The following is a 69,886-nucleotide window of genomic DNA, read 5'->3' as shown; positions in this document are numbered from 1 at the left end:
TGAGGAACGAGATAAGAGGGAGGACGGGTGAAGCAGTGGAGACCACCAAGAATCAGACAGGCAGCAGGGAGGGAGCAGGAGGGCAAGACAAAGGGAGGGGGATAGGGTGCTGAGGAGGGCCCCGGGGGTCTCGGTGGGCGAAGCCAGTGGGCTTAATGTCCTCCTCCACTTCAAGGCCTGGCCAGCCAAGGTGCCCCTGAGACCACACAGTGACATCTTTTTCAGGGGACATCAGCACCTCATTATCAGCCCAGTTCAACACAATCGCATGCATGACCCACCCATCCGACTGTCCTCCCTCCCTCCCTCCTTCCCATCTTCCCCATCCCCCCTCCCTCCCTCCCTCTATCCCTCCACCCACCCACACCTCCCTTCCCTCCCTCCATCCATCCTTCCATCCACCCCTTCATCCCGCCCTCCATCCGTCCTGCCATCTGTTGACCCATCCACCCGTCTTGGTCATCAGCTCTGAAGACATAGGTTCTGGGTAGGGATGTCTGGGTCTCAGTTCAGGCCCCAGCTGTGTGTCCGTGCACAAGCGTTTCATTCTCTGTGCTTCTGACTTCTCACGAAGCAGTTGGGGGAATTAACTTAGACAAGAGATGCCACCCACTTACAGCAGTGCCTGACCCGCAGGGAAGCAGGCAGTCGTGCTGGGTGCTACCTGGACCTGAGGCGGTTCTGGGGGGCTCAGGGGAGGCTGTGTTGGATGGAGCACACTCCTAGTGGAAGGGTTCTGGTCGGAGAGGCAGCCTGAACAAAGGAAGGGCTGGGCACCAACCAGAGAACAGCGAAGGCAGGGCCTGGGGGGGCATGGAGATGAGAGGTGTTTTGGGTGAGGCAGGGGGCGGAGGACCACTCTGGTCCTGCCTTGGAGAGGCCCTGCTGCTTCTGCCCCAGTGGTCTTACGGGCCAGGTCTCCACTTGCCTACACTGTCACATTTTGGAGTCACGTGGGCCTGGGATCCAATCAGAGGTCCTAGTTCTGAGCAAGTGACCAGGTCTTTCGGGCTTTGGGGTTCTCGCCTTCACGGTTGGTGCGCCAACAGTCCCTACTCCGAGGCGCTTGTGAAGATGTCGTGAGGTAGTTCGCTCACCCGGTGGGGGTTTGTCAAGCTTCTGAAGGTGTCAGGCTCTGGTCTAAGTGGTGAGGAGACAGCCGTGGGCCAAACACGGCGCCTGAGGTCGGGGGGCTTCTACCCCCCGGCCAGCGGCAGATACTGGAGGCGCAGCGTGCAACCTCCACGGACGACAAAACCGCGGAGAGACTGGCCGGTGATGGCGGGTTGGCTGGAGGCGTCTCTGCCAAGGTGACATTTGCAAAGGCCCTAGAATGCAGTGAGGGGTTGAGCCGTGGAACATCTGCGGACAGGCAGAGGGTCGGTGAACACAGGGGTGGCGCTGCCACCGCCTGGCTTGTTCGTGCTAACTGACCTCAGCCTGTGCTGCGAGCTGAAAAGGGAACAGAAAGCAGAAGAAGACGAGTGGCAGCCAGCAGGCCACGCGGCCCCTTCCCTTCCTAAATCATCTTCCCTCCTGAAGCACGCGGCTTTGAACTTCCTCAGTGGTGCAGCGCTCGCAAGCTCTCGGCTCTGTTCACCCGAAAACACCCCCGTCCCTCCGTCCCGAGCGGAAGCGCTGCCGTGGGACGGCCACCCTGTTTCACCGCACTTTCCTCCAGCTCTTTGGGGACCTCGCTCCGCTGTCTTCTGGGCTCCAGGGCTGCTGCTGCTGGGGGGTCTGCCTGGAGTCCCTCCCCCGGCCCGGGAGCCATCCTTCTCCGCGGCCGTTTTCCGATCGCGTTGCCCTGGCGCTTCGTGTTTTCAGCGGGACGCGCTGAGGTGCGGACCCCCCGAGCTCGTCCTGCCCGGGACCACGCGCGCCTTGGATGAGGCACTGATGCCCTGCGTTTCCACTCTCGTGCTGTTCCTTTCACCTTGTCTACTTAAACCCTTGCTCCCCGGCATTCTTTCCTAGTTTCCTCTGTGACTCCTGCAGACACATCGGCCTTCTTAATCCATCCTTCAGGTTTCTTCCTCCCTCCTGCATCTTCAGTCTCTGTGGCTTTCTGCTTCTGTGGGAAACTGCTGAGTGACACTGCTTTGCACCTAGAGGTGTGGAATTGGCAGTCAGTTTTAAATTTCCATAATCGCGTTCCACAGTCCTAGAAGTTCCGTTCCATTCTCGTATGAAGACAGCTTTTCAGTTCCGACCTCCCTTGTCCCCCTTCACGCCTCCCACCCCTCTCCTCTGAGCTCATTAACCCCACGCATTTAACCCTGAACTGGGTGCTTCTAGTACCCTCAGGCTCCGCTGGCCCGATTCTGCGTTTCTCTGCTTCCCTTGCAGGCGCCTGCGCCTGCTAGTTGCTCGGCGCGCCGCCCGCCCAGCCCCCTGGAAACCAAGTGTTTGGCTCTTCTTCCTTCTTCTTATTTGGGGTGGGAGGTGGGCAGCACAAGACAGCGAACTCCAAATACAAAGCAGCTTCAGTGCGCGTCCGGGTTGAGGTGAGGGCGTGCGGGGTGAGCGGGGGGGGGGATCTTTAAAAAAACTATTTTTATTTTTGAGACAATTTTAAGAGAAGTTTTAGGTTACAGCAAAATCGAGGGGAAGACACAGAATTTCCCCATATCCCCCCCCCCCCCGCCCCACGCACGAGGTGCTCCCCCACCGTTAACCAGGCAGGACGCTTGCTGCTCTCAGTGAGTCCCCAGCGCGGCCTCACCTCCTGCAGCCGGGTTCCCGCCGGCTGTTCTGAGTCCCGTGGTGGAGTCTTACTTGTTTTATTTTCATCTGTTTCGCTCAGAGCATGGCTGACAAAAGCCCCTCTTTCCTGTGGACACTGGGCTTTCTCTAGCCCACGTGTTTTTGTTTATTTGTTTCCGTTCGGGACGTCCTGGGCTCAGGGAAGTCTCCATGCTCAACGCCTGCACTTTTAGGGCCCAGGCCCCAGCCTCTCCCCCCTCACAGAGCCCAGCGCGGCCACTGGGCGCCGGGGCCTGACTCGCCTTCCAGCCCCGCTGCCGTCCCTGCCCCAGGGCTGGCCGACCCTGACGGTCCCTCCTGTCCCTGCTCCTGGACCCTGCCGGTCAGCAGGCCTTTATCACCAGTGCAGCCATAACTGCACGTGCTGGGGGAACGTCTGACCCAGCGCTTCAGCTGCTCTGAACCAGAAGGCGTCTCACTTCCATCTGAGCTGAGCGGCGCAAACACGGCCTTTTATTCCTCGTGTGTGTGTGTACGTGCACACGTGTGTGGATGAGGTGCCCGTTGCTGGGGGCGCTGTCAGTTCAGTGCTTCCAAGATTAATACTCTACTGAGTCCCGTTCCTGCTGGACCCCTGAGACTCCGGGCTTCCAGAGAGAAACACCGCACCCCTTGTGGCTCTCCTCCGCGGCCCCCGCTCTGGCCGGTGGCTCGTGGCTGGCGCTTCACCACCGCTACTCTCAGCAGGCGGCGGCCGTGTGCCCCCGCCCCCAGCACTGGAGCTCCGGGGGCTCCCGCGCAGAGACGCTCTTTTCAGACGCAGGGGCCTCAGAGTGAGGGTTGGGCGCTCACTGCGGTCCCGCGGGTGACAGGCCCTTTCTTCTCGGTCTATTTTTAGATGTAATATATTGCCACACTCCAGTTGTTTGCCAAATGAACTCATTTTTAATCAAAAATTGCCATCATTAATTATCAGCTGTGCAATCAATACTCATTTTAATTCGGCGGCTGAAACTCCCCCTTGTGTTGTCCCACCTGACTCACCCCCGACCAAAAAAAGAAACGTGTTTCCATCAGGCATCTGTGTCATTGTTACAGCCTGTTATTAATGCTCAGAATCCATTTAATTTCACTTTTAACTGACTGTAGCGATGAGATAATTGATTTCGCTGGGGAGAGCACGCTGAGGGGACAAGGGGCTGGGAAGCTCAGGTGGCACCTTGTCCTCAGGCCCGGGAGAGCTGAGCCTGGAGCTCCTCCCGGCAGCAGTGCTGGGATGTCACCCCAGCCCCCCCAGCAGCACCGTCCAGGCCGTGGGTCCCCTGGCAGATCACAGTCTGCAACGGCTGGAGGTGCAGGAAGGAAAAGAAGAGCCTACGCGGCTGCTCAGCCCCTCGAGGCGGCTACACAGCAGGGGAAGGAGGGACATGCCCGCGACCTGCCCGCTGGGCTCTTCCAGGCGAGAGTTCCTGCATCGAGAGCCTGACCCGGTACTGAAAGCATCCCTGCCCCATCTGCTGGGGGAAGATTATCCAGAAGCATCGTTCCAACTGCCTGCGTCTCTAGGGTGGGCCAGATGGTGCAGAAAAACAAGAAGAGGACAGCAGTCCCCCTCCTGGGTGTACATCCGCAGGGAACTGCAATTCAAAAAGACATCTGCACCCCAGTGTTCACAGCAGCACTGTTTACAGCAGTCACGACAGGGAAACAACCTGAATGTCCATGACAGGGGACTGGGTAAAGAAGCTGTGGTCATTTACACAATGGAATACTACTCTGCCATAAAAAAGAATAAAGTAATGCCGCTTGCAGCAGCGTGGGTGGACCTGGAGATCGTCATTTTAAGTGAAGTAGGCCAGAAAGAGAAAGGAAAATACCACACGATATCCCTTATATGTGGAATCTCAAAAAAAGGATACAAATTCTATTTACAAACCAAAACCAGACTCATGGACATAGAGAACAAACTTGGTAAGTTACCAAAGGGGAAAGAGTGGGGAGAGATAAGTTAGGGGTTTGGGACTAACATATACACATTCCTATACATAAACAAAATAGATAAACAGCAAAGAGGTACTGTAGAGCACAGGGCGCTGTATTCAGTTTCTTGTAACAACCTATAATGGGAAAGAATCTGAAAAGAGAAATCTGTATGTAGGTACATGCATAATTGAATCACTTTGCTCTACCCTTGAAACTAACACCGTAAATAAACTATATTTCAATAAAAATTAAAAAAAAAAAAAAAACAAGAAGAGGAGGCCACGCACCAGGTCCCTGGTGGCCCGAGGAGCAGAGGCTCCAACGCTGACAGGGGACTGCGGCTCAGGAGCCCCTCGCACGTCATTTGGAAGTGCAGGGTGTATCCCCCACGTGCCGACGAAGCGCTTAGGCCGCTCAACGCTGGCTGGCTCCTAATGCAGTTGTCATGTTATTTTCTGCGTCTAATAGTTGCAAATGGTATTTATGGAATTCTCATAACAAAAGAAGATGAGAAAAGCTTTTCTTGCATGACGTTTAAAATTCAGATACAATATCAGGTTTGGACAGGCATTCCAGAACACTGCGAGCCAGGGGTGAGTATCTGAAACTTGAACAAGTAAGTATTTATGCCTTCTGTTTGCCAACATAAAGTCAAAATGCCAGCAAGGAGGGAAACACTTGGGTGCACAGGACGGAGAGCAGGTGTTCTCTGCAGAGACAGTGCCCCTGCAAGTCAGTACGAAAGCGACGGAAATACTTAAAAATAGGCCAGGAGCACAGCATGGCAACCTAGAAAGGACCATCCAAACAGGCAAGGGTCGGACCAGAGACCTCCCAGCCCACAGACAACAGGAGGATCGCGCTCCTGCGACCACCGGAGGTGCCATGGTGTCCCCGGTGGAACAGGTGCCGTCTCCGGTGGTGACAGCCAGCCCGCGCTCAGCGGGTGGAGGCGCCTTGGCCCAGGCTGGCAGGGGGACTTCCCGGCAGCTTCCTGGAGGCGCCCGGATCGATGACATCAGAGACCTCCAACAGGCAAGAGTCGTGCACCAGCACGCTGCTCACGACGGGAAGACGAGGGCTCCCCGAGGCCCTGTGACGGAGACTCAGCCCTTGAATACGCCCCGTCTGAGACACAGAGACCCTGCCGTGGAGGAGCTGTGGTCCTCGCACCAGCGGCCACCAGGAAACAAGCGGGCAGGCGGGAACCGTTCCCACGAGACCCTGCGCCGGAGACAAATACCCCGTTCACGTCAGCTAACGAGGCACATCTCTGTGTCTCTCAGTGATGTGAATCTGGGGAGAGGGAAGGGTGGGCCAGGGAAGGCCGGCGTCTTCTCTGCTGGGGCCCTAGTGCAGGCCTGCCTCCGCCGGGTGAGCAGCCGTCAGCCGGATAACGAGGCGGACGCTCCCGGCACCTCCCAGATGCGGCCCGGCCAGGGTGGCCGGCGCCCGTGACCTCACAGCAGCTTTGCCTGCCCTTGAACTGTGCGTACACGGGGGAGCCGTTTGCACCTTCAGTCTGGCTGCTTCCACTTGGTCGTGAGCGCTGTGGGCTCGGGGATGCTGGTGTGCACAGCGGCAGTTGGTGGCTGCCGTGCGTGCAGTTATGGGTGCACTGTGTTTGCCTCTCCTGCCCCAGTGGGCATCTCAGAGGAGATGTCTCAGGTTTAGCTATGCCGAGTGGGGCAGGGACGGGGGTGCAAACCCAATGGGGGGCCTGCTGGTCAAGGAGAAGCTGTGTTTCCACCTTTGGGCGTCACTGGGAAGCAGGTTTCCAAGGGCTGTAGCAGCTAAAATCCACGAGGCGGGGGAGCGTTCCAGGTGCTGCCCTGCCCCCCAGCGCTGGGCGGCGTCTGTGGTTTCACGCTGACCCCTCGGCCGGAGGGCATCGGGGTGGCACCGGGAGGAGCTCACGTTACCGTGAAGACTCACGGGCCGAGGGCCTTTGCACACCGTCGGGGCGCAGCATCCTCCTGGTGGAGCGCCTGTCTCTGACCTTCGCACTTCTCCGCGGACTCAGCTTTTCTCATCTTACTGGTTTGTACTGGTTCTTCGTGTGTTTTGGCTGCAAGTCCGCGGCAGGCAGGACTGCAGACGTCTCCCTGTCTCTCCGGCCTGCCTGCCCCCGCTCTTCGAGCCGTGTTTAAAGGACACGGGTGCTCAATTTGAACATCTGCCCGCGTGTACTTCCTGCTTGTGGTGGACGTTCTTTTGGGGACACTTTGAAAACCCCTGTCCTGTGACAGGTCGTAAGAACGGTCTCCCGTGTGCTCCTCTACAAGCCTTTTTTTGGCTTTGTCCTTCACAAAATTCAGACCTACGCTCCCCCAGGAATGAATTTTTCAAGGTGATGCAGGTGGGGTAAGGAGTCACAATTTGGCGAAAGCCTCACGCCCTCCCCCGCTGCCGGCAGGGCCGCTCCCGCCCTGCGGGGCTGGCTGGGCGAGTGGGCAGCCGACGGGGTCCCCGTCTCCTTTACCGAGCCTTCTCCTGTATGTTCGCACGCCGCCGCCGCCTTCCTCACGCGCGCTCTGCTGCCGCTGAGTCAGCTGAGAAGTCTGAGCAGGAGCCGGCGCTGCGTTCTGTCGGGCACACTCGCACCTGCTGCAGGGACCGCTGGGACTCTCCCCTCGGCTGCCGAGGGGGCGGAGCGCGCTAATCACCTCTGACGAGCGACCGCCGTTGCATCACACGCCGGGAGCTAAACGCCCTTGATTGGACGTAGCCTACACTCTGCAAATTGCTCCATTCAATCTACTAATCTTTCGTCGAGGGTTTCATTGGGCATCCTCACGAGACAGATCGTCCTGCGGTATTCCCGCTTTGTAAATCAACTGCCAGCTTTTGGGGTCCCAGCCGCGCGGGCCTCCTGACTCTTTGGGACGTGCCGCCGGTCACCCTGCTTCGGGAAGAGGTTGCCGGGCTGCCATCACTCACGCTTAAGCGACTGGAGGAATTTGCTGGTGGAATTGTCTGGGTCGGTTTGTTTTGTTTTTTGTGGTGAGGTTTTTCATTGCAGATTAAATTTATTTTCTGGGCATCAGAGCTTCCCTTCTGTTTCTTCTTCTGTCAGCTTTGCTGAATCGTGCTTTTTTTCTTTTGCTTTTTTGTGTTTTGGTTGTTCTGGTACATTTCGTCCAAGCTGTCGCAGTGACCGGCACAGAGCTGTTCACAACCTTCTTCGATCATCTATTTTGTTTCTCAGGATCTGCGGAGATGCCCGTTTTTCATTACTGCTTTTGGTAACTTGCACATTTTACCTTTGTATTTTTATCAAGCTTGTTGGGAGTTACTCACTGTGGTAAGAGTTTTAGAAGAGCTACCGTTCGGCTTGATCGATTTTCCTGTTGGACGACCGTCTCCGCTGCGCTGACTTCCCAGTCCCCCCTCTGCGTTCTCTGAGCCTCTTCTGTGCGTCTTCCAGCTCTTGGAGAGATGGAGCTGGATTACTGACTTTCAGCTTCTGATCTTTGGTGGTGTGAGTGCTGAAGAATACACATTTCCTCCTCGCTACTATTTAAGCTGTACATAAGTTGCGTTTCTTAAAAACAAGACAGCAAGCTCACAAGGGAGTTGCTTATGCTAAGCCCCACATCACCAAACCGAGACTCAGCTGAATTACAGCCTCGGTTCTCCCAGAAATGGCGTCTTAGACCAGCCAGGCAGGAGCCTCCTGGGCGGCCCTGGGAGGTCGTCTGCCTGATGGAGCCATGCTGGCCCTACAGGAAGGTGACTGCGCTGTAACCAAGCCGCTTCTTTGCCTGAATAACTTCCTTGCTCTGCTCCTGTCACTGAGTCCAAACTCACTGTGCTCAGCACATGACCAGTGAATCAGGAGACGAGGTGTTGGGGCAAGGAAGAATGACTTTATTTGGAAAGCCAGCAGTCCAAGAAGATGGGGGACTCATGTCCTGGAGAACCATGCTCCCCATCAGAGCTCAGGCTCCTTCTATACTAACAGGGAAGTGGGTGTGGCTGGTTGCTGCAAACTTTGTGGTGTCGGAATCCTTTGTTCTTGTGGCTGTCCATGTAGGTCAGCTCATGGTGTCCCTGCAAACCTTCAGCAAGACAAATGCCATTTTCTATTTTGCAACTTTTCATCTTTATATGAATGGAAAGTGTTATCCCCTTAAAGGTCAGATCCTTGAGAACAGGCTCTCCCGTGGGTTCCAGGCTCCAGGCAACATTCTTTTACAGAAGGAGCAGAACCAGCCCGACTGAGCCCGGGACACGGAGCCCAGGGCAGAGCCAAAGGAGCAGGTCCAGTGTGGGGTCACATGTGCTCTTCTCTGTTACACTCCCTTCTGCCTGTAAGTCCTCCTCCGAACAGCTGCTCAGAGCTCCCTTCTGTCCACTGCGCGGGCTGCTGCCCAGTCTGTGAATTGCTGAATAAAACCAATAATGGCTTTAAAATTTACTCTGTTGAATTTTAACACATTTTACGATCATGCATTTAAAATATTTTCTAATTTCTTTATGCCTCCTCCTTTGAGCTATGGGTTATTTAGTAGTGCACTAACATAACTTCCAAACATTCACACATTTTCTAGACAGCTTTAACTTACTGATTTTTAGCCTAATGCTGTTGTGGGCAGAAAACAAAAGTGGAATAATTTAAGTGTTTGAAATTTATGGAGAATTCTTTATGACCCACCATGTGGGAAACCTGAGGAAACACTTGAAGTCTGAACGTTTTGAGAAGAGCGAGGTCTGTTCTGGGCACAGTGTCGTGTCCACGTCTGCAGAGGCCACTGGTACTTGTGCTGTCAGGTCTTCTCCCCAGGGCTGGAAACCTTCTCCGTAAAGAGTCGGAAAGTAAACGTCTCAGGCTTTGCCGGTGACGCGGCTGCTTAGCTTTGCTGTCACGGTGCAAAGAACAGAGTGGAGACGGGACTACGCACACAGATGGGTGCTGCCGTTTCAATAAAACTTTATTTACAAAAGCGCGTGGAGAGCGGGATTTGACCCACAGCCCTCGTCTGGGCCCCTGGTCGGCCTCATCCATGACTTTTGTTTCAATAACAAGAGGGAGGCTCGAGGGAGGCTTGTTACAGCGTCTCACCAGGATGACGCGTCTCCTCGTTCTTGTCTTCACTTTGTCATTTTTTACTTACGGATTCTGATGATCTTTTATCAGAGGCATGCAGTTGAGTTTTATTGTGAATTTCTGGTGGATTGACATTTTCATCACTACAGAATGTCCTTTTTGTTTGTTTTTTTTAAATTTTAATTAAAAAATATTTTTCGGGGTAATTAGGTTTACTTATTTATTTTAACGGAGGTACAGGGGTTGAACCCAGGGCCTCCTACGTGCTGGACACGCACTCTCCACTGAGCTGTGCCCTCCCCCTTTTGCATTTCTCATTACCGTTTCTTGTCTTAAAAGTCTACCGTATTAGGTATTAATGGAGCGATACTGGCTTCCTGTTGGTTAGCGGTATTTTTTCCCATCCTTATGCTTTAATTTCTCTATGTTCTTAGATTTAAATTGTGTAAATTTTGTGCAGCACCCAGTTTATTTATTTCTGCCTAACAAACTTTATTTTAAAACTTAAACATTACTTCTGAGACATTTGAGTCATAATGGTCAACATACTATTTATCTTCTGTTGCACCACATGACTTACGTTCCTTTTCCTCTCCTTTTCTTGCAGTCTTTTGGATCAACATGTAATTTTATTGTTCCCTTCGTCTCCGCCCTCCTATTCACCTAAGTTAATGGAGTAAAGAGGGATGTTCAGCAGAAGCGGTGGGCGGTGGGGCGGGTGTGAGAGGGAGGGAGCCCAGACGAGGAGACTGACTTGGGGAGACTCTGCGGATTGCTGGCGAGGACGCGGGAAGCAGGTCCCAGGCAGAGCTTGTGGGAGCAGCAACTGTGCAACCACACGGTCATCTGGCTACGGTGAAGGGCCTCAGCCGGCGAGCCGCTGTACCAGTCCCAGAGACGCCTGTGTTTACTCCCCAGAGCACGTGCCTGAGAGTGTCCACGCCAGCCCCACTCACAAAGATGAAGGAAGGAGACGACCCTAGTGTCCACCTGCTGTCGGCAGGATGGGTGACTTGGAGAAGGATGAGCCTTCACGGAGGAAAATTACACAGCAATGAACACAGACAGCCGCTAACCACCCTCAGTGGCCCAGGTGACTAGGTTGCTGTGCACAAGACTCTAAAGCAGAAAATATGAAACGCTGTAGGATTCCGTCTGGGTTCAGAAAGGAATCTGTGCTGATAAAGTTAAGATATCAGTTGTCTCTGGGGACGTGCAGAGAAAAGGAGGGGCTTTGGGCTGCTGGTGACATTCTCTGTGCTAGTCTGGACGCACATGTGTCCGGGCAGTGGACGTTCCCTGAGCTGTGCTTGTCTGTGCTGTTTGGTGGCTGAGTAAATATGTCACTAATAACCAACTGGGGAAAATGACAAGAGGCCCACAAAGACCACCAGGCAGGTGCGAACCACAGGAGAGAAGGGACCGAGATATTACATTGGACAATGTGGAGCTGAGGCTGAGATACTCACACAGACCCGAGACGGCGAGTATGAACTAACGACAGGGCGAACGGGCGAGTGTGGCAAACAGCCCAGCAGCTAGCGCAGGGCGGGACGGTCACAATGCAGAGAAGAATGTCGCGAAAAGGTCCCGTGTGTTATCTCCCATGTCTGTCTTAGAAGTTTAAGATCCAGAGAGAAATAAACGGATGCGCGTAGGAGTTAAAGAACAGAGTCGGCAAGTGTGTTGTAACACGCAGGGAGGCTCGCGCAGCCCAAGAAAAGGAGCGCAGTTGTACATGGGCATAAACCTCCACACAGACTGGCCAGGCACGTGGACACACACACACACACGGAGCTTTTAACAAAATCCACAAAGCAGGCACTAACCACCCCACTCTCTGATTGCGTCAACTGCACTTAAAATAAACGCTCCAAATGACAACACTAATGTTCCTGGTTCTCCCTGTGTTTAAGGGATGCCCGGCTGGGCCACGTGACTTGCACGGGCCAGTGGTGTGTGAGGGGAGCCCCCAGCTGTGCGGACTCAGAGGCACCTGCTGGGGTGAAGACGCGAGGGCTGCGCGGCTCGGGAGCCCGGTCCGTGGGGGGTGGTGCCCCGGGGAGGAGCAGGTGCCGCTTGGGAGGGAGGCCCTGAGATGCTGGTGCTGTTTGTTACCACGGCATCGCCTGCCCTATTACAACTGCTACAGTGACTGACTGTCTTACAGACGTGGGAGTCGCAGAAGCAAGTGAAAATGAGGGGAGGGGTACAGCAGAACATTTCCCACCAGCGCCGCGGAGTCACGGGAAGGGCATACCTGGAGGAAAACATTGTAAGTGCCTTCACTTGCCATGAAGACACACAAGGAACACGAACAGGTGGAAAAAGAAGATGTGGTGTGTACACACACACACACCCACACCCCCCACACACACCCCACACACACACCCCCACACACACACCCCCCCACACCCCCCCACACACAACCCCCCACACACACCCCCCACACCCCCACCACAACCCCCAACACCCCCCACACACCCCCACACACCACCCCCCACACACACACCCACCCCCCCACACACACCCACACCCCCCCACACACACCCACACCCCCCCACACCCCCCCCCCCCCCACCACCCACACCCCCCCCCACACACCCCCCCACACACCCACCCCCCCCCCACACACACACCCACCACCCCACACACACCCACACACACCCCCCCCCCCCACACCCCCCACACACCCCCCCACACACACCCCACACACCCCCCCCCCCCCCCACCCACCCCAACCCCCCCACACACCCACACACACACCCACACCCCCCCACACACACACCCACACACACCCCCCCACCACACATACATAACCACACCCCACACACCCCACACCCCCCCCCCACACACACCCACAACCCCCCCCACCCCCCCCCACCACCCACACACACCCCCCCCACACCCCCCCCACACACACACCCACACCCACCCACCCCCCCCCCCCCCCCCACCCCCCCACCCCCCACACCCCCCCCACCCCCCCACCCCCCCCACACACCCACACACACCCCCCCACCCCCACCCCCCACACCCCCGCGCCCCCCAAACACACACACCCCAACACACACCACACCCTACACACAGCCAATAAATAATTACTCAGCGGCATAAACAATGTGAAGAGCGCCATTTGCAGCAGCGTGGACAGACCTGGAGGTGACCCCGCTAAGTGAAGTCAGTCAGAGAAGGACAAGTATCACATGATAGCACTTGTATGTGGAATCTAAAAAAAAATGATACAAATCTTATCTACAAACCAAAAACAGGCTCACAGACGTAGAAAACGAACTGCGGTTACCAAAGGGGAAAGGGCAGGGGGGGGATAAATTAGGAGTTTGGGGCTAGCAGACACACACTAGTGTGCATAAAGTAGGTAAGCAACAAGGCCCTGCCGTGCCGCACAGGGAGCTGCACTCACTTCCCTGTAACAAGCTATGATGGGCAAGAATCTGAGAGAAAGTATGCATGCGAATAACGGGATGGCTTTGCTGTACGCCTGATACCAACGTCGTAAATCAACTACACGTCAATGGAAAACAAAATTTAAAATAAAATAAAATAAAATAGCCCTCCTTCCCCCCCCAAACCCCCCAAACCAGTGAATAGGTCCTTATTTTAAGAGAGGAACAAATTAGCACAAAGACTTTATTAAGATAGGAAACAAGTTTAATGAAGTAGAAAACAGAATAGCAGGAAGGCAGAGTGACTCCGGGGACTGACACGGTAGGTTACGCGCTCACAGGCGTGAAGGAGGAGGAGAGAGATCTGAACAAGACAGGTCCGGAGTGGGCGGGAGGCATGAAAACCCGTGACCAAGAACTGCAAGCCGGGGGAGGGGCCGGAACTCCTCCCGGGGGAAGGACAAGCTGCTGGGGGTGAGCTGGGGAGGGCGGGGACTGGGGGCTGATGACTGGGGGCAGCGTGCGGGGGCTCGGGGCCCCGTGGGAAGGCAGCCGGCGGCCCCTCCGTGCACCGCCCCCCAGCTTTAAGGAAAGTTCTGGGCGATGCCTGGGGAAACAATTTTAGTCTCCAGAAAAAGACAAAGCTCCCTAGTTTGTCATACGAACCCAGCTCGGTTTTCCGGGCAAAATCTGATGGAATGCAAAATACTCAAAACAAACAACAAAATAACCTCCAGCCCAGCCTCACTCGTGAGGCTGTTGCAAAACCTCTCAATGGACCATCAGCAGAGGGGTTCCGCAGGGAAGCAGAAGACGCAGCGTCAGTAGAATGCAAGGCCTCTTCACGGTTGGAAAGTCCAGGACACATGCGTAAAACCCGTGTGAGGAGGGAACAGACCTTGTGAACCAGCCCGAAAGTCACCCCTCACGACATTAGCGACTTCCTAACAAAGGCTTTAGACGAAACAAGGCGGAAACAGCTTCGCACATTTACTGAAACTGCAAGACGTTAGAAGCGTTTCAACTGAAGTCAGGGGCAGGTTGGGGGCCTCCTGCTCTCGGAGGGATCAGCGAACGCAATGGCGCAAAGCATCAGCAAGCAGCTGACGTACACAAGGGCAGTGCGCCTTCCGTTCGCCGACGTGGCGCTCGCATGCCTGGGGCGCAGAAAGGGTCTGGCGCAGAACAGCTCAGGTGCAGAGGCACCGCCGCGGCGCGGCCGGGCGAGGCGGGGACAGAGCAACGAGCAGCCTCCCTCTGTCGGCAGTCAGTGCCCAGGCGTCACAGGAGGGAAATGCTGTTTCTTACACGCACACCCGGATGCACACGTGCACGCAGACACGCGAGCCTGAACGGCACAGGAAGGCGCACGCGTGAGGAAGCGGGCAGCACATCGTGAAAGGACACAGAGCACCTACGACAGGAACAGAAGTGAATAAACACCCCGCTTTGGGCGCAGAAACGCCCGCCTCTTAAGTGCACGCGACTGGGCCGCAGTTCCCGGGAGGCCCCCGCCCTGCCTTGCAGCAGCCCGGCTGCGACTTACTTACGGGAGCCCCGAAACAGCAGGGCCCGAGGCGAGAAAGCAGGCTTGTCAAATGCGTTTATCTTTTCGAATATGCACAAATGCTGTTAGGACAGAAGTGAAAACTGAATCACAGGTGAGAGCTTGTTGGGTGTGGGCCGTCCAGGGAGGGACGGAGTGAGGGGGCGGTGCTGGGACCCCTGTCCCCTGGGACCCCGACCCTCGTCCCTTCGGTTCAGGAAGACAGATGCGTCAGAAGACAGCTGGCCTGTTCTGTGACCTTGACCCTGCAGGGGTGGGTGGGGTCACAGGTGAGGTGGACCTTGCAAGGGACCTGGCTCACTCGGCCCCTCTACCCGCGCCCCAGGTCCACGAGCTCTGGCGGCAGCATGACTGGTTGGCATCCTGCCCACGTGAACCAGCCCTCCTGGATGGAGAGCTCTGGGGTCTGGCAGGAGCCGCAGCGGGTGAGGGGCCTCGTCCGGGTCTGGGATGGGAGGGAGGAGAGACAGGGCAGGTGGGGACGGACAGTGGCCGGGCCAGGACCAGACGTGGCCCCAGAGGGACCGCAGGGCAGCCCTGCCTCAGCCTGAGCCTCCAGATGGAGGCGCATCCGGGCGGACTGTGCCCGTGAGATGTGGCCTTACAGCTCAGAGCAGGAGTCACCGTGGGCTCTGGTTGGGGTGCAGCGGCCGCTTCCAAGGCCCCCGGCAGCCCGCTCATGGCCATGGCCGTCCGCTGCAGGGGTGGTGGACTTGGACCTCGGAGTGCGTCTCCTTGTGATTCTTGTATCAGAGAAGGGAGTTTTACGGCTGCAGCCCACGACTTGGCGGAACACAGGAGCAGCGAGCAGGAATACAGTGAATCCTTGTTCAAAACAGCACGATGTCGAAGCATCACTCGGAGAAACTGGTGGAGGTGCCCAGGGCCATGTGGACACCAGCAGGGAGCCGACTGCCCAGCCGCCTCCCGGGACAGGCAGACCCAGGGTCCGGGTGCGGCTGGGCCCACGTGGCCCTCTGTGGACCCCTGGGGTGGCGCTGGCGGAGGGGAGCCAGCTCCCCTGGAAAACCCTCGTCTGTACGTACGTGCACTTGCCCTGGACGCGCGCTGACTCAGGAGGGGTCTGGAAGCCCCCGGTGGTGATGACGCTGAGGGCTTGGCGGCCGACCCTGCGCCCCGAGACGAGGAGGCCGGGCGTCCCCTGCAGCAGCCGACCTTTGTTTCAAGTACGACTGTCGCTCCTTTCGGTTCTTGCCTCCCTGGAGACTGTTTTCCCTTGTTTTTTTCCAGAGTAAGAAGGATTGCACCTAATTAGGCGCTGTCACTGCCAGGGATTTAACTGCAATCTCTGAGTGTTTCGCCTTCCTTGTGCTGTGCGGCGGGCCTTTAATGACCGTCCACGGACGGTGTGGTCTTTGTCAACAGTACGTCAGCCACACCCCACCCCCGGTCCTGCTGCGGAGCCGCCTGCCTCCCCCCGAGATCGATGGCCGGGAGTCACCGACCAGCCTTCCCGTGGAGGTCGATCCCTTAATTCACTGAATAATTAGATTTCCACAGAAGTCAAAGAGGGCCGCCCGCGGCAAGTAGCAGACTCTGCTTTTACGATCCCATACACCTTGGCCACTTTTTATGGCTGTCTCTTTATGTTTTAATGAAAGAAGGCCACTTAGCTATAAACCGATCACTAGGAACATAATCAGGTCGTTTCTTTGCAACAAATCAATCAACGCAATGCTAATTACGGATGGTCTTTTAGACTTGGATTAATCTGTTAGTAATTAAACTGGAGTGCAAATCCAGGCTCGATCTTAATTGTTGCCAAAAGGCACAAACGTCTTTCCGTTGACCCATAGCACGCGGCTATTTGGCCTGGTGGAGAAGAAAACCCACCTGGGGTCTAGAAGGCTAGTGGCCCTCGCAGCAGCTTCGGGGCGGTCTTTGGAGGCGTTCACGGGGAGTGTCGGGGGTGGCGCTTTGGGAAGTTGGGCGCTTTTTTCTGATTCATTTATAATTTAATTTGCATTTTTATTGTGCGTGTAAAATAAGTTCTTTTCCTCTAAAGCAGAGACATAAATTCCCAGGCCTGATTCTCATCTCACACAGCCCATCCCTTCTCCCGGCAGAGACTGGCGGGTGGCTGGGCTGAGGTCGACACGACGCGCTGACCTTGAAAGGACCCCTCTCCCGGGGGCTGAGGCTGGGGCGACCTCCCCTGGACGCTCCCGTGAGAGCGGGTGGGGTCACGGCCACTGCCGGGAACCTCACTCCTGTCCAGAGCCACCTCCTGTGTTCTTTGCAAAGCCTTTATGCTGTTCTGATTTATAGCTTCAACACTAACATATGTCGAGAGCTTTTTTTATTTTACACTTGAGGAAACTCAGAGAGGGGACTTTCTCACTGGGGGTGACGTGAGTGGCTGGAGGACCAAGGTCACGAGGCCCCTGGACGTGGGCACAGGGCCAAGCCTGGGGTCAGAACCAGCGTGAACCGGCCTGTGGTAAATGGGGCTTGTTTGGCGAGAACCATCCGGGAGGAGGAAGGGGGTCGCTCCCCGGCCCCACCCTGGACCCGTGCGGGCTCACTGCCCGGTGGTCCTGACCTTGGCCCTCAGGGGACACCGCCCTCTTGGAGTCTCCCCGAGGGGCTGGCTTCCGCCCCACTGGAGTGTGCGTTGTTTTTACCCTCAGGGTTAGTGGTGCTGGGGCATTTGCTGGTTGCCGTGCTTGGTTAACGACTGGCTCACGTCTTCAGAGATGAGGGTGGACCCGGAGACCGTGAAGAAAGGTGCCCCCCACCCCCTGCCCTGGCATCCTCGCCAGCCCCCCCCCCCACGCCGCCCCGGCATCCTCGCCAGCTCCCCCCAGACGCGGGCGTCACCTTGGGGTCTGTGACGACTCAGGATTTCAGGGGGGAGCTCGGCAGGTCGGAGGTGCCCACAGCAGGGGCCAGCTCGGCCGGTCTGAGGACTGGACTGGCCCCTGGGTCTGGGCTGATGCCCAGGATGGACCAGCAGGAGGCGGAGACACCTGGCGGGTTTGTTCCTTGAGGACCCTGCAGCAGCAGTGCCGGCCCCTCAGGGCCAGAACTGGGTTTTGTTTCCGGTCACTCCCTCGGAGTGGGGCCAGCAGAGACCAGCGCTGCCCCGAGGCCGGGCGCGGAGTGAGTTCTGGCTTCAGAGCAGAACTTCCGCTCTCCTGCATCCTTAGCCTGCGTGATGGACACAGGCGCGGCTCTCCCTGGGAACCCCCCAAGGCTGGCAGCTCCAGGCACAGGCCAGCCAACAGAGTGTCCCCTGCCAGGGTCCGAGTGCCCAGGCTCCAGGACGACCGGAGGGTTGCTCACCCAAGTCGAGTCCACGTGTTTGCCTTTTGCCTCTCGTGGGATTTCGCCTGACAAGGTGGCCATGCTGGGTGGAGGGGAGGGAGTGGACAGCCGCTGCTCCCCCGGGGACAGTCTGCAGTGAGGGGGCAGGGAAGTTGGATGCCGGCCTGAGGAGCTGGAATGCTGATTTCCAGCACTGATTCCTGCACCCTCCCCTCAGGAGCGAAGCGAGGGTGACTGGGGCTATGATTTAGGGTGCATGTCGGAGGAAGCGTATGCGGCTGGCAGGCTGGGACAGAGGTGACGAGAGGACGTCAGACGTCCCGTTTCCAGGGGGGCTTCCAGAGGGAGAGTCTGCCGGCCGCAGGCCCAGGATGGTCTGGAGTGGAGACAAACCCAAGGCAGGTTCAGGGGCTGTGCAGGCAGGAAGCTCGGTGCCTCCACCCTCCCCAGAATTTTGCCGGGTTTGGGGCAAGAAAACAGAGCCAGCAATGACCCACCAGCCCTTTGGCCGCCTCCCCGAGACCTGTGTATACTAAATTATCACATTTACGCACCTGCTTCTATGGCACACGTGTGTTACACAGAACGTGCACGGGGCCCGTGGAGCACGGGAGGCAGCGGCCTCGCCACGTGGCCTGGCCCGGGCTGTGAAGGACCGAGGGCTGGGCTGACCTGGCGCTCTCGGGACACGGGGCTCCCGGCCGCCGCCGCTCACAGGTGCCCACCTCCTGCTCACAGGCGCCGGGCCTGCTCCCAGGACGGCAGGGGTGGCGGGGCCGTGGGGACCGGGCACCACGCGGTGCAGAGGGAGCAGATTGGAAGGAGAACCTGAATTTAAGAAGAAAACGAATTTCTCCCTAAATGTGATAGAAACCGCGCTTCAGACACAGGTCCGGAGAGACGCAGCTGGCGCACCTGGAGCCTCCCCTGCGGCCTGTGAATCAGTAACGGGGTGCCCGGAGAGGAGAGGCCAGGGGCCCGCTTCCTCGATGGAGGGACGGGAAACCGAGGCACCGGAGACGGGGGAGGGGCTTTCCGAGGCCAGGCCCCGGCCCCTGCCCTGCGCTCCCCGCCTGCCGGCCTGGCACGTCCTGGGCGGGGGCGGCTCCACACCGCTCTGCGCGGGCCCTTTCCCGGGGGCCCTGAGTCTGTCTGCGGACCACGGATGTGGAGCCTTCTGGGTGCCCTCCTCGCCCTCGCGGGGTGACTTTGGTCTGGGCTGTAGGGTGAGCTGCTGTCATTAGCTCAGAACAAACCTCTTGAAGTTTGAGGATTAAAAAGATAAAAACTGGCTGAAGAAGTGGAGAGTGTAACCAGAGAATTACCATTTCAAAGGGAAGTGAGCCTGGCGGGGCTCTGGGGGCCTGAGTGATGGGAGACAGGAGGCTGGGGCCCTGATGGCCGGACCCCTCACACCGCCTGTGAAAGGACGCGCAGGGCAGGGATGGGGCCCCTTTAATCGCGACCGCTGGGGGGGGGTTTGGCTGATTTTATGTATCAGAGTTTTACAAAACCTCCCCAGGGGGGTGGGGAGCACCACCAGGCTGTGGGGAGGCGGGGCTGGGTGCAGGCGGCAGCCCGGCCTGCTGGGCATTCCTGCTGCCGCTCTGCACCCCGTGCCGGCCCCGCGCCAACGTCCCCACGGAAATCAGGTCCAGGGAGCTGGGCTGTTCCCGACACAGCGGCTGAGTGGCTCCTTGGGCCTGTCATCCAAGGAGCGTGGATGACATCCAAGGGACGGCCCGTGCGTTTGGCGGCAGCGGCCCGACAGAGGGGCCACGCGTCCTCGCCCCGTCGAGGGTCTATCCCCACCTCGAAGGTCCGTCTAGTCTCCGCCTTGCAGGTTGTCAACTCCTTTCTCTTAAGCCAGTTAAAAACAAAAGGCACATCGTGTTGGGAGATTCGGGCTGTGAAACAGGCCGAGCGGTGGGCTGCCGGCCTGTCAGTTCCTGTGCAAAACCACGCACTCGCACCCCGGTGTCATCCGTGGTGAACAGATGAAAACAGATGAAAGTTTTTGTTTAACGGCTGCTCGGAGAGAATTCTGCCTAAGAGTCGGGGACGGGAACATCTTCCATGTCACATAATGGGTTTCTCTTTTCCACCTTTGGTCAACATCCTCATTTAAAATGTGCTCACTGGAGTCTCTCCTTCTGATGAGGGGTGGGGCCTGCCCTCCGAGTGGCCCTGGGGGGCGCCCAGCCCGGCCCTGCCCCAGGCTTCAAGCTTCTCCCCTCGCCATGGTGGCCCCTTCCTTCCTTCCAGGGTTTGTGTTTGCGCCAAAGACGCTGGAGAGCGTGGCCTGGACCGGGCGGCCTCCCGGAGGCCCTCACACCTCAGTGCGGCTGCTCCGATGGCCTAGGCCCTGGGCCAGCCTGGACCCCAAAGTCTGGGCGGGAAGAAGTGGGGGGAAGTCACGGATCTCCTACCTCCATCCTTCAGTCCCCCATCACCCCTCTCGTTTCTCCCTCCTTCAATCACTCGCTCACTCAAACCAGGCAGAGGGCAGGGTGCTGCCTCCTACCCCGCCTCACAGGCCCCCCCCCCGCGGGCAGCTCTCCGCGGGCCCCCCCACCTCACAGAGGGGCGGCGGCCCCCCGACCCACGATCTCCGCGCCCCCCCCTCACAGCTCCGCGGCAGTCTCCGCGGCCCCCCCCCACCCCCCCCCCCATAACAGGGAGGCCCCCCCCGCCCGCGGGCAGCTCTCCGTGGACCCCCGCCTCACAGGCCCCCCCGCCCGGGGCAGCTCTCCGTGGCCCCCACCTCACAGGCCCCCCCGCCCGCGGCAGCTCTCCGTGGCCCCCCCCGACCTCACGGCCCCCCCCGCCCGGGGCAGCTCTCCGTGGCCCCCCCAACTCACAGCCCCCTCGCCCGCGGGAGCTCTCCGTGGCCCCCCCGCCTCACAGGCCCCCCTCGCCCGCGGGCAGCTCTCCGTGGCCCCCCCGCCTCACAGGCCCCCCCGCCGCGGGCAGCTCTTCCGTGGCCCCCCCCACGCCTCACAGGCCCCCCCGCCCGCGGGCAGCTCTCCGTGGACCCCACCCCCACCCACCCACGCTCACAGGCCCCCCGCCCGCGGGCAGCTCTCCGTGGACCCCCCCTAACAGGCCCCCTCGCCAACGCGGCACAGCGATCCGTGGACCCCGCCTCACAGGCCCCCCCGCCCGCGGGCAGCTCCGTGGCCCCCCCACCTCACAGGCCCCCCTCGCCGCGGGCAGCTCTCCGCGGCCCCCCCGCCTCACAGGCCCCCTCGCCCGCGGGCAGCTCTCCGTGGCCCCCCCCGCCTCACAGGCCCCCCCCGCCCGCGGGCAGCTCTCCGTGGCCCCCCCGCCTCACAGGCCCCCCTCCCCAGCGGGCAGCTCTCGTGGCCCCCCGCCTCACAGGCCCCCCGCCCGCGGGCAGCTCTCCGTGGCCCCCCCGCCTCACAGGCCCCCCTCGCCCGCGGGCAGCTCTCCGCGCCCCCCCCGCCTCACAGGCCCCCCCCGCCGCGGGCAGCTCCCGTGGCCCCCCCCCTCAACAGGCCCCCCCCGCCCGCGCACGCTCGTGCCTGGCCCCTCCCCGCCTCACAGGCCCCCCCGCCGCGGGCAGCTCTCCGTGGCCCCCCCCCTCACAGGCCCCCCCCGCCCGCGGGCAGCTCTCCGTGGCCCCCCCCGCCTCACAGGCCCCCCCCCGCCCGCGGGCAGCTCTCCGAGGCCCCCCCCGCCTCACAGGCCCCCCCCGCCCGCGGGCAGCTCTCCGCGGCCCCCCCCGCCTCACAGGCCCCCCTCGCCCGCGGGCAGCTCTCCGCGGCCCCCCCCCGCCTCACAGGCCCCCCCCGCCCGCGGGCAGCTCTCCGTGGCCCCCCCGCCTCACAGGCCCCCCCCCGCCCGCGGGCAGCTCTCCGTGGTGGTTTGCGGGCTCACCTCCCCTTCTTAAAGGGTAAACCCACCAATTCTTCAGCAAAGCTAAGGAAACTACAAAAAACAATCAAGCAGGAACCAGTGGGAACCAGAGACCCAAAACGTACCAAAGCTGGGGAAAAGTGTACCAGTGGACAGGCGCAACAGCAGGCGGGAGGCGGCAGGAGGGGCGGTCGGAGAGCTTTGCATCGATGGGACCTCGCTAAGGAAGAGAGAGAAAAAGACAGAAGGAAAATGGGCAGAGCCACGTGGGAAATGGAAAGGGATTTTTAATGACTGAAAATGAAAACAAAGTTAGAGTGTGTGCGATGCAGATAAATCAGAGATGAGAGGAAACCTGATAGCTTTCCACGCCCACATGGGAGAATGAGAAGTGCTTTCAGTATCTGGGTTTCACTGTGAGCAGCTGCAAAAGGAAAGGAAGGTAAACACTAATGGGAGGAGGAGACAGACAGGCAAACGCGAGCTGTGGGCTGACGGTGAAGGAGACGCCAACAAAGACAGAGAAAGAATCTGTGGGAGTATTAATGCAAGTGATAAACGTCTCACAAAGCAAAACGTGATTCAAGAAGAAGTTCAAGATCGGAAAACTCTGTCTCCAACAAAGAAACCTTCCCCAAGTAAACTCCAGGGCCACAGGGTTTTTCTGAATTCTTAAAAAAAAAAAAATTCAGGGAGATAACACACAGCACTTCTAAAAGAATGGAGGAGGAAGGAACACTTCTCAACTCATTTTAGTGAAACCCTGACACCTCCTGAGAAAGACCCTGCAAGGAAAGAAATCACGGAGGAACCCTTTTCAGGAACCCAGACGCAGAATCCGCCACGAAACCTGAGACACGGAGTCCAGCAGAGGCACGTCATGCCCACGGGCGGCTTAGCAGGAGCGCGGGGCTGGTCAGCGTTCAGAGACTCACCGACGGAATTTTCTCATCAACGGGATAAAAGAGACAGAAATACACAGTCTCAGTCCTCCACACGGAAGAAGAATTTGAGGCAACGTCACGCTTATTTGTGATAGAAACTCAGAGAAACAGGAGGGATGAACTTCAGCCTGACAACCATCCTCCAGGTGGCAACACACTTACTCTCGTGACGTTGAATGCTTCCTCCTGAAACTGGGAATGAGGCTGGGATGTCTGCCCAGCCCCCAGCCAACACTGAGGCGAGAAAAACAAGTAACCGCTATTCCCGTGGAAGGGGAAGCAGTAGCTGTTTACAGACGACACGACTGCCCATGCAGGAAATCCTAAGGAATCTGCAGAATAAACTTTGCATGGTAGCAACGTAAATAGGAAAACAATCCACTGTGTTAGCGGATACACAAAATAAACAATTAGAAAGTAAAATTTTTAACAATCGATTTTCCTATTTTCAACAGCAGAAAAGGTACTTAATACGTTTAGTGAACCTTATCCAAGATTTCCCCACTAAAAGCTACAGACATTTTCTGAGTGAAATCAAATAAAATCTGGACAACTGGGGGTCTCCTACGGCATACTTGTGGGTTGGGAGACCAAATATTTGTAGGAGAATTGTTCTTTCCAAATTAATGTGTCCCAGCAGCCTCTGGGGGGAAAGAAACTGACAAGCTGGCACCAAAAAGTTTCACGGCTCCTGCCAGGGACCTAGAATAACCAGATGCTCCTGGGAGACAAGGCTTTCCCCTGCCCAGTTCATGCAGACATGCAGCTATATCGTGCTACGTGTTTCAAGTTCTGCTTTTCCACTGCAGGTTTTGCTCTACCTGGAGCGGCTCGGCGATCTGCTCACCTCCAAGCGCGGCCGCCGCCTTAATCCCGTGGCGCTGCAGTGTCCCCGTGAGCCCAGCGGCGACTCGGGTGCTGTGAACGCGATCCCGCTGCGTCCCTGCGCTCGGCGCTCAGCTTCCTAACCTGCGAACTGAGGACACGCCGCGTCCGTGGGCGTCCCGACCGTCACGCGAGGTGCAGCCTGCGAGGCCCGGGAGGAGAGGCCCGGCGCGCGGCGTCCGAGGGCGCGCCACCCTTCCAGAGCTGGGCGATGAGCGTGGCGGGGCAGTGGCTGGCGCCGGCGGGCAGGTGTGGGCTTCAGACGGCCTACGCGTCTTGCAAAACTGGTCTTGAGGGGAACCGTGCAAGAGGAGCCCTAGGGAGGCGGGGCGGGAAGCTGCAGGGCAAGGGCGGGGCCTCCCCCCCGCTGTCACCCCGGGCGCGGGCGCAGGCCAGGCTCTGCAGGGTGCGAACCCGCTCGCCAGCGTCTGGCAAGCCCAGCGCCCATCCTTGCTCCGGTGCGCAGTAGCTTCAGGGGCGCACGGGACTCCTCCACGGAGCCCGCGGCGGGCGGAGCTGTGGGAGCGCCACCCCTCGAGCCGGCGGAGCAGAGTCAGCCCGGGAGGCCGCACGCCCTCGCTGGGGACACCCTCCAGTCCTTGGTTTGCTTCACAGCCCCCCAGCGCTACCTTCTCCACCCAGCAGAGCCAGGCTGGGTTTCCCGCGGTTCCGGGCGGCCTGGACGGCTCACCGTTCTGCCTCCTGCCCCGGGCTGCGCTCCTCCCTTCTGGCGCCCACTGCTGAAGAGCCGAGTTTCCCGGAGAAGCAGCTCGCAGCCTCAGGCGGAGGGCCAGTGGTCTGTGCCGAGCGGTGAGGACCTTCCACCCTTCTGGCCACAGGCCTGTGTCAGGTAAGAGTGGCTGTCCCGGGGGGATCCAACCGGGGATGTTGGAGCCTGGATTCCCCTCTCTCCAGGGCTGAGGACGCAGAAACCGGGCTGAGAGCTTCTGGACGCCACCTTGTGACCAAGAAGGAAGCCAGACTGAGGGTGAACCCCCCCACCAGAAGTCACAGGGAAGAAATCCCGAAGAAACACATCTTTGGAGACATCACTAATCTTCTGGATCACGCTGAACCTGAAGCCCGCGTTAACTCTGAGGCTTTAGTTTATGTGAATTATTAGATTTCCTCTGGGTTTGATACACATAAAATAGCACATGTAAGTTATAAAACATTATGACAGAAAGAGAAACCTGAAAAAACCCCTCTGAATCTAGCATAACCAACCAAAGAATGAATTCAGCCTTTAAATTTTGGTCCAGTTACATGCCTTTTTCTTATTGGTGCCTTTTGTATCTTCCATACTTTCTCTTGTTGGCCATGTATCACTGACAACCCTCAGTTTATGACTGTTTTTCAGTTTTGTGTTGTCTTTTGAGGAACAGATGTTGATATTTTAATGTAATTAGATTAATCAATGTCTACTTTTACAGCTAGAGTTTCACACTTGTTTGTTTAGTTGCCTTAAACAATTGTTCCCCACCACGGAGGTGGTTTTATGTCACCGTATTCTCGGAATTTGAAGACTTTACTTTGCACAGTTAATCCACACGGGATTTTGCAAACAAGGTCACAGACGGAGCCCCTCTCACTTCACCTTTAAGAATCACGTTTCTGGTAAGGAACCTTTTCGGGTTAAGAAAGTTTTAGTCTGTTGGTATTTTACAAAGAGCTTTTAAATTCATAAACATTGGATTTTATGAAGTGCCTTTCTGTGTCTTTTAAGAGAATCATAAGGTGATTCTCCTTTAACGAGCCCACTGGGTGAGCTGTAGTTACATGCTGTTCTTACGTAAACCCACTCTTGCACTCCTTGGATAAAACAAGCATAATCATTGTTTGCGTAGACGACTGGATAGCTCCACAAACACTCTTGCTTAGAGTTTCAGCGTCTGAGTTCTTTGTTATCAAAATTATGTTCAGCTCATGGAAGGATTTGGAAAATGTTTACTCCTTGTCTAGTCTTTGCAGGAGTTTATAAATACAGACGTCTGTGCCTGGAAGGCTGGCAGCGTTTCTCCCTGAGACCACCCGGGGCTGGTGTTTTGAAGCACGGACTGCACTTACTCAGTGTTTGTAGGACTAGCGGGACTTCTGTTTCTTTCCTAAGCATGTTTTGATTCTTTGGAAGGTTGTGTGTGTTAAGTTTCCCAGTGTGTCCTGCAAATTTGCTCACAGCGTTCTCTTTCTTCCTAGTCACTGTCTGCTCCCGGTCCGGCCAGCCTCCTCACTTCCTTATTAAAACGTCTGATGTTTCACACCTGCTGCCCCCGCTCACTGATCTCGCTGGGGACTTGGCTTATCTGCTCAGTCCCTCCTCAGGACGGGCCGTGCTGTCTGTTTTCCGTGCTCTTCTTCCTCTGGAGTCTAGTTAATTACCTCATTTGTATCCGCTTTCCTTGCACCTGCGCCTTCTGATTTTCTGCATTTTGGGTCTCCATGTCCTGGACTTACGTTCTACAGCTTTTCTCAACGTCCCTCTTCTGCCGAATCCCACCCGTCTTGAAAGGCGGCGTGGTCACTATCCTTCACGTCCAAGTAGCTTCTCACTCCCGCCAGGGATGTGTCCGTGGATTCCCAACTTGTGAGTTTAGACAAGTCAGCTGCGACTGCTGACTCCTGACGTGACTGCCCGCCGCACGTGTGCCCCGCGTCCAGTGATGTTTGCGTTGTGCCCGGCGTGTGCCGGAGGGGACCCTGCCTCACATGGGTTTACGCGTGCTTCCGGAGTGACCGCCTCGTACTCTGTGTGTGACGCAGTCGGGTTCTTTGTTCAGATACAGCTTCCAGCTCATTAATTTTTCTCTCTTCAGCTGTTTGCCCATCCACTGAATTTTATTTTAGAAATTCTAATATTCGTTTCCAAGGGCAATTTTTTTTTTTCTATTTCCGCCAATTCATTGCTCCTCACTCACTTTTCGGTAATTCCTGTTTTATTTCCTTAAGCATTTACAAAAGGGTAATTTATGCTCCGCTGTGTCTGTTCTCACATGTTAGGTCCATGTGGGGTGAAGTTACCATTTGCTACGCTCCTGTTGATTTTTTCATGGGGGTGGTTTCCTTTGTGTGTTGGTCATTTTTGGATGCGAACTCCCTTTGGGGAGACTTTAATATCCGGAAATCATGAAGGTCACATTGGGCACGACTTTCTCCTGCGACCTGGGGCCACTCCCGTCCACGTCTGGAGACAGGACTGTGCCAGGAAGCCTCTGCTGGGCCAGAGCCGTGCTCCTGACCGCCGAGCCGCCCGCAGGCGGCCACGCCCGCCCGGGTCCCTGCGCCGCCCGGCCCAGCCCGACTTCCTGTGCCGCCTTCTCCGGCCGTTCCCATCACCCCCTGGTCCCTAAGAGGAGGAAAGCGTTCCCTGTGGGAAGGAACAACGGGTAACTTCCTCCTACACCGCTGTCTTCGTTGTATCGATGGTGCTTCCCGCTCCCGGAGGACATGGTGGCACCGTTGTGCTGATGGCTGCATTTCTGCCCCCGCCCCGTCACCAGGCTCTGAGCTCTCCCCTGTGGGGGGTCCAGCTTCCACGCCACCCCCACCCCCGTCCTCATCAGTCAAAATGCCGAATCAGGTCGAGTTAGTAAATGAACAGAGTTCGCCCGGGGAGCTGCCCAGCACGAGGCTTTTGGGTCCTTAACATATGACAGTGAAGGTTAGTTCTTGTGAGTCTGGCTGAGTTCCACGCCTGCATCTGTGTCACATCATACACGTGTGGTGTCTTCATCCGTCCACTCGCCGGGGCTCAGCCGCTGTCCAAACCAACTCAGCTCTGAATTAGTAGAATTAAGCTCTATTTGAGTTGCAGTTCCCCCTCGGTGACAGGGTTTGCACCTGGCTTGGCCACCTGCCGCGTGGGAACGCAGGTACGCGGCTGTCGCCCTGACCATGACCACGGCCGCGCCGCAGTTTCATGGATCATTAACAGTTTGCTAATATTGTTTTAGTTTGCAGATTAGTGCAGCTCCGCGGGTCCGGGGAGGGTCCGGGGCTGCCATCAATCAGACGGAAACTCCTCAGGCGTGAGATGAACGGATCTGCAGGCTTGGAGGCTCAGATGGCAACCACTGCCACCAGGAGCGGGGTCTGCAGTGTGTTCTCAGCCGTTGCGTCACCTTCACTCCTGACGCCGGAGTGAAACGCGCAAGGCCCACAGGTCAAGGGAGCGGGACTCCCTCAGCTCCTAATCACACGGCCACGGGGTGGGGGCCGGGCCCCCCCACTGTCCTGCTCTGGGGGTCGGGGCAGATGGAGCCCCGAGGACGGCCAGGGGCTGAGCACCCAGCTCGAGAGGCTGGTGATGCAGTGGTTCAGCCGCGGTGCAGGCAACCCTTGTTGGGGACCACGGTGTCCCCCATCCTTCCCGGCTCTAAGCGCCAACGTGTGCTCCTGTTAAATATTTAGATGAGCCCCTTATGAAATGTCTCCTCAGTCTCCCCGTGGCGCAGCTCAGAGGGTGGCCCGGAGAGGGTGCTGGGGGCCAGGAGCGGGTGTGCATGCTGCTCTGGTGCTTTTGAGAGGGTCACTGCTACTGTTAAAAGCATTAAACGTGCCTTAGTGAAGACAGTGTAATCCTGCCTGGAAGATTCGGGTCTTCGGGGACCAGCCGAGGCCTGGAGGCCGAGCCCGACGCCGGCTCGGGGCCTTCTGTCTGGGTGGGCGGACACGGACTCGCGGTCACCCTTGAAGCGGGTCCTACCACGACTCCTCCACTGTGGCTGAACTGTGTCCCCTCAAAACTCACCCTGAAGTCCTAAGCCCAGGACCTCAGAATGTGGCTGTATTCGGACGTGGGGTCCTTACAGAGGTAATCGGGTCCAAGGAGCTCACCTGGGGGACCCCAATCCTGTAGGTTTCCTCCCCCCCGAGTTAAGATTTCAGCTCGAAGTGACCGAACCTAGTGGAGCTGACCCGACCACCCTGAGCGTCAGGCAAAGAGGGCGGGGGGCGGCGTGCTGGGGGGGGCATTCACTGCCGTCAGCTTGGGCTTTACTGGTACAATTCCCTCAAAACCCCCTGAAGGCAGAAACAGTCACGAGTGAGACCGACGTGGGGGAAGGTGCTGTTAATCAGGCCTTTATGAAGAATAAAAAAGTGAAATGTGTGACCCCAAGGAGCCCCCTTAAATAAAACCAAAATGAATGTGAGTATGTGGGGGTCTCTTATCTGCCCGAGTGCTGACGTCCTATAAAAGAATTAAATTGGTTCAGTGGAATTTTGAAAGCCCACACTCGGCGGGCGCTCATCAGAAACGGCATAATTGGGATGGAAATGCTGGTTTTAAAACACCTTTCCCGGGAGGCGGCTGGGGGCAGCGCAGCGCAGAGCCTGGGGTGAAACTGCTCCGAGGGTTCCGTGACGTTCCCCGAGGACGCAGAGCCTGGGCCAGATCCGCAGCAATTTGAACATCGAAATAATTACCGATAATAGCAAAATATAAATCATTGAAGAAAGAAAAATCCACCTGTTCGTAACAGTAAAGCTGAGCTGGTTACCAAAAAGGGGGGCGGGGGTGGGGTCCTCCCTGGAGTCGGGTGCTGGGTGATGAGCACGGCGTTTCCAGCTGCCGGGGAAGTGACTGGCTTGGATAAGAGCTGTGAGTGACTGCTGGAGTCAGAGGCGGAGTCTTTATTATTTCAAACTTTTTATTTTGAGATAATTTCAAACTTAAAAATGCACAAAGTGAAAAACAAGAGTATATAACTTTTTTAAACAGGAAACTTATTGAGGAAAACAGGCAATCATAAAAATATTCTAAATAAATACACAAAAAGAAAGAGTGAATAAAGAAATTTTAGAGGGGTGAAATGGAGGGCAAATAAAAATATTACACTAAAATCTCATGTTACCAATATCCACTTTATTTGCAAACAGTGTAAATACAGTAATTAAAGGAAAACAACCAGGCTGTATTAAAAGAACAACTATTTCCAAGAGATGCATTTTAAGTAAAGACAGAAGGAACCTTCCTACACTGTTGGTGGGAATGTAAATTGGTGCAGCTGTTACAGAAAACAGTATGGAGATTCCTTAAAAAACTAAACATAGACTTACCATGTGATCCAGCAATGCCACTCCTGGGCATATATCCAGAAAAAACTCTAATTCAATAAGATAGAAGCACCCCAATGTTCATAGCAGCACTGTTGACAACAACCAAGACATGGAAACAACCTAAAAGTCCATCGACAGATGACTGGATAAAGAAGATGTGGTGTATGTACATATGGTGGAATATTACTCAGCCACGAAAAGGAATAAGGGGACTTGCAGCAATGTGGATGGACCTGGAGGTCATCATTCTAAGTGAAGTAAGTCAGAAAGAGAAAGACAGAGTCCATGTTATATCACTCATATGTGGAACCTAAACAAAAAAAGATAAATGAACATATATATAAAACAGAAATAGACTCACAGACAAAGAAAACAAACTTATGGTTGCGAGGGGAGAACGGGGTGGGAAGGAGTAAATTGGGAGTTTGGGGTTTGCAGATACACACACTACAATATATAACATAGATAAACAAGGACCTGCTGTGCAGCACAGGGAACTATGCTCAAATCTTGTAGTAACTTGTAATGAAAAAGAATCTGGAGAGGACTATATATATATGTGCGTAAGAGAATCACTGTGCTGTGCACCAGAAATTAACACAACACTGTAAACCGACTGTGCTTCAATAAACAATGAAGACAGGCGAATTTGGGAATTGATGGTAATAGGATGGAAACAAATACGAACCACCGAAGCCCAAACCAAAGGGAACCCGGGGGCTTTACAAATAGCAGACAAGCCGGAGAGTCGGGGGTAAACGCCTCCAGAGGGAAGAAGGGCGGCGCGCCCTGCTAAGCGCTTACAGGCGTGCGAGTCTGCAAAGAGACGCAAACAAACCCACTATCAGGCAGGGAGGGTTCACGCTCGCCTCTCAGGAACTCCTAGACGGAGAAAAAAGCGCAGGCAGACACAGAAGAACTCGGGGACGTGATTTGTCCACGTCATCTCATGGATGTGTAGAGACTTCACCCAAATGCGCAGAACGTGCCCGCGTGTCGCGTCCCCGGGGAGCGCCCGCTCACAGCACAAATGCTTCAGCCACGCTAAGAAGGATGCACGTTTTTCAAGCAATGACGTTTTATAAACAAGCTCTACGTTGAAAGGGAAACAGTATCTTGAAACAGAAAAGTTTTGTTAACCAAGATTTAAGACGGTTACAATCAGAGAGGGGTTAACAGCGTTCCAATTTTCAAACAACCACAAAAGCAACAGCACAACGTCCACGATGAAACGTGTCCCTGTGCGCAGGGCCGGGGCTTGGAAAGTGTTAGGATGTTTGAGTCTGGGTGACGGGGCACTGGAGGAGAGACAGACGTCAGAGGATGGAAATCGGAGCGCCCTTGGACCAGCGGGGACTTAGACGGGAAGTGGACGGCGGAAAATCAGAGACTCCCCCCAGCACTGGGAGGTGAAGCGAGCTCTTTATATTGGGACGGGAAGCCCCATAAAAAGACCGGCAGGAGCCCTAGGCAGGGCCGCTGCGCTCCTCCCAGCACCGTCCGGTTCCTTGGCCCAGGGGCTCTATCTCACTTTTTGCCTCTAAGGCGGCTAACTTACACCTAGAATTCTATTGGTTCCCTGAGCTCACTTCTGATTGGTTACTTCCTTCACTCCTGATTGGTTATTACTCTCACTTCTGATTGGTCCACTTCCCTAACTTCTGATTGGTCCATTTGTAGTACTTCATTTGCATGGAGCTCACTCCTGATTGGGCTAGTTCTACAAAGCTTGTTCCTGGTTGGTCAACTTCTGTTGTACTTTATTTGCATGTGATGTTGCAAAGTGTAAGCCTGGCAGCCTATAAAAGCCTATGTAAACTTACAGACGGGGCTTAGAGCTTGAAGTGTTAGCTCTTGTTGGCCGCTGGCGTAATAAACCTGAGTTCTCTGTCTCGTGCGATGGCGGTGGCTAGAGAGTCGCAGAGGAGACGACCGAACGTTCTGAATAGCAATGAGAACGCAGCAGGTGCCTCCAGGGGGAGGGAGCCTTCCTCGCCCCGTCGGTGGAGGCGGGGGGTTGTCAGCTGTACCTTCGCCTGCCCGCCCCCCACCCCATGTGCCCCGTCTTCCCCCCGGCCCCCGCACGCCCCCCCCATGGTCGGGTAGAGGACTGCGGGTTGAGCCAGCACCCTGGGCGCCCGGCTTCCCGCTGCCCCGCTCCCGACAGTTTCCAGCGACTGGCGCAGGACGGGCTCCCGTCCTTGGACGCGCTGCTCAGGGAGGAGCTGTCCGTCTCTCCGCACGTTAAGCTGGGCGCGTGGGCTGCCATGTCTTTCTGCAGCTGTCCTGTAACCCATTTACGTTAAGCCCTTTGTCCCCAGCCTGGTCTAGTCCCCCATTCTCTCTGCTAGGCCACAGGCGTCTCCTAGGACCCCGAGCTTGTCCCCCCGTCCTCCTTCCAGACTCCACATCGCAACCAGACCAGCCTTCCCAATCGCAGGTGGATCACGCTACTGCGCGCACGTGGGATAGAGCCCGCCGGCCTCACCGTGCCCTTCAGCGCCCGGCTCCGGCCCTGCGTCTCCCCTCCCCGCCTCCCTCTGTTCTTGCCTCCCTGGGGTGCCCCGCCTTCTGCTGTGGCTCAGGACGGCCCGAGTCCTCCACGCCCCTCCCTGTGCTGGGGACCCTGGCGTCTCCAGGTGGTCTGGATGTCACCTCCCGAGACGCCCCGACCTGGGGTGAAGCCTTCTTAGAGTTCATGAGGCTTGTAAGATTTTCAGGGTCGTGCCTTCCATCAGTTCTGGAAAATTCCTGGGCAACCTTTCCCTCAGTTTTGCTTCGGCTCCCATCGCTGCCCCCTCCCCCCCTAGCACTGCCCACCCGCACGCGGCAGGCCGCTGCTGCGTCTCTCAGCCTCCTTCCAGCGCTCCCCACGGTTTCCTCCCTCGTTTCGGCGAGGACGTCCTGTCCTGCCCTGGCCATCCAAGCACGGTTAGGGGTTCAGACGCGGGAATAGCCACGTGCAGAGCCCAGGGCCTGGCAGGACCGCCGCTGCTGCCTCCCCAGCCCTCGCCTCTCCCACCTGCAGCCCCGCCCCCGGCCCACGTCTCTCACCGCGTCCGCTCACCCCGAGGCTGAGCTCAGGTTCCGCAAGTCCCACCTCTGAGCGGGTTCCCATCTGGTACAGGGCAGAGGACAGACCCGCGGGCGTTCAGCTCAGAAGGGCAGGGATTGTGTCCCCGGGGGAGGGGAGTCGGTTAGCCTCCGCCGTCAACCTCCTCCCCAGTGAGTCGGGGGCAGGAGGAGCGCCTGCCTCGAAGGGGACTGTGGGTTAACCGAGTGGGTCACAGACGTAGGGCTTCGGGGGAAGGCGGGAGGGGTGAACTGGAGTTTGGGGTCAGCAGACACACTGCTGTATGTCAAAGAGGCAAACAGCAAGTACCCCTGGCAGCACCGGGAGCGGCTCACTGTCCTGCAGTAACTTACAATGAAGAAGAGTGTGTGTGTGTGCGTGACTGGCTCACTGCTGCACAGCAGAGACTAACACAACAGTGTAACAACTACACTGCAACTGAAAAAACAAAGATTAAATGAGTCAAACACAGGAAGGACCCAAAGTCGCCCATGCACGCAGTAACCGCGATGCAGGGGTCAGCGCTGCCCCCCTGCAGCTCGGTGGTGAGCGCGGCGGGGAGGGGGTCCCAGAGCTGAGCGCGGTGTCGGAGGCGTGTACTGATGATAAACGCAAATCTCATCATTTGCTATTTTTTGTAGAGGAGTGTATCATTTGCATTTAAGACGACAGAGCCTCGTTCTTCTTGCTGAGAGCCTGCTGGGTTATGAATCCCACACGTGGACCCAGCGCCCAGGGAGACGGTGATGCCTGGACTTCGATCCACCAACAGCCCGGGGAGGAGGCGCGGGGAGGCTCCGGGAGCAGAGCCCCGGACGCCAGCCGGCATTGGCTGTGGGCAGCTTGGAGCCGCGCGCCCTGCTCTGGGGGCTTGTTCGGAATGTGCCGCTTTCAGGGTATTTGCAGTCAGCTTATTTCCACGCCCAGGAAGCAAAGCCCAGTTATCTTTCCCAAATCATCCTTCTGTAACGCGTAATTAGTGCAGCCTCATTGTGGAGCATTTGGAAAATGCACACAAATAGAAAGATGCAAATTGCTCTGCTTTACAGTTCTGTCCCCTGGGGACAGATCCCGGCTGAATGTTGGTTAAATTGTTTCAATCGCTGTTCATTCACATAGTTCACATCATCGAGGGCATAGACTACGTGGAATTTTTTACTCTGCTCTGATGCTTAAGATTAATAAAGAAAACATTTAATGTGCTCCTTGACCCGCCCCTATCTCTTTTTTTTTGAACTGAAGTGTGGTCAGGTTGCAGCGCGGTGTCAGTTTCTGGTGCACAGCACAGTGCTTCAGCCACACGTGAACACACACATGTTCGTTCCCATTCTTTTTCACCGTAAGCTACTGCAAGGTCTCGGATATAGTTCCCTGGCTACACGGTACACCCTTGTTTGTCTGTATATACCAGCAGTATCTGCAAATCTTGAAATCCCAATTTACACCCCCATTTCTTAATCTGACATCAAAATGACCCACTGACAGGTCCCAATTTGATCCCCACCCACCCTCCGTCTCACGGGCTCAGACGCCCCACAGCAGAACACGGACCCAGGGCCCGCCCTCCCCTGACCCCAGATGTGGGGGGAACACAGGCAGGCGGCCGCACGCTGCCAGCTTGGGATGCTTTGCTTCGAGGGAAGAGCGGCCGACGCGGCCCCGGCCAGTGCGTGACCGTGGACGTCAGGGGTTCTGTCTGCTTCTCAACTTCCTCTCCTGCAAAACGGAGGAAAAGTGGTCTCCAGTTCACAGGGTTGTTACGAGCTGTGAATACATAAATAATACTAATCTTGGAGAACACAGCCGGCAGGAAGAATTCAGCGCTTCGTAAACGCTCACTACTGTCATCGCAGCCCTCAAGACGCCCTCCGCGCCAGCCCCTCCCCTTGGGACCCCTCGCGTTTCCAGTCTGGGCTCAGGGTCCATCCTTGGACATACACTCACCCAGGAAAACCCAACTTTGGACAAATCCCTGACTTTGCACACCTGCGGTCACGCATCCGGGTGTCTCCAGGGAAATCAGGGGTCTGGGGGCCGGAGTCCGGGGAGCCACGACGGCCGGCCTGGCCACAGGGCAGATTCACTGGTTCTGCCGCGTCCACACGACGTCTCGCCCCTTCCCCGGTACACAGGCCCCCCCACCCCCCAGCCCTGATTTCCAGCTCGTGGCCTGGAGGCTCCCTGAGAGGCTGTCTGCTCACCCGTGAGCTCTCCTTAGTCCTCCTGCTCCCACGTCTGGAGAACCGCCACCAGCTGCCCTCACCTCCCCGCTCCTGTCGCAGCGAGGGCGGCCCCTCCTCCCGTCGGGCTGCGCAGCCTGGGCCCCACGTCCTGGTGCGTAGTCTATGAGGTTCCCCTCGCCAGGCGATCTCTGCTCTTTTTCCTGTTCTTGGCACAAGCCTCTCTACCAAACAGTGCCCATCAGCCTAGAAACACGTTCCGTAAGTGTCTACACTTGAATAAGCCAGCAGACCAGTGCACACCCCAGTCAGGATGCTCTGCGTTGCTGCAGCCTGGAGCCACCACCTCGTCCGTGCGTCACGCCTCCCCCATCATCAGCCATTAGGTCTCCCTGAACTCCGCGTCTATTTTTGTCAAGATTCTGCACACACGGAGCGGTTACTACGACCACGTAACTGCTACAGCTGAGCTGGGGACACACCGGATGACACGCCCCGGCTGTGACCCACACCATGGCGTCTGCAGTTGTGTCTTCTTGTCGGTGTGTCACCGCGTGCAGCCCCGGCTCCGGGCCCCAGGGCTGCTGCAACCTCCTGCTTTGTCTGCTGGCTTTCTGCCCGTGCTTTTGGGAGTCTCCTTCGATGTCCCCCTTCTGCAGGCTGGGACATGCTGCGTCTTCTCGGGGTTTTAACTGGGACCCTCTCCTTACTGTTTCCATGGACAGCACAGCCTGTTGAACTCACAGGAAAGCCGCCCGCTGTCTCCCGCCCAGACCTCTGTTTGCATCCAGAGCCCTTCACTCCAGCTGCTACTTGAGCCCTCTTTGGGGTTTCCCCGTGTCCCACCCCTCACGTGACCCCACTGAGCCCTTGGACCCCAGGCCCCGTCTCTCTCTGACCCCACCTCCAGTGTCCCAGCTCTCAGAGCACAGTGCGTGATTCACTCCAGCCACGACCTTGGGGGCTGTCCTTCCTCAACTCCCTTCCCTAAACCGCACATCTCTGTGAATTTCATCTGCACGTGGCCTGGGGTCGCGGTGCCCCTCACCCAGCTGCCCCCATCCTGCTCTGTGGCCCTGACCTCCTGGCTGGTCTTCCTCCCAGTGACCCCTCTTGGCGGAGCTGTCCAGCCTGGCGTCCGCACCGCTTCCCTCTGTGCCTACACGGAGCGGCCGTCCTCCGGGGCTCCCCGGCCCTGTGGGCGACCCTCGCTGCCCTCTCCAATTGCCTTGTGTGCTTCTTAATCCACTCTCCTGGGAAACCGGGTCAGGGAGGCAGCCTCTCAAACCCTGAGTGGTGGGGAGGCCGCCTGCACCGGTTCCCTTGGGAATCCCAGGGGTGGCCCTGCAGGCGTCTGCAGACCCAGGAACCCCCACTGGAAGGCCCAGGACTGCACTGGGGTCAAGGGAACGAACGTACCGGCTGCAAAACACACAATTATCTGCAAAACATACAATTATCTACAAAAACGCACTGAGTGATGTCGCTGTTCAGAAGATTTTAAATGAGCCTGGGTTGAGAAATTGTAGTCCAGGCTCCGTGTTTAGCATATTTCAAAACCCACAGAAAACTGTGCATCTTAATTACAGGGCAGCAGAGAGAGGCCAGGCGAGCGCTCTGCTTGGACCCCCAGGTTCCTTCTCCAACGAGCTGGCACCGAGGTCCAACCCAGGCGGTGATGACAGGGCGGCGCGGGACCACCCTCTGCCATTGCGCTCCTTGTTCCATCCACCGTCGCGAGTCCCCGGTCCTCCTCGGTGCCCAGTGGGTCTGGGAAGAGCGTTTAACTCGTGGAAACCTCACGGACGCTGGGTGGGCGGGGGGGGCGGAGACACCCCCAGTGAGAACCCCAGGCCACTGTTGTCAGGAGAGCAGGGCCCGTGGCCTCAGCAAGGCCGGAGCTCGGCACGCTGCTGCAGACGCGAAGACGACAGCTGTGCTCTCAGCTGCTGAGAAGGAGCCCCTTCTAATGGTGGAGCCAAAGCGCAGTCAGGCCCACGTGGCCGTCGCGCTGCGTGTGAGCGGTGGCTGGGGCCTGCGTCTGCTCCTGCCTCAGGGCCGAGGGCTCGGAGACACCGGAGGACGCTCTGGGCTGTCTGGGCTCCGGGGGCAAAGGAGTGCTGTGAGTGGAACCGTCTACCTTTGCCCCGAAGGGGCTTCCGGAGTCCAGAGCCCCTGCACGTCCGTCCCTGGTCCCACGAGGCAGGTGACCCCGGACCCAGGAAGGAGGCGCAGAGACGGCCAGGAGGGTGTCCTGTGTCCCGAGACCTGCACAGAGAGGGGCCGCCCGCCACCAGCTGGAGCAGGCGACAGGGGGGCTCACCCTCTGAGCTCAGCGACCCAGAGTCCCCCAGGATACACAAAGACCCTGCAGTCTGCGTGGTCATTTTAACCAACTCGCTTCAATTTCCAATGGTCTCCTGGAGAATGACACCCTGGGGTTCTCCGGGTGGATGGAGTGTTCTAGACCCCAAGAGGACCAGGAGCCAGCCTCAGCTTCCCCGCCTGTGAAGTGGGGTGCCCGTGCCGGTGACCCCTCAGAGGACCCCGGTGGCCATGGTCCAGGGGGCTGAGCGCGTAAGTGACGCTCTGAGGCGGAAATGCCGGAGGACGGGGGCCGGCGCTGGTCGCCGGGTGCACGTACGCTGCCCCCAGCTGGGGATCCACGACAGGGCGACCCCGCGGCCAGGTGATCACACCTGGATTTACTTACACTCCTCTGATTGGAGCCACAGCACGCAGCCATCAATCAGAACAGTAATCATCCGTTTCCGTTTCTTTCCATTAAAAGGGGCGTTTCTCATCTGCTTGACGCAACGGGCAACAGGCTCCATTTCAGACTTCACCTTCCGCTGCACGCGCATCTGGGGGCGCCCCGCGGGAGGGGCAGGGGGAGGGGGAGCCACCGCCCCCGCCCCACGCGGGAACGTCTCTAAGCGCCTTTGTGCATGTGGAGCACCTTCTCAAATGACTGAAGGCGGCGCCCCTGGGAGCTCTCGGCGTTGGGAGGACGATTCAATTTATAATTTATTTGGTGGTGGTGGGGGTCTTCTGGCAGTGGATCCCATCCCTGAGCCGCACTCACGACTAATATTTTCTGTCACCCTTATAGGGCCGAATACAAAAAAAGAAAAATCTGAATCTCATCACAGATGCCAGGTTGTGAATATCTGACAGTTGAACTCGTCAGAAATCCAGGTCCGAGGTTGCTGAGTTGGGGGGATAAACGCTGCCCTGTGGTGCCGACTCCTGATTCACGAGAAAGGGAACAGGACTGTGTCTGGGGCCGGGCGACAGGGATCCGCTGTAACTGTTATTTCCTTTCTCTCGCTGTGATATTTATAGGAAACTAAGGGATGGCTCGGAGCTCCGGGAAAGTCTATTTTGAGCAAAATTTGAGAAAAGACACTACTGTGGCCAACTTTGCTTTGAAGAAATCTTGTTAACTTGAGAATAAGACAAGTCTTTTGGACCCAAGGGAATGGATGGGGGGACCTTCCCTTCCCTCCATCCAAAGCCAGCCCCCCATCCTGGGCCCCAGCCCCCGGGAGGCACCCCCACCCCGCGTCGTGGCATCAGCTCTGAGCTGCCACGCCGTCTGTTCCCGCAGCAGCCGCGATTCCACTCTCCCCGGCGCTGGTTTGAGATGGCCCCGGGGGTCACCGCGCAGTTCCTCCACTCGCCCCGCTTCCCGCCCCACCCGCCCACCCGCCCAGGCTCTGCTCATCAAACTCCCGGAGCTGTTGACCCTGAGCTCTCCTCACATCCACAAGCCCTCATTCCCAGAGTGAAGGTCAGGGTCTCCTCCTCTTTGCTTTGACACCGTGCTGTTTGCTTTCTCTCAAGCACTTACCCCAGTCCTGCTGTGTGTGTGTGTGCACGTGTGTGTGTGCGTGCATGTGCATGCATGTGCATGTATGAATGCGTGCATGCGTGTGTGTGCGTGTCCCCGTGATAGGACAGGCTTCCCGTGGTCGTGGTCCGTGCCTTATTTTTTGGTTGCTTTTCTCGACCCCTTCCCAGCGCAGGTGTGAGTCTCTACACCAGTGGTTCTTAGAGCGCGTTCCTGGGGCTCCTGGGGCCCCCGGGGCTCTATCTGCAGGTCCTGAGACCCTGTTTTCAGAATAACACAATGATGCTCTTTGGCATTTTCACCCTCGTTCTCCCGGGAGGATACAGCGGCGTTTCCGGACGTCACAACGTGTGGGGTGCAGAAGCAGGTGTGACACCAGACACCTAAGGAGCTCTGCAAAAATATGAAGTGGAATCTCTGATCGCTCAGTGTTTTTTGTTTGGGAAAATATAGTCATTGTCCATCAAAATACGTTTGTGTCCATGTGTACTGCATTTATTCCTGCGATTGTAAAAGGAATTAATACAAATATTTTCAACTTTCTATTTTTTTCTAATTGAAGTCTAGTCAGTTTACACTGTCGTGTCCAAGTCTGGTGCACAGCGTCATGTGTCAGTTGCACATACACACACATAGACCTTTTCATGTCCTTTCTCACCATGGGTTACGGCAAGATACTGAATACAGCTCCCTGTGCTGCGCAGAAGGACCTTGCTGTTTATCTGCTTCGTATATAAGAGTTGGTATCTGCAAGTCCCGAACTCCCAATTTATCCCTTTTCACCCCCTTCCCCCTGGTAACCGGAAGATCGTTTTCTATGTCTGTGAGTCTGTTTCTGTTTTGTAAAAAGTTCATTTGTGTCTTTAAAAAAAAATTCCACATGGGAGCGATCTCATCTGGTATTTTCTTTCTCTGTCTGGCTCACTTCACTTAGAGTGATGACCTCCGGGTCCGTCCAGGTTGCTGCAAATGGCCTGATTATCTTCTTTCAACTTCCTATTTTAATTTTCGATATAAACATGGACAGACAGCACCCACGTTAAAAGCTCTTTGGTGCGTCGGTGACGTCTCCGTGTGCAAAGGGTCCCCAGCAAGCTCCTCTCAGAGCCACTGCCCCGCACGGGCACCCCCCAGCGCCGCGCGCGTCTGACTTTCTGTGGACGGGCTCATGCCGTTTCCCGGTGTGACTTGTTCCGTGATTCCCGACACGCCCAGTGCAATGGACGAACCAAACGTACTCGCTTTCACGTGTGAATAGAATTCTGACGGTGACCACAGCACAGTCTAGTTACCCCGCTGCTGCTGAGAACGCGTGGCTTGTCCGGGCCGCGCGTGGCCCCACCTCCGGGCTCGCACCGTCGGTGCCTCCCTAGAGCGTGGGTGTGAGAGTGGATTTGCCGGCTGGTGGGCCAGTGCACACGCAGCCTCACGCAACAATGTCGCCCTGTCCCCCGAGGACCGGTGCCCATTTCTCGTCCCATGAGCAGGGCACAGGGATGTCTGCCAGTGCTCGGCTCCCGAGGCCAGTGTGGAGGGAGCTGGGACCGCGGGAGCGCCAGCTGGGGAGGGCTGGCTGCATCGCAGGTGCTGGGCGAAGCCCCAGGCTCAGGGTCTGAGGGGAGGAGGAGGCAGGCGGTGGGGAACCCTGGGCAGCCGTGGGCTCTTGGTCACCGTCGGCCACAAGTCCCCATCCTGCCTCCGGTGGCCCCGTCATCCGGGCCTCCTCCTGCTCACCTGGCCACCCCCCCCCCCCGTGTTCCTGGGACCCAAGCCCTCTGCTTTCTTGACCTAGCGCGGAGCTGCGGCTTCAGCTCTTGCTTCTGTCTTCCACGATTGCCTCGTGTTTGGAGCAGGAGGGAGGAGCCGTCGCATCTGGTCGGGCTCCTTAACGAGATCCCTCCTCAGCTCACTGCACAGGACAGGTTCTCCCCGGGGGCCTGGAGCGCAGTTTGCCTCAACAGTGACCAGGAGCGCGGTTTCTTCCTCTACTGCAGGTTATGTCTTAATCAGACGGCAGGTGTTAAAACATGAGGACAACAGGCTGCTTCGGAAGGCCTTCGAGGGCCCGGCCCCGTCCCAGCTGTGGGGGTTTCGCTTTGACGTTGAATCTTCCGGGTGAGTTTCTCTCGTGTCCCCTCAGCTGTAAACGCTGACATAGGTCAGTCAGATGCCCCGTTGCCCGGCTCTGCTCAAAGAATCACAAAAACGCATTCTTGAATTTGAGGGACGACTGAGCTGATCAATGTGCAAATATATTCCTTGAATCGCACGAAAGGAGAAATACCAATGGGCATGCGTGCCGACCACGGGGTCCCAGGCTGAAGACCAGAGGGGCAGTCGACACTCGCTCACGTAAACTGGAGGATGTGGTGACCTTGGACCCCTACGACTGGGCGGGTGAGGGTCCCACATGTTTCATTCATGTCTCGGATGGTTAAATATTTTATAGACGCATTGCTCTCCCAAGTTCAATCTCATGACTACATTTGTCACCAATAGTAGACAGAACACCCGGGGCGGCATCTGATTGCAGCTGCCAGACACGGAGGCCCCTTCAGCGTCTCCCGGGGGCCTCCGCTCCCCCAGCCTCCCCACGGCCTCGGGGTCAACGTGATCCTCTCGTGATGGGGCGGAGAGGACAGGCGGGAGGTCACGCGGCCACACCCAGGCAGCTGCGCGGCGGCAGGGCTCGAGTCACACCCTGGGTCTCGTCCAAACGTCCCCACCTCATGTCCCGCGGCCTCGGGGTCTCGGGAGGACGCGGCTGGGGCAGTGGTGACGCGCGTGGCACCCCGCGCACGGCCGGGCCCCGCTCCTGCACCCACTATCCTTCCTTACGGACGTCCTGCTGCTTGCTGCTTTAACTCTACCAAATTAAAAAAAATGCTTCATTCTGCTTTTTCTTTTTTTTTTTTCTTTTTGCCTCCTTGCTGTTTCGTGGATTTCCAGTCTTTGGCCGCATGCGCTACACCTCCTCTGGCTTAGAATTCCCTGCTCGTCTAGACAGCAAGTGTCCTGCTCGCTGCTCCTCCCCGCGGTCGTCCTTAGGTGGAGCCCCCGGCCTGCGCCTCCGTCTCTGTGGTCACAGACAGAGCCCCACGCAGCCACCTAGCCCCTGGGAGTGCAACGGCGTTCTAGCCTCCCCTCCCCCTTCTGGGATGGCAGATAGTCTAGCGTTTTAAAGGGGGTGGAAAGGGGTAAATTGGGAGTTTGAGATTTGCAGATACTAACTACTGTATATAGAATAGATAAACCACAAGTTTCTCCTGCACGGCGCAGGGAACCATATTCAATAGCGTGAGGGAACCCACAGTGAAAAAGAATATGAAACGAACATACATGTGGGCATGCGTGGCTGAGCGTGGTGCTGGACACCAGAAACCGGCACCGCGCTGTAAACCGACTGTGCTTCAGTTAAAGCAAAAGTGGAGAAGAGGACAACGTAACAAGTCCACAAACAGAAGTTGCTGCTGTCTAGTAAGCCTCCGGCATTGCGCACGCGGCTCCTTCAGGCTGTGTGACCGCGTGCGGCTGCTGCTCCAAGGACGGCTCACGGCGGCGGCCTTGGCTTTGAGTCCTTCTCGAGCAGGCATGGAACCCCTGCGGTGAGCAGGTGCTCTGGGGAAGGGGAGGGCGGCCCGTGTGGGTGCGTCTCTGCCCATCCAGACGCGCCTCCAGGTGCCTTTGCAGCCCCCGCCCAAGGAGACCAGGGCTGCTCCAGGCTCCGGCTGCCCCGCCCCGTGGGGCTGCCCTCGGCTGACCCGGCCGGGTCCTCCTGCAGCAGGGGCGCCACGGCCCAGCTGTGGTCCTGAGCCCCGGTCCTGCCCCCTCCCCAGGGCCTCCCCGCACCTGTAATTCTGAGCCCCTGGGGAGGGGCTCAGGCTCAGCTGCCGGGCAGGTTGCCAGCACCCTGGCCCCGAACAGCAGGCACCTCTCCGACTTTGGTGGGGAAACTGAGGTTCGGAGAAGGTGCACACAGAGCAGGTGACGATCGGGCCGTGAACCCCCATCTCTGCCCGCCTCACCTGCCCCCTCCCTCCCCGCTTTCCCACTGCATTCCCCTGAGGTTTGAAAGCAGCGCCCCGCAGGCGCACCCCCTCACTTCACCCCGCCCTCTGGTGTTTCCGTTGCCCCCACTCGGCAGCCCCTTTTCCCTCTCAGCCGGTGGTCCCTTTTTCTTTTCCTTCAGTCTATTCACTAAACAGAGTGTGGATGGTACACGTTTACTTGTTTCTTTTATTCTCCTTTTCCCCTAATAAGCCACTCACCGCCCTGGCAGACAAGAGCAGGGAGAAAGGGTGGAGGGGCCACAGGGTAGAATGGTAAGTGGCAATAAAAGGGGTGAAGGGCTGCGCACGACCCCAAGGACGCCCCCGAGAGCCCTGTGCTCGGGGCGGGGCAGCCGGTCACCGAGAGCCACGGCCGGGCATGCGCCCACACGCGTGAACCTCAAAACTTGTTTGGCAACGGAGCGAGGACAAACACTCACACAGTGCGTTTCTGCTGTTACAAATCCAAACACAGGCAAACCGGTCTGTGGCGGCAGAAGCCAGTTACTGGTGGGGGCGGGACAGAAGGGGAACGGGGCAGACGAGAAAGGCAAACATCACAGGACGTGGTGTACACGCGGAGTCCGGAAAAATGAGACGAATGAGCTTGTTTACAAAACAGAAGCAGACTCACAGACGCAGAAAACAAACATAGGGTCACGGTGGGGAGAGGGGAGGGATAAACTGGGAGTCTGGGCTTGGCAGACACACGCTACCGTGTGTAAGACAGACAAACAACAAGGACCTGCTGGGCAGCACAGGGGACCGCATCCAGCACCTTGTATAACCTGTAACGGAAGAGAACCTGAAGAGGGGCGGTGTGCGCACGCGTCTGCCTGAATCACGGTGCCGCCCACCGGAAGCTGACGCAGCGGCGTCCGGCAACCGGACTTCAATAAAAAATAAATACAGAATAATTAAAAACACACATGAAAGGGCCGGGAGACTTTCTGGAGGGGGCGGGTCTGACACCCCGTTTTGGGTGACGGTTACACCGGCGTGTGCAATCGCTAAACGTCCTCAAACTGAACATGTAAAATGTTTGTAATTTTGTTTGTCAATACGTCTTAGTTGGAAAAAACAAAAATTAACATAATTCACCACATTACCAGCATAAGCGAGGGAAGGATGATGACCTTAACAGGTGCAAAAGCAAGCTGTGAGAAGCATCAATATTCATTCGTGACAACAACTCCCAGCACAGTGGAAACTACCAAACCCCCTGAACCCGATGAGGCAACACCCTTCACGCCGAGGCGGTGCGGCCTTTCCGCTGCGCTGGGGCCCGAGGCACCGTGTGCGCGGCGCCGCCTGCTCCGAACACCGGACCGGAGGGGTCTGGGCGGTGCGCTCAGGCGGGGCGCAAGACGGAAATACCGGCATTGCGATGTGAGAAGTAAACGTTATTTGAACACAGCACAGTGATTCTGCAGAACTTCAGAAAGGTCACAGGATAATTATCAGAATTAATAAGCTACATTTATCATGGTTGCCGGGACAAGGTAAATACCAAGTTTGTTTTTACATAAAAGCCGACAATTAGAGGTGGGATTTGAAAAGATGTTGTGTAAACACTATCAAAATATTGAACACCCAGGAACACATCTAATGAGGTGGGCGCATGGCCTCCGAACAGAAGCCACGACTGAGAGAAAGCAGAGGCTGCCGGGAGGAGCCGGAGGGACACGCCGCGGCGCCGGGTTAGTGGCCACCTGAGGGCGCTCGGGGCGGAGGGGCGGAGGCCATGAGGCCGGAGGAAGGAGACACCCTGGAGGCTGTGACGTCTGAGCAGCGAGGAGTGAGGAGGCTGACACCGGCGTCGGCCTTGGCCGCCGCAGAGCTGCCCCGACCTGAGTTGCACCAGCTGGCACTGAGGACTCTGCCGGCGGCGTGGAGCCCAGGGCCTGTCTGTCCCGCAGCAGCTCCTTGACCAGACTGCTTGACCCAGACCCTCAGCCGGCCCTGCAAGGGAACGCCGTGCAAACAGGGACGGATAATCAAGTTGCAAAGCTGTCAAATGACGCCCGTTCCTGGTGCGCTGGCGTGTCCGGGCTGAGGATGGCAGGGGTCAAGGTGACTCACAGATGCTTCCCTGGACAACGGGCTTCCACAGAGGCCGGCGGTCAAGCAGGGAGGATCTGAGAAGGAACACGGCAAATTCCACTTCGAGTGCTTTGAATTGGAGATCTGCGTACGGCGTCCCGGGTGGAGATACTGCCAAAGCGATGGACGCACAGTCTGGAGCCCTTGCCCCTACGCGGTGAGGCGGGGCCGAATCTGGGTCCAGCACAGGGAGGGCGGAGCTGGCGGTCCCTCTCACTGGGGCGGGAGGCCCAGGAGGAGGACTCGGAGTGCGGAGGAAGGCGGCCACTTGGGTCTGGAGGTGCCCTGTCACGCGCACCCACGCAGAGAGGACTCAGGAAGGCTGGCCCTGGGCTGGACCCTCTCTCTGTTTAGGTTTGTGATCTGAGCCTGCGTTGTTATTTTAATGGACAGTTTGGCCCCAGAAACCCTGCAGGTTCTTGTCTTTGAGGAAATCTAAATAGTGACTTTGAAAGATGTCTTGTTTTCCCCCTACCCGAGCCATTTCCAGCCTCATCGAGCTCCTTGGAGTCTCAGGGCCACGGCCACGTGCTCCTTCAGGGGCCGCACGCAGCCTGTGGTGCTCCGGTGGGGACGCGTGTCGGCCGGCGCCGTCTCCGCTCCCCCGGCTTGAGACAGCGGCTTTCAACTGGCTGCTGTTCCATGTGCTCAATTATTTAGCAGATGTTTAGCTGAAAGTGTTGAGAGGGTTTGCAATCTGCTCGACCGCCAACGCCGAGTATGGAATTCTCTGTCTCTCGAGTCCTTTTGGCCACTGATAAAATGAAGGTATGAAATAACTTTTGGTTCCTAGTTAATATTGGGGGGGGTTATGCAGAATCGATGCTTTTAAATAATTCAGGGCCTTCCATTCTGAGAAGGGTAAACAGGGGAGAAGCCAATTGCAAGACCCACACTCTGGCGGTTGGTGGGGGCCAAAGATCCCGGCTGGACGGCTCACGGCGCAGTGGGCTGGACCTTCCCCGCTGTAGATGCGGCCCCCGCACGGCTCACACCGAGCCCCCGAGGCTGCGGCCGGTGCGGGAGCGACTCAGCACGTGATGGGGGAGAGGAGGGCACAGAACCGCGTCGTTCCCCGACCGCCCAGCCCAGCACCCCGAGTTCCCGCAGTGACGCGGGGGGCCCGGGAAGAGCCCCACCTCCCCGCAGAGAGTGGGTGTTGCCCCAAGTGGTGCTGCATTTAGCTGCTGGACACACATTCCCTTTTCCTCCTTTTAGGAGCCAGTGAACCCACACGGCACTTCGCACACGTCACGGACCAGACCTAAGAGGGGTGACGTTTCTCAAATGTGGTTTTTCCTGAAATTTCACTCATCCACTGGGCAAGCTGAAGGCTTGGAGGCTGCCCCATCCCTTCCTTCTCACCAAACACCTACCTGCTCCATCACGTCAACTCCGCCCTCAGCCTCCTGGCGCCTGGGTTACGTCACCGGCAAAACCGACCGCCTGCGCTGCTGTCAAGTCCGGGCCCAGTGGGTCCTTCTCAGAGTCCCTGCAGCGGCCGCTCCCTTGGGCTGACCCTCCCGTCCGCAGTGATTCTGCAAAAGGATTCTTTGCTGGTTCTTCTTCTACCCCTCCAGCCGCCCTCCTGCTTGTCCCTCAGACTACGTGCTTTCCTTCTTCCACTTCGCCGTCTCCCTAATGGTCAGGTCTCCGTGCGCTTCTGTTTCTGTCTCTGCTCTGCTCAGGAGATGGCACACGGAAGTGGGAAGTCTGACCAGGAACCAGTCTCCACCCACTGACTTTTGACATTTAATTCTGAGTCACTTGAAAGGGAGGCACGAGCGTTCCATTTTGGAAGGAGGGTGTGCACCACAGGCACGCGGCCCGGGGCTCGCTCGAGCGGCACCCACCCCCGTCTTGGTGCTGGCGAGCCCAGGCTGGACGGCTCTCTGGAGCTCCCCAGCCTGATGGCAGCCCCCCCAGGAACCTCTAGATGTCACACACGTGACCCAAGCCAGCGTGCCCGAGGTAGCCGTCCTCCTCACGGTCACCGTGCATCCGCTGTAATTGTCACGGACACCTCAGACCCCCAAGGTAAAGACTTAGGAGCTTTAAACATCTCAGGTTTAAACGACCAATCCTCTCCTGGCGTCAGAGGCTCCCCCGGCATTCCAGGAACCCCTCCTCCGACGGCCTCTGCTCCGCTCGGCCAGCTGCCCGGTCCCGGCCCTCTCGCGGTGGAGTCCGGAGTCCACAGCCCACCCTTCACTCTCCCCTCCCTGCGGAGGTCGCGTGTCGTGACACCGTCCGCCTGGCCACATCTTCACGTTGGTGTTCTCGCACTTCTGCTAAAGCTGCTGGAGAAAGCGACAAAGTTAGTGTCCAGTCTGATGACGCGGCCGACTGACCGCTGAGGCCTCCACTCAGCCGGCGTCGCGCTGGGCGCTTTCCCTCCGCTTCTCCGGCGTCTGTGGTCCCCGTCCCCGCCAGCTGCTGTCTCCGTGGCCGTCCCTCACCCTCCTAGCCCACCAGCCCCCTCTCCAGTCCTGTCTCAGGACATCTCCCTGCCCCCGAAACAGCCTGTATCTCTTCTCCGCCGACCGTCATCCTGGCCCCGTTCCCTTCAGTCAACCACTTACTACTCTCGCCTGCGTTTGTTGCTCTGCGTTTCTTCTCCAGCAACTGAGGGTTAAACAGGAATCGGAGATGGTTTTAAAAAATGAGAGGAGCAACATCAGGTGAGTGAAGAAGAAAGGGAGAAAGGAGAGGGGAGCAGGGAGGGGACACCCGTCTCAGCTCAAGATTTTGCTCAGCATTTTTACAAGTATTACAGTATTTAATCTTTACGAAACCACAGAGGACGGTTCCCTTCAGCGTAGGGTACTTTACGAAGTGGCAGGCCCTCTTCCTGCGTAAACGGCAAGAACAAATGAGTACGCTGCAAAAGCCAAGCTGGCAACCGAGACAGTGACGTGGTGCTGGGGAGTCCTGCCCTCCAGCCGTGTCCCCGCCGCGAGGTCAGGGGGCCCTCCTACCTCGGAGTCACGGAAAACAGGTGGGCTGCGTCCAGGTGGAGCCGCACGAGCGCTGACCTGACTCAAGTCCTCAGTAGCTGACGTGGGGGGTCCCCAGGCCCGGCCCCCCCCCCCAGGCACTCCACCTCCAGGAGGAAAGATGGAACTTCAACCTCTGTTGTCACTTTACACAAACTCCCTGGATACAATTTTTTTTCAAGGTGAGAAATGGGAAGAAGAAGATTATGAGCAACAGGCATGAGAAAAAGCGAACACCAGATGCAGACCCGAGGACAGGTCAGACGCTGACGCTAGCAAACGGGGTCTGCGAAATAACGGATATAAATACGTTGAAGAAAATAAAGGAGAGTGTCAGAAAATGGAGGAAGGTATAGATCATTTCAACACAGAATTGGAATTTAATAAAAAGCCCTCCTGTGGACGCTCCAGGGCTGAAAAGCACAGCATCTTAGACAGACTGGACCAGAAGTTAGTACTAGTGAGGGGAGAAGCAGGGGATGCCTACGCTTAACCTCGAGGGGAGCGAAGCCCAGGAGGCGGGCGACCGCCGTTTACGGTGAGCTCGGAACTAGCTTAGCGTTTGTGGAGCTGGAACCCCCGAAGCAGAGGAGCTGGGGTGGAAACCGTGTTTGGAGAGATATTGGTGAAGGATGTGCCACGTGATGAAAGACATCGGCCCACAGGTTCGAGAACTTCAAAACGAGGGTAGTGATGGCTTTCCAAGGGAAAGCATGGAGTTTGGAAAGTCGCGCACAGTCACCTGTCACGTGCTGAAGAACATGAAGAGAACTGCCAGCCTGAGTCCTGTGAACAGCAGATATTCCTGAGAAAAGAGCGGGAAATAAGGACGCTTCCAGACCAGCGAAGGCTGAGCGAGCTCACCTCGCACAGTTGGGCACTGAAGACAAGCAAGTAACGTAGCTTCTCCGGGTGAAGGAAGGTGGTCCACGGGGAGGGTGGGGTTTTGGGAAGAAGGAACAGTGAATGTACTGTGGTTGGGAGGGACAGGAATAGCAGAAACTAGGTGTGCAAAGTCCAGGGTGACAGCGGCTAGAAGCACAGATGGAAAGTAAACGGAGCTGACCCGCCGTGAGGTCCCTGCGTCGCCCTGCAGGAGGTGAAGGCGCTCTTGTGAGACAGGCTGCCGCTAAGTTAAGGATCCGCGTTTTAAGCTTTAGGGTCGGAATCAAATGAAATATTAAAAATACTTGATTAACAGAAATACCAGAGGAGACTGAAGAAGTAACCAACAGACGAGATCAGTGGAAAACTAGCAACAAGACAGTAGACGTCAGCCCAGTGATATCACTAATTACATTAAACAGAAATGGACCAAATCCTTCCGAGACTCAGAAGTGTTTAAGTAGAACCTTCTTCATCTTCAGACAACGTGACTGAAGGAGTGAATTCAGCAGTCTCAGGACACGTGGCCAGGAGACATGAATCCATCGTAGTTCCCCACTCTCGCAGGGATGGTGGAAAATGGAAGTTGTAAAGCAGCGTGCTTCACCCCAGCACCCGGGACAAGCAGACACTTTGGGATGAATCTAGCCAGGTGGGACACAGGCTCAGGAGGCTGAAACCGACGAAAGATCGAGGGAAGAGGCCAAAACGAACTACATAAAAAGAGTGATCTGCGTATCCACGGTGTCAGTTCTCTCCAGGTGAACCACAGCCACGTTGGCGAATGTGGCAGCCGCTGGCCACGTGTGGCTACTGAGCCCACGAGATGTGGCTGTACTGAGTCCACGGTCTGTGCCCCGGCACCCAGCCAGCCCACACAGTGACCCCCAGCCCCTCTCCAGGCCTCCCTCCAGCTCTGCCTGCTTCCCCTACTCAAAGCCGTGCCTGTGGGTGGCTGACCACTGCCTTACCACTGTCCACCCCTCAGCCCATACCCCCTGCCTGTCCTGCAGACGTCCACGCTGCTCTGCCCCGTCCCTGCACCCTGAGGGTGTCCTGCCACGGTAGGGGCCTCCTGCAGGGCCACCGAGAGGCTGGCCCTTCCTGGGGACAGTGAAGAAGGGGCTGCAGCAGGTGGGGGCCGACAGCCAGGCAGTTCCTGCTGCATGTCCAGCTGCCATCAGCATCTTGGATGAGTCACCAGCAGCTGATGTGGTCTGGGTCCCACGGTGCCCCTGGGAGAGACTCACTCAGTCCTTAACCAACCAGCTGCCTGGAGCCAGGCCCCACCAGACTGGGGGGGCCCAGGGGGACGTCAGAGTGGACAGGAGAGCTGGGCTGGTATAATGCATCACCAAGACAGATGGGGATGCTGGTGGCTGAGGCTCAGGTCATGCCAGCCCTGCTTGGACACCAGACGATGCGAAGGTGGGGGTAACGCCATTCATTTATCTCTGGATCCAGGACAGCTGTCTGCCGCTGTGAGGGCCGGGCGCTGGGAGAGGAAGCCGCTGGCTGCATGGCGAGTGACGGCGCTCCCTCTGAAGTATGTGTCCGGCAGGTCTGCTGCAGGAGGGCGTCCCCCTCGCCCGGCTCCCCCAGGCGCCTCCTCCAGGTCGCCCTCTGCAGCTCCCCGAGATGCCTAGGCTCAGGGGCCTGGGCGCCCACACCTCGGTGTTAGCACTCACCAGCCTGGGGCCAGAAGCGCAGCCGCTGGGGCCGGCTCACCGCTGCCCTCCCCGTCCTGGGTCCCGCTGGGTGCCTGGGGGGTCCCGGTGTGAAACAGATGGCAAACCAAGTGCTGCCAGGCCTGGGGGGCTTCACAGGGTCCCATCGCTGGGAGACAATGAGCGTGAGGGTCCAAACAGTGGCCCTGAGGGACGGAGACGGTGATGGTGGGGAGGCCACCCTACATCTCGAGGTTCCGCCTGAGGGGAGCTGAGCCAGAGAGATCCTGTACACCGGCCCTTCCTGGGCTGTGACGTGGGCTTTTGGGGCTGGGTGACCTGGGTGCCTGCCTATCCCTGAAGGCCCTGCTCTCTCTCCGTGGTCCCCTGTCATTGTTGATGTCCCCCCAACCCGCACAGGCCCAGGAGGGGACAACCCAGTGGTCTCCCTCGCAGGCCAGCCAGGGCCCCCACGGGGCATCGCCAGGCTGCAGCTCCTGCCTCCTCTGAGGCCCCCGAGGTCCTTTTAGGGTTTCAGATGTGGCTGGAAAAACCCAGCCGAGAAGCGTCCCTGCTCTAAAGTCTCACGGTGGATGCGCTTTACAGAGCTTGCCAACAGCAGCCTACACAACCCGGAGCCTCTCTGAGTGAGGTGGGAGACCTCAGGCCGGGGCTGACAGTGCGCCTGGGCGGCCACGGCGCAGGGCTGAGCTGCAGAGCGCGTGCCTTAGGGGCAAGGTCCGGGGAGGGACTTACGCTTCGTTAAGGCGGAATCGGTGTGGAGCCTTCCTTCCCTGCAAAGCAAGTCCCCACCCCCGCTCCCTCCTCAGTGACCTTCAGAGTCTCCGCCCGGGCCGGAGAGCGAGCCCCGCCATTGGAGCATGAAGGGTGCGTGCTCAGAGGGCCCTTGAAATGAGAATCAGCCCTGGAAATGAATTCTGAGAAATGAGAACCCTGCCATTGACACGTGTGCCGAGCACACAGACTGCGTTGTGCACCTGGGGACAGGTGTGCGGGGCAACACCTGCTCCTCCCTGAAAACCAGCCCGGTGGTGAGCACCCACCCCGGGGACCTGGTCAGACACAGACAAGTAGGTGCATTAGAGAGAAGAGCCAGGGCGCTGACGGCTGTCTCAGCACAGGCGCGGGGGCTGGCCTCACTTATTAGCCGAGAAAAACCCCGTTGGTCTCGATGAACAGACGATCCCGGGCTGTCAGATCAGAGGGAAGCAGCCCAGGTCGCCCGCTGCTCTCCGGGAACAATGCGCTTTGAAATGCGGCGTCTGCTTTTCCATCCACAATGTGAGGCTTGCATTATTAAACAATCTGCTTAATAATTTAGGCCGAAATAAACTTGCAACAAAGAAGAAAGTGCTCCGCCCGCCAGCACGATAATGAAATGCTATTGAACTTGGGTTTGGAGGGACATGGACGTCCTGTTAACCTGAATTACGAGGACGTGCAGTCACTGAGAAGGAGCTGGTGACCGATGCTAGAAGCGGGTGGCCTTGTCCTGGAGCCCTGTGGCAGACGGCACAGGGCCAGCCCGGGGTCTCCCTGTCCACGCCGATCGCGCAGTCGGGGGAAGAGGCGGCTCTGGGTGGGGTCTGCCCGGAGCCTGGTCTCTGCCACGTGCCAGCCAGTATGATACCTGGGGCCCTTCACCTCCCCCCACCCACACTGGAGCTGAAGCCAGTGACGATGGCCCCACCCCCTCCCCTTTCTGAGAGGGGACCATCCCCGCTAGGGCCCCTGAGACAAGACCACCTCCACCTTCTGCGCCCCTGCCCTGGCCTCGGTGCCCGCCCTGCTGCTCATGCTGTCTTGCGCCCCTGCTCCTCCTGGAGGCCATGAGTTCTGGACAGCGGACGCCTGTTTGCTCCCCCAGCCCTGACCTGGCTTGCCCTGAAGGCGCCCCTGACCCCCAGCTCTGCCCTGACCCCCAGCCTGGCTCTTCCACCACCGCCCACCACCGCCCACCACTGTCCACTCGTCCACTATGGTCCACCACCGCCCACCATCACGGCCCTGCTCCTGCCTCCCTCGTGAGGGTGCAGGTCTGAGGGCCGGCCCCTCCTGGGCATCTTGGGAGGGGAGTCGGCGCTCCCAGCAGCCCGCTCTCCTAGGCTTTCTGCCCCCGGCCCCCAGGTGTCCCGCGGGGGCGGGGGGGCGATTTCTCCCGGACCTCGAGCCCTGGTGTCTTCACAGGGCCTGGGCGCGCAGACGGGCCCGCCTCCTCCAGGCCTGCTGGCCGGGTCGCCCACCACAGCCGGCTCCAGAGCCTGGACGCAGCGCCTGGCCCCTCCATGCTGACCCTGATCCCGTTTAGAGCCGTTTACCCCAGGGAAGGTGGGGTCCAGGAGGGGTGACACCACGCACCCCCGCCTCACTCGGTCCCAGCACAACTGGGCAGGGACAGAGCCCCTTCGGTGCGGGAGCTGGTGGCCCGCAGGGCCCCCCCCGGGGAAGGGGGATCGTGGCTCCCACTCCCACTTAAGCTCTGAGCCGCTCCTCCCGAGTGACGCTGGGACCTGGGCTTGCCTTCATCATGTGGCTCCTCGGGTGTCCCTGGAGGGCTTTGCTGGGTCCCTGCCATCCTGGCGGCCCTGCGGGGAGGGCTGGGTCCAGCCAGTGTGGGCGTGGACGGGTCGTCCGGTGAGGACCGGGACTGGGACCCCGGGGGTTCCTCTGACCTGCCGGCAGGTCTGCGGTGCCCAGTCTCCTTCTGGGGAGATGAAAATGTCCTGGAACTCGGTGGTGGTGATGGTTACACCACATGTGAACGGACCAAACGTCCCCAGGGGTACGTTTTGTGCTTTGTGTATTTCATCACTGCAACAAAACCGCCCGCTGCAGAACCCGGGATCCAGAGTGTGGGCTTAGCCACGTTCCTGCTGTCACCACGGTTCTTTTGAGTTTCTGACTAGGAACAGGCTCTCGGGTCCCTCAGACAGATGCCTGGGAGCCCGGGGCGCCCCGCCTCACTTGCCACTGTCTGTCCGCATCCACCTGGGGCAGGACGTCACACTCAATTATCCCGAAAAGCCAGGAACACCCCCAGCTCTGTGTGGGCAGGTGGGCAGCTCTGGGGGCAGCGCCCCTCCCTGGCACCTGCGGGTCCATCCAGCCAATCATGAGCTGAAAGGAGATCAGGGCTCAGATGGCGGGCCTGCTCCAAAGCATATGGACGCCTGACTCGCAGGGCGGGCATGATGCTTTTGTGAAAATAAATCCACCTGAGGCAGTCCCGTGCATTGATCAAAGCATGAAATTCCAGGGTTCATGAATACCCAGCTAAGCACGTTGTTCAACCAATGATCCGTCGGCCCTGCAGGGCAGGGGCAGGAGGGGTGGGTGGGCAGAGTCAGAGGTGAAGACGTTGGTCGGAGAGGAGGGCACACCGCTGTCACAGGTCTATTCCCACGGGGTCGTCCCCGGGGCTCTGTATGGGGCCCATGAGGCTTCCCGAAGTTTCTCCCCATCTCACTCCCCCTCCGCCCACAAGGTCCTCGCCCGGCCTCCCTCCTGGGGCCAGGACGCCCATCTTTGCTCGTCCCCTGATGTCCACCGGTCCGGCTTCTTCAGTCCCTAAACAAGGGCCAGGTCCCCCCTCCCTCCCCTCTGCATTTTCAGAGGAAGGATACAGGCACTGGGCGCCTCCCACCCCTCGTCCCATCCCCCACCTTGGCAGCTCCCAGGGTCAGCCCGGCTCTGAAGATGCCACCGCGGCAGCCTGGCAGGATGTCAGCAACAGGTGGATGTTGAGTTCCGAGTCCAGGCACGTGTCTCCACCTGCACACAGCCGGCTGCGTGGGCTGCTGCAGACCCCTTCCCTCCTGGGCCTCCCACCAGCCCACGCTCCTCACGCACCCCTGCCCTTTGCTTCACGTGTCCACCTGCCGCGCTCCGGTGTCTCGGTTACACGTCTAGGGCCCCGAGTGGGTCGCCAGCCTGTTCTCCCAGCACGTTGCCTGCCGAGTTTGGCCTTTTCATCCTATAACCTGGCCCCGGGTTCCATGTCTGTGTTGACGCAGCTCAAATCCACGTGAACAGACCAGGTGTCTTCCCATAGGGAACGTCCACTGATCTATAGGCACAACCCCGCCCTGCAGTGGACCCCAAGGCAGCCCCGAGGTCCCTCCCCTGAGGCCTGGGCGGCCCAGCACTCTCCCGCTCACTGCCCATTCCTCCATGCTGTCCACCAGCCTGCACGCCAGGCACCGCTCTGGACCCATCCTCTCCCAGGTCCAGATAGGGCGGTAGGTAGGGCACGGCGAGGTCTCACCAGTTTTGTTCCTAAATACTTCTCAGCTGGGCTGACGCCTCCCGGAGGTGGGGGGAAGGAAGACCCACCCTCTGCTGGCCACGGGTCAGCGACGTAGGTGGCGTGTCGGTGGTGGGGTGGCTCCCATTTCACCCAGGCTCACCACAACCCGGCTTCTCGGCCCCTGCCCCGAGCCCCCGCGGCCCACCCCGTCTCTGTCCCCCTGCTGTGCCTGTGGTACAAAAGGAGCTCAGGGATTGTCGGTAGGGTTGCCACTGGTTACGCACTGGGCTGGTTCTCTGGGCCGCCACGGCCCATTCCTGCAAACACAGCAGCTTGAACGGCAAAATGTATCGTCTTCTAGCTCTGGAGCTCAGAGGTTGAAAACGGGTCTCTCTGGGCTAAAATCGAGGTGTGGGCAGGGCTGAGCTCCGCCTGGAGGCTCCGGGGAGACCTTGCCCCCCCAGCTTCTCAGGGCCCCGCCTTCCTAGACTCCCCATCCTGCCTCCATCTTTCGAGGCTCTGCTTCTCCTCAGCCTCCCTCTCCCAGTCCTAGGACCCTGCGAGGACACAGGGCTCTCTTGATGACCCAGGACAATGACCTTTGCCCTGGAGCACAGGCCCTGGGCTCAGGCAGGCGTGGCACTCTGTCTGCCATGTGCGCCCCGATCCTCTCAGCCCAGCTCCAACTGCGGACTCAGCACCGGCATGAGTTACGAAAAATAATGTTTTGAAAATTAGAAGTTGTCACAGGGCAACAGATTTATGGCACACAGTGCAAGAAAACCCAGGTTATACAGGACAGTGGCACACGCGGGGTCTGCAGAGTCGGGACTCTCACAACATGATGGTTTCTCTACAGTCATTTCATAAAAAGCCAAAGCCGCCTTCTGCCACTGCCCACAATGCGCTGGGTCCCTTCCTCCACTGAAAACCCTGGTTTGAGGGCCTGCGCTGCTCTCCACCCCAGGACCGTCCTTATGACCTGTGACCCACAGAGCCGGACGATGACAAGAGTTGTTGTTTAAGCCGCTGAGTTGGTGGTAATTTGTCACAGCAGATATAGGACACACACACATACCCGCTTCCCTGAGCTCTGGACCAGGACTGCTGACGTGGCCAGCACAGCGCCGCCGGCCACGGGCACTGCGGATCCGGTCTTCTTTCATTACTTTTTTACTATGTTGTGTTTCTGGTGTACAGCAGAGCGATTCAGTTATACGTACATACATATTCCTTTTCATGTTCTTTTTCATTATAGGTTATTGCAAGCGATTGAATATAGTTCCCTGTGCTGCACAGTAGGTCTCTGTTGTTTATCTGTTTATATACAGTAGTTAGTATCTGCAAATCTTGAACTCCCAGCTTATCCCTCCGCACCCTTTCCCTCTGAGTAACCATAAGTTTGTTTTCTGTATCTGTGAGTCTGTTTCTGTTTTGTAAATAAAATCATTTGTGTCATTTTTTAGATTCCACATGTGAGTGATCTCATATGGTATTTTTCCCTCTCTGGCTTACTTCACTTAGAATGATGATCTCCAGGTCCATCCATGTTGCTGCAAATGGCATTATTTTATTCTTTTTTATGGCTGAGTAGTATTCCATTGTGTGTGTCTATCTCTCTATATAGATATATGTGTATGTGTGTCTGTCTATCTATCTATCTATCTATCTATCTATCTATCTATCTATCTATCTATCTATCTATTTATATCACTTCTTTATCCAGTCATCTGTTGATGGACATTTAGGCTGTCTCCATGTCTTGGCTATTGTAAATAGTGCTGCTATGAACATTGAGGTGCAGGTCTCATCCTGAAGTAGGGTTCCTTCTGGATATATGCCCAGGAGCGGGATTCCTGGGTCATATGGTAAGTCTGTTCCTAGTCTTTTGAGGAATCTCCATCCTGTTTTCCACACTGTCTACACCAAACTGCATTCCCACCAGCAGTGAAGGAGGGTTCCCTTTTTTCCACAGCCTCTCCAGCATTTATTGTTTGTTGACTTGTGAATGCTGGCCATTCTGACTGGTGTGAGGTGACACCTCGCTGTAGTTGGATTTGCGTTTCTCTGATGATTAGTGATGTCGAGCACTTTTTCATGGGCCTGTTAGCCAGTTGTCTTCATTGGAGAAGTGTCTGTTTAGGATCTGTCTTCTTTCTCTTCCACTTTCTGCAGAAGGCAGGTCTCCTCCCAGTCCCTGCACACACCTCCTCAGTCCCCCACATCCACCACCATCACCAACCCTGTCCACTCCGGTCCTGAGCACCAAGAATCCTGCCACATCCCTGCTTCCTGACTTGACCACCCCGGCTCGGGCCTGAACTTTGTGTGGCCTGGGGAGTGGTCGCTCCAAGCCCTGACCTCATGGCAGGGTCTCTCGGAGCCCGTCCCACCTGCACTTCCCTCTTGCTGCCATGGTTTGTCCATCTGTTTGGTCATTCGTCCATCGGCCGGAGTGCTGGGCTGTGGGAGAGCACAGGTTTGTGCTCCCAGGGGCTGAGGTAGGGAGTCTTGGAGGAGGGGTCACTTGTGCAAAGGCCTGCAAGAGGTGAGGGAGTGAGCATCCCAGGGGGAGGCTGTTGGGCCAGGGCCCTGGGGCAGGAGCCCACCTGGTGGGTCCAGCGAGAGTCCGGGGGAGGCGAGGGAGGACTCGGGGCCGACCACGATGGCCCCGGAGGCAAGAGGCTGGGGCGGAGGGGGACCAGGGACTGGGTTCCCAGGAAGGGCCCCCTGCGGCTGCAGCGGGAGCAGCCCGGGAAGCCTGGCTGGTGGCGGGGCTGCTGGGAGTCCTGGGCTCTGGAGGTGCACTTGGGTGAGGGCAGTGGAAGTGACCAGAAAGACCTGCATTCTGGACATTTCTGCAGGCGAAGCTGATTTCCTGGTGGACGAGGCTTGGGGCGTGGGAGCGAGTGGGGGACCAGACCCCAGCTCACGTTGGGCAGGACTTCCCCTGACCTGGCTGTCTCTCTCCGGGAGGGCAGGGGCTGGGGCTTGTCCACTGATTTATTTGCAGTTTTGTGCAAAGTTGTTCCAAGTGACCACGAGTGGTTGAGGATGTGGTCTGACCTCCCCCAGGGCTCCCGTCCACCCCCTCAGGGAGCCCGGATTCTGCGTGGTTGTCGGTCACCTTCTGGTGGACAGCCTGGGATTCAGGGAGGACCAGCGGTGCCCTGGGACTATGGAGGGACACGGTGCGGCAGGACGTGTGGGCCCCCTGGTGGGGAGGGACTAGGGACCATGGGTTGGTGGACGTGGCCAGGTGGTACTCACAGTGGCCTCAAACGTCCCAGTCGTGTCCAGGACCCACTGCAGGGGCTCCACCTCGGAGCGGAAGTGGCCCGTGTGGCGTTGCCCAGTGCGGGGTCGGGGTGTGTGGCTAAGATGGGCACTCCCACGGGCTCCCAGCGACCCCCTGAGCTGCGGATTCACACACGATTAAACCCTGTTACGGCGTCGCTGCCTTTATGGACAGCTTAATTACTCGCTCCACGCCTCTGAAAGGTGCAGGCGTCTGATTTATGGTGGGGAAGAGCCACAGAGACGAGCAGCTTGCTGAGCTCCACAGGGATTTTCCCGGAGGAGACCGTCTTTCACTGGTTTGCCCAATAATTGAAGATTAATTGAATACGACAGCTCTAATGGGAGCCTCTTACCTGCGATTTTCCTCGCTGAGCCGGAAAACACAAAGCAGAACGGTGCCAGCTCCTGCCAGGGTCCCGGCGTGGCCGGGCCGTCTTGGGCCCCATGAGCTGGAGAAGACGCGTCCAGCCTGTGGGACCCAAGGGGCCGAGGGACGAGTGTGGTCCCCGTGTGGCCAGCACGTCCTGACTGCAGCCCGCAGTGAACACCGGCACCGTTTCTTCTTTTGAAGTTTCAGACCGCAGTCTTCCTTTGGGGAGGAAGCCGCTGAAAACCAGTTGGCATGGGCGTTCCTCAAGGTGTTTCCTATCATCTACCTATTTATCTAATTAGGAATTATATGTGCTTAAATACACAATACTATACTATACTATACTATACTATACTATAATATACTATAATATAACACCCACACCCACACCCACCTACTGCTGTTGGGTTTCGCCCCCTCAGTTTTTACAGCCACCTGTTTCCACACGGTCCCGTCCCATCCTGCATTGTCACGAGCGCCCCTCTCTGTCCTGCTTCCCTGGCTTGGTTTATTTTTTATGCTTTAAGACAAAAATCGCCTCCAGATATTAGGTCCCGACTCCCCACGTGGCTCGTGAGTTCTCTGCATTTGCTGATTACATTTGAGGGAGTTGAGAGTTGTTTAGTGTTTTACTTTTTTCACTCACACGAAAGTACCATGACCAGGTGACAAGTGTCTGAATTGAGGGCTCTTTTCTTCAGCACCGAGGACGCTGAAGGCAGAGACGCGGTGTGGGTCCCCTGCGGCTCTGTGACCCTCTTTGCCGTCAACGCCCTCAGGCTTCCCCGGGACGCCCGGGGTGGGAGTCCCCGGCGTCTTCACGCTCACGGTCACCCCACGCCCCGTGCCCGTTCTGCCGCTCACCACGCTTGCTTGTTTTTATCTCGAGTGTCACATTTTCAAGCCCAGGGTCTCCCCGGCTTCCCCTTCGTGAGTTCTCCTCGTCTCAGCTCTTCCCCGTCCTCTCACGGGCCCTTGGTCTTCCTTGTTGACAGGAGTTAACGCCTCGGTTTTCTGGGTGCCTTGCCCGCGTTTCTCGTGGGCGCCAGCTGCCCTCTGCTCTGGGGAGGGCGGCCTCTCCAGCGTCAGCCCCCGGGGTCGATGATGAGAGGGAGGGCTGGAGGAGACCGTGAGGCAGGGGCCGCGTGTGATCGCGCTCGCCTGCTGCCTGATCAGCCCACACCTGCTTCCTGCTCCTTCTGCAGCCCCAGGACGGGGAGCCAGGGCCTCACTCTGCCGCCCCGGCTGGGTGACGGGCCTGGGCTGAGCCAGCAGTGTTAAATGGAACTGAACTTCTAGACTCTTGAAGCTTTCCTGGATTAAGATCACACACACACACACACACATCCTTCAAATCAACAACAAAAATGCAGCTGACAATGAAAGAAGGGGGAAGAGACACATAGGCAAGTCAAACACACTCGTGTGGATGACAGGTTCTCAGGTAACGCCGCCCTCCTCGCTGGGCCTGAGCAACCCTAACACAGCGCCTAGCCCCCTGTCGCAGAGCGGAGGCGGCCTGCCTCCCCTCAGTCCCCGGCTCTCGGCGTTTTTAGGTACAGTTTTGTTTGCAGACCTCCTCTATCATGGTTTTGACACCACCAGGGAAATTCTCCAGTTCATTCCTGACTTCTCACGTCACCGAGCTGTGTTTTATTTAAATTTGCAGCATAGTGTACGATTTATTTTTTGAAATCTTTTCAGTACAATTAAAATAAATTAATTGCTTCTTAATTACGTGGTTGGAACTTTGGCAGTCTCACTTCTGCCCAATTGTTGCGTCAAGCACAGGAGTGCATGGGTCAGCATCTCCCGGAATACTGTTGGCGTGTGCTCGCCTCCACCTTCCTTCTCTACTTGCCTGTTAACTTTGGCAATTAAAAATGCTCATATTGTGTTTTAGGCATGTGCTTTGTAAGTAGCAAATGGGGAACTTCGTTTTTTATAGTTTGTGTGAACTCCCCTTTTAATGCGAAGAAAAGTTTGTTGAATTTTAAAATAATAATTGAAGGGAGAGGGTACAGCTCAGTGGCAGGGTGCGTGCGCAGACACACGAGGCCCTGGGTTCAATTTAATGTAACTGAAATAAACAGACGCCTCATTACCTGCCTCCCCAAGAGCCCCCAGCAACTTGAGCTGCAAAACATGCGGCGCGTCACCCAGCTCGGCAGACGCCGGCCCGGCCCACGTCGGCCGCCGGCGTGCCCCGCGCACCGCGTCACCCGCTTCGCCCTGGAAGAGCTGGCTTCTTCCACTGTGTGCTCACTGTGCCCTCGTTTCTCTAAGGCTGTCTCTCCTCTCAGCACATTCCGGACGAGCTACTTCTTATTGCTGTCTCCTCTGACCTGCAAGGGGAAGACGTCTGTGTTCGTCATTCTTTGATTTGCTCCTTTGCCCAAGACCATGTGTAAGATTCATTCACACTGAGGTGAGTACCGTATTTTCACGTCTCTGGGTTGCTGGCTTTTAGGGGCGCTGTATTTTTACATTCTGCTGTGGGTGGGTGTTTAGGCTGTTTTCAGGCTTTTTTTCTCCTGTTAAAAATAGTGCTCAACCAGGATGGAGTAACGGGAACCAGATTTACTTTCCCACCCGAAAAAAACAAAGAACACAGTAACAGAAGCACTGTATGAAACAATGCTTCTCAAGATGCTGGACACCAGGCAATGAAGGGTGATCCCCGCTCAGACACCAGCTGGATCCCAAGGGAGCCCAGGTAAGCACCTGGGGGCTGTGCAGGCGGGGGAACCTGAAGGGTGGGCGGGAGGTCCGTCAAAACTGGCAGCCCCGCCCCCCTGAGCTGAGGAAGTGTAGCTGAGGGTCTAGAGAGACCACTGTATCTGGATTTCATGAGACATGGTGCCCAGGAGATCAGAGATGGGCAGAAAGAAGCCTGGGGGTTTGCAGAGGGCCCCTCGAGTGTGTATCGGACACCCACGCTGGGAAGGTCTTCGGGCGAGAACGGGCCCCACGCAAGGTGCTCAGGCAGGGACAGAGAGCTCGCGTCACCACCAGCCGGCCCCGACAGCTGGCTTCACAGTTCAGGCACTGGGTGGAGGACCCGGAGATCCTGCGTCTCCAGGAAGAGGGGGATGACTGGTCCCACCCTGTGTACTCCTGTTGTCCTGTGAATGAACCTTAAGGCAAAACCTAAGCGACAAACTGTTTCCGAGGATCTTACCTGCATCCCAGACCCAAACTCAAGAATATTTATAGGATCACAAAAGTATCTGGCCCCCAACAAGATAAAATTCACAGTATCCAAAAAAAAAAAAAGTAAAGACATGCCAAGAAATTGAAAAACATGACATATGAGAAGAAAAATGAATCAATAACCAAGCAGGTTTGAAAAGGACAAAACCGGAGGCTAAAGCCACCTGATTTCAAGACTTCTTATAAAGTTACAGCGATCAGAGCAAAGTGGTCCTGGCATAAATGTGCACAAACAGATCAATGGGACGAACAAAATCCTGCAATAAAGATAAACAGATCGAAGGAACAGCCACGGACCCTGCAAAGGCAGCACCTGGTCCCCACCGGGGGCGCAGACCCAGCTCAGCACACGGGACACGGTGCTCTCGGCCACTTGAGTTGCAGCCGTTGAACACACATCAATGCACCCAAAGCGAACGTCTGTCTGTAACTTGCACCAGAGACGTCACCTCAGAGTGGGCCCCAGACCTAAGTGCACGGTCTGAATGAAACTGTAAAACTTACAAACAAAGGAGAAAACATTCGTGCCGGGGTTAGGCCAATGTTTCTTAGGCATAAAACCAAGAGCATGCTCTACAAAAGGCCATTTCCTAAAAACTCATCAGAAACAAGAACTTCTGCTCTTTGAAATACACTACAGACAGAACGAAAACGCAAGCCGCAGCCCGGGAGGGAACATTCGCACGTTGTGCATCTCATGGGAACCTGAACCATCACAGACGGAGAGCCCTCGCAGGGCGGCGGTAAGTAGCCCGCAGCTCACAAAAAACGAGTGGTGGGTGTGACCAGGCGGGGCTCGGGGGGCAGAGCGGCACCTGCCGGGGCTGCAGCCACCGGTCCCCAGGGAACGCGCGTTAGACCGCGGCGGATGCCGGGACACGCCTGCCAGACTCTTCAGGAGTAAAAGGAATGACCACAGGGCGTGGGTCCGGAGATGCGGGCGTGCACATCACCAGAGGCCGCTCAGCATTGACGAGGGATGGGCCACTGAGCCCGGAACGATGCAGGCACTCTCGGAATGACTAAACCAAAAGAGAGAAGGCGGCCGAAGAGCACTCACCACACGCTTCCGCTTGTGCGAAGTCCTGGGAATGCAGTCCAGCTCGCAGAGAAGGAAGGCAGACCCGGTGCGCTTGGGAATGGGAGGGGGCGGGGCGGGGCGGGGCTGCAGGGCGCGGGGCAGCCCTGGGCTCTCTGCCTTCGGGCGCTGTCCCGACCGCGCCGACCGGCTCGCAGGCGGGCACGGCCGCCGGCACGTGGCAAACCGCACCTTTTCCGCGTGTGCACTTTGGGCCTTTCAGCTAGACCTCCAGGAGCGGCAAGCGAATCCCACTCCAGCCTGGGTCTTCGAATCTGCAGGGGCTTTCCGAAGTCAGTGTCCGAGGAGCGGGATCGCCGAGTTCTAGCGAAGTTAAGTTCAGCTCCTCGTATTAGTGTCTTGCCGCTGCTTTACCAGGGCAGCACGAACGAGAACCACACGGAGGTGCTCTCTCACAGCTCTGGGAGTCACAAGTGTGACATGCACCGTCCTGGCTAGAATCAAGGAGGGGTGGGGCTGGCTCCGCTGGGCCCGCAGACCCCGTCCCCCGTGTCCTCACGTGGTCCTTGCCGGAGAACTGCCCCCACCGTGTCCCTCCCTGTTCTTATAAGGACCCCAGTCCCATTGGATCAGGACCCACCCAATGACCTCATTTGACCTTAATCACCTCTTTAAAGACCCATCTCCACGTACTATCACACTCTGAGGTCCTGGGGTCAGGGCTTCAACGAGTGAACTTGGGGGGTGCAGTTCAGTCCACACCAGCTCTGCCCCCACCTTTGTTTTCATTAATGACGCTGTCAGTCGTCATCTGTATCCTCTTCTTGTAAATGCTGACCCTGGAGGCACAGCCTCTGCACGGGCTTCTCCGTGACCGCACCTCCCAGAGCAAAGCACCGCCGGCGCCGCCACTCGCCTCCGGACGCCCCGCCTTTGGAAGATGCAGAGTAAGGGCGGACAGGGTGCCTCGGCATGCGTGGAGGTGCCGGTCTGGGGTGCTGACGAGTTGGGTTGAGGACGGACCATGGGCTGAGACCCCACTCCTTCTTTTTGAGGCTGGTTACAATCCGTCTGTTGGATGACCACACTTTGCATCCACTCGTCTGTCTGTGGTCACGTGGTGGCTCTCTCCTTCCCGCCGTGGGTGTCGCCGTGCTGTGCACGTGGGTGTACAAACATCTGTCCAGGTCCCTGCTTGGGAATGATAATAATCTTTATGAGTGTGAGGGGCCCACACACCTTCCCTCCCACTTTTGCTAAAAAATCAGCCATGATCCCACGGGTCCCCAGACTCTTTGAGACGCACAGGAGGACGGCTGCAGAGGGCAGTGGGCACGGGTCCCGCCTGGGCGGGGTCTCTCTGAAACACCGGGCACTGGCTGTCAGGAAAAGATGGGCCAGCCCCTCACCCCTCCTCCCGCCCTGGGCAGCTGCTCCTGCGCCACGCGCACCAGCCAAGCCCCTGTCTTCCGGGTCCTGAGGCTTTGACTGCTGGGGTGGCCGGTGGGCAGGCTCCCCCGGGGCCAGACAATTGCGAGACAGAGAGGAAGACTCCCTTTTGGATCTCACCGTTAAAATGCACACCAGCCGTCCAGAGCCTGCACCCCAGCCTTTCTCTGTGGGGCTCTCAGGCTCCAGGCCACCCTCCCCCTGCCCTCATCACCGGGGGTCAGGCACCCCACAGCTGTGTCCTGGAGCCCACTGACACATCCACAGCCCTACACCTGCAGCCAGCCTCGCCTGCACTTCCTGCAGTAAAGGGGCCTGTCCACGTGTCCCCCTCCCTGCCTCCTGACCAACCTGGTGCTTCCCGGTGGCCCCGTTATGGGGTGTGCTCCCTCCTCTGGGGAGCCGTGAGTCACAACTTGCTTCTCCATAGCAGTTGTCTCCTGATCTGTCGGCCGGCTCAGCAGAAAGGGTGGCACCCAGCCGGCACCACCGTGTGGTGACCAAACAAACTGGACTGAATATTGTCTCAGACCATTCGTGTGTCCACATTCTGGACACAGATCTTCCTTCTCTTATTGGAGGGGGGCATCCCAGCCAGCCGATTGTACACTGAGAACATCACACGTCAGAAGTGCATGTAACACGCCCGACCCCCGAGCGTCGCGGCTTGGCCCTGGTGATAGATGACTATGTAATTTCTGATGTGACAACTCATTTCCCAAACAGAAGCAGAAACCGCCTCCAACTGTCCTTGCCTGGCAGCCGCCCTGCCCACCCAGGCAGCTCTGCTTGCCTTCCACCCCGAGCTGCTCCTCGGGGGCGTCGAGGACCCACCCAGCCCCGCAGGGGCGGACGCCCATCTGATTCTGCTCCGGCAAGACGCTCACACATGCGGAAACCCCGACAGCCCAAGAGTCAAAGTTCCTAATAACATTTTCCGAAGAACTGCGTTTTATGAACGCACAGAGAAAATACGGTCTGGTTTTAACACTGCATTATGAGCCTCTGACCACGGATTTAAAATATGCTTTATGCATGAATATATAAAATGAGCATATGCTGCAGTAAAGTCTCGCTGTTGTACATAAAGTCCATTATAATAAAAGCTGTAAAGTTAGCCCTGAGCGGAGGATTGAAAAATGGAGGAAAGGAAATGCTTTTGGCCAGAGGGGACGAAATCTCCCAACACGGCCTTCCTCCTGCCACGTACCTTGACTCGCTCTTGCTATAATCTTCACGTAGGATCCAAGAAGGGCCAGGGAGTAACCGGTGGGCTGGTCGTGGGAGGAATAATGCCACCCTGAGCCCGGCGCCCCCCCGAGCAGCCCCAGCCCAGGCCCGCAGCAGCTGCAGATTTGCCCCCGAAGTACCTTTAGAGCAAAACCCTAACACTGAGTTCCTGGAGCCCTTCCAAGAGGAAACCATGAACGGTGTCAAAGTGTGGACATGGACACCGTCCCCAGGCTGTGCAGCCGAGGAGTTTGTGTGGGAGTCACGCACCACGTGGACCACTGCGCGCCCAGTGGGACAGGGTTGGGGGGTCCCGGGCACAGCCCGTCACGGCCGCCCCCGCCCCAGCCATACGCCCACACACCACCTGGTCTTCGGCTCCACACAGTAGACAGGAATTTATAAAACAAGTAGACAGAAAATTCTCAAAGATACAGAAAACAAACAACATTGACCTAATTGACATTTACGGAACATTCCACCAACTGAAAGCAAAACACACGCTCTTTTCCAGCCCAAGTAGAGTGTTTCCCCAAGTAGACCACATCTGGGCTGGAAAATAAGTTTCAAAGGATTCAAGTCATACAAAGTATGTGTTCTTATCGCAATGGGATTAAATTAGAAATTAATAACAGGTATATCTTTAGAAAACTTCAAAATATTTGGAAACAGAATAACCCGCGGATGAAAGGACACCACAGAAGGGAGCTTAGAAAGTCTTTTGAACTGAACAAAAATGGGAAAAAATCGAAATGCACGGGACTGTTGCCAAAGGAGTACTCGGGAGAGGATTTACAGTCTCACGTGCCTCTATTAGGAAAAAGAAGCCTTAAATCAACGCCCTCCCTCTTCACCTTAAGAAACTAGAAGAAACAAGCAGGAAGAAAAATAATGATCAAAATAATCAGAGTAGAAATAGAAGAAAATGGGAAAATAACTGAGAAAGTAACTGAAATAAAAAGCCAGTTCTTTGAGAAAATCGATACAAAATAAAAAATTATCACCTCTAGCCCTACTGCGCAGGACAAAAAGAGAGAAGACATAAGTGCCCACCGTCCGGAGTTTAGAGGGACCATCACACAGACTGCAGATAGGAAAGTGTCACCAGCAACTCTATGCCAGTGGATTAAACCGCTCGGGTAAAATGGACACGTTCCCTAAAAGACACCGCGCATCGAGGTGCTCAAGAAGAAACGGGGGTATGACTACCCTTACCGCTACTTTAGAAACCGAATCTGAGCCTGGAAACTTTCCCACAAAGGAACCCAGGCCCCGGTGACTCCAGCGGTGAATCCCCCTGGACACTCAAGGAAGAAATAATGTCCTTTCCACACAAATTCTTCCAAAAATTAAAAAGGAGGCAATACTCCTGAATTAATTCTGTGAGGCCAGCTTTGCCCTGGTACAAAAACAACAGCATTACAGTCAAACTGCAAACCCATGCCCCTCGTGATCATAAAGGCGCAAATTCTAAACACAAATTTAGCAAATTAGTTCAGATAATATATAAAAAAGATACCATATCTTGTTTTTCGGTTAAAAAAAAGTTTTACCTTTTCATTCTGTTCAGCCATCTCTCCCACCCCGACTGCCACCTGTGGCCACCACCAATCTGTTCTCTGTATCTATGAGCTTTTTATTTTTATGTTTTTATTTTTAATTTTTTTAGATTCTACATATAAGTGAAATCATACTTATCTGACTTATTTTACATAGCATAACACCTTCAAGGTCCATCTATGTTATCCCATATGGCAAGACTTCATTCTTTTTTTTATGACTGAGTAGTATTCCATTGTACACACACACACACACACACACACACACACACACACACACACACACACAACTTTATGCAGCCATCTGTCAGTGGACATTTAGGTGCTTCCATGTCTTGGATATTGTAAATAGTGCTGCTATGACCATCGGGGTGCAGGTGTCTTTTCAAATTAGTGTTCTTATTTTCTTCAGATAAAAACCCCAAAATGGAATTCCTGGATCACGTGGTAGTCTTCTATTTAATTTCCTGAGGAACCTCCGTACTTTTTCCCGCAGTGGCTGCACCAATTTGCACCCCACTAGCAGAGCATGGGGGTTCCCCTTCTCTGCACCCTCAGTCCGACCAATCTGCAGCTTTGAGAAACCTACAGCTAACACCAAACTCACTGGTAAAAGAGCAAATGATCCCCCTCACGGTTAGAAGCAATGAAAGGTGTCTGTTCTCACCGCTTCCGTTCACCTCTGTGCTGGAGATCTGAGGCAATGTAATAAGGCAAGAAAAGAGGAACAAGGAATCTGTCCATAAAGAAAGAGGCAGTATGTCTTTGTTCACGGACGATATGATCCTCTGCGCAAAGAGTCAGACAGGATCTTCAAAGAAGCTACTAGAACTAACGAGTGAGCTAAGAAGTGAATTTTAAAAGGTTGCAGGAAACAAGACAAAAAAATACGCACGAATGGCGAGGACTGCAGGCGCTTCTACAGGGAACAGAAAATGCTACGACCGCTTAGGAAAACGATCTGGCCGCTGCTTAAAGGTGGGTCGTGCAGCAAGCTCACGGCCCATCTCCGGGGGGTTCCCTGAAAAAGCGGCATCATTTGCTCCTAGGAAAGACTTGAAAATGAGTATTCATAGCAGCTTTATTTGCAGTGGTCAAAAACTGGAAAAAAATAAGAATGTCCATTGACAAAGGGACAGATAAACAAACTGCTCTGTGTCCCTGCCAGGGGCACTTCTCAGGGGAAGCACGGATGCAGTGTTGACACAGGCGGTAACACAGGCGAGCCTCCAGACGGTGAGGCATGCTGACAGCACCCGGGCGGGCGCTGCGGGCCGTGGGGGGGCCACTCACAGACCACCCCAGTCGGTGCGGGCCAACGTCGGGGACGGACAGCAGCCGGAGGGAAGGTCCCCGAGGAAACCTGTGGGGTGAGTCACGTGCTCAGTTGCTGGGTCGTGGTGCTGCTTTCACAGGTGTGCACCCACGTCGAGACTTAGCAGCGTGTACGGTGCAAATCCGGGCAGGACGCCGTGTGTCGGCTTCATCTCCGTCAGGCCGGTTTAGAAACATAACAAAAGTGGGGGCGGTGTGCTTAATTTTAGAATTCTGCCTTTACAGTCTGACTCTGGCCACTGTTAACATCAAGCTTTAAATTGTTAAATTCTGTTCTTTTATAGAGATTTTTAACGTAGGGAAAGGTACTGCCCAGATAAATAGACGCCCGGGGCAAATTCCATCATGGCTAAGGCAACACCTTCTCACCCAAACCAGGCCACCTCCGGGGTGGAGACAACAGGATGCCCCCCGAGATCGTCCTCAAGCCTGGACAGAAGCCACCCTGGTCATGGCGGACGTCCCAGCTCCTGCCCGTCTCCCCGGGACGTCTGGGGCTCCACCCACACAGGCCATCCCTCACTGCCTGCGTCCTGACACCCACACATCAGACCCACTCTCCCGCCCCCACTCTCAGCCCCTGAGCTCCACCGACACCCTAGAAAGGGGCCTGTGCTCCTCTGAGCCTGTGACATTACAACAGGAGGTTCTCAATACGTATTTGGGGAAGAAACCCACGAATAAATGGCATCCTTATTGGCTGTAAAGTTGAGTGTCCGCCGGGAGCACTGTCTTGCTTTTTACACGTGGGTATCTGTGACACGGAAGCCCTGCCTCCACCTTCACGTCCCCAGTGTTCGCCCATGTTCCCGTGTGGCTGGCGTGGCTGTCACGGAAGAGCATCCTGGGAAGGGGCCTTGCTGTCACCGCCCCAGCACCGAAGTGGACGTAGCAGCTTCTCCCACGAGCAGTGACCAGTGTCTTCCTCCCGAGGGTCTGACTCTGAGTTCACAGGTCGACTTCCCTTTGTCCTGTCTTGTCTCCACGTCATGCACCGTCTTCAAAGACTATTTACCTGATTTGCTAGTGGGAGCCCAGCTCTTTTTAAGCAGAAGGTTATTTTACTTGGGTATTTACTGGTGATTCGCAGCTTCAAATTAGACCACCGGGGAGTTCTCTGAGGAGCCTGCGGAGTTTCCATGGCAACCCTGGCCTGAGTGAGGCAGGCCGGGGACCAGCCACTCCCTGTCCCATCGCACTCTGGGCTCGGAGCCTCAGCAGCTCTGCCGGTGGCTGGGGAAGGGGTGTGAGGCCCTGACACCAGTGATTTCTTTGGGCTTGGATGACGCAAGCTCCTGCCCCAAGGCCCCTGAGTCACAAAGTGGCTTCCCCCAGCCAGCCTGGTCGGGTGCTCCTGTGCACAGGTGCACGGCCGCCTCTTCCGTTAGGAGCACGGTCCTCACAGGCAGCCTCCTGGGTCACCCTGCCCGAGGGCCTTTCATAGGTCGGGCGCCAGGTCCCCTCTTTTCAACAGCGTCAGCATCAGGTGTTCTGATCCTGACCCTCAGAGCCCTGAGCTCAGAGTCCCCAGCCCCCTGGTCCCCCACCTGCG

The 69,886-nt window shown here is 57.0% G+C and overlaps 1 protein-coding gene and 1 long non-coding RNA gene across 10 annotated transcripts; one reads left to right on the top strand and one right to left on the bottom strand.

Annotated features, from left to right (window-relative positions):
• Positions 1 to 17,016: 17,016 nt before the first annotated feature.
• Positions 17,017 to 23,803, bottom strand: LOC116667560 (centrosomal protein of 170 kDa protein B-like). Of its 9 annotated transcripts, none has more exons than XR_004324411.1 (4): positions 23,672 to 23,803; positions 22,006 to 22,100; positions 18,556 to 20,390; positions 17,017 to 18,377 (listed from the first exon to the last, which is right to left on the bottom strand). XR_004324411.1 is itself a non-coding variant. In XM_032492513.1 (4 exons), the coding sequence occupies exons 1-4, from the start codon at positions 22,760 to 22,762 to the stop codon at positions 18,242 to 18,244; spliced, it is 537 nt and encodes a 178-aa protein (XP_032348404.1). In that variant the 5' UTR covers positions 22,763 to 23,658; the 3' UTR covers positions 17,017 to 18,241. The 9 variants fall into 9 exon arrangements, 2 of the variants coding, with proteins under 2 accessions (XP_032348404.1, XP_032348406.1); XR_004324412.1 differs by lacking the exon at positions 23,672 to 23,803 and adding an exon at positions 22,816 to 23,658; XR_004324413.1 differs by lacking the exon at positions 23,672 to 23,803 and having other exon boundaries at positions 18,556 to 18,829; positions 19,814 to 20,390; positions 22,006 to 22,227.
• Positions 23,804 to 31,604: 7,801 nt separating this feature from the next.
• LOC116667803 lies at positions 31,605 to 34,042 on the top strand. The gene is made up of 2 exons (XR_004324884.1): positions 31,605 to 31,732; positions 33,481 to 34,042. It is a non-coding gene; the product is annotated as an uncharacterized LOC116667803 (long non-coding RNA).
• The last annotated feature ends 35,844 nt before the right edge of the window (positions 34,043 to 69,886 follow it).

Source organism: Camelus ferus, chromosome 12 (assembly GCF_009834535.1).
Source record: "Camelus ferus isolate YT-003-E chromosome 12, BCGSAC_Cfer_1.0, whole genome shotgun sequence".
Classification (NCBI taxonomy): Eukaryota; Metazoa; Chordata; class Mammalia; order Artiodactyla; family Camelidae; genus Camelus; species Camelus ferus.
Note: the sequence above shows the minus strand (reverse complement) of the source record. Positions and strands in the feature narration are given on the sequence as shown.

Coding starts and splice junctions, on each gene's coding strand:
- LOC116667560 (XM_032492513.1), bottom strand. CDS start 22,762: ATGACGTGCCTCTGCTGGACTCCGTGTCTCAG. Junction 22,101..22,730: donor TGCTGGACTCCGTGTCTCAG/GTTTCGTGGCGG, acceptor TCTCTTCCTTAG/CGAGGTCCCATCGATGCAAA. Junction 18,378..18,555: donor CACGTGTGCCATAGAAGCAG/GTGCGTAAATGT, acceptor TCTCCACTCCAG/ACCATCCTGGGCCTGCGGCC.